This window comes from Juglans regia, chromosome 1, assembly GCF_001411555.2.
Source record: "Juglans regia cultivar Chandler chromosome 1, Walnut 2.0, whole genome shotgun sequence".
In the NCBI taxonomy this organism is placed as follows: Eukaryota; Viridiplantae; Streptophyta; class Magnoliopsida; order Fagales; family Juglandaceae; genus Juglans; species Juglans regia.
The window spans coordinates 22,060,627-22,132,715 of NC_049901.1; the positions used below are offsets into that span (position 1 = coordinate 22,060,627).

Consider the following 72,089-nt stretch of genomic DNA (forward strand, 5'->3'; position numbering starts at 1 on the left):
CTTCCTTCCTTTTTTTTTTTATTTTTATTTTTTTTTTATTTTTAGAGAATTTTCATAGGAAGAATTTTGATATATAATCATGAGGTCATCTAGCCCGTGGTCAATTCTGTATACACGTAGAGCTCCCTTACATCTTTGATTGCCTCCCCAAGAACTCACTGGTGGCAAAACAACAATTGTTTGAGCTGGAAGTGTAGTGTGTGAAGCAGGTCACAACTTACAAATAGTACATATGTTTTAAACCTTTGTAACTTATAACGGTACATGATACAATTTTCAAAAGATATAAGTACCTAAAATTTTCAGAATTGACATCACGAACACTCTTTATCCCACGCAAGTGCAAAACATTATTCATGATTTTTTAGGAACACACACAACATGCTTTTAACAAACAGAACAAAAATGAAGAACAACTATACAACAAAAAAAATGCATGAATGCATGACCATCAGTCTATACCATGTCTGGTCTGCTCCTCCCCCTTTCTCATCCACACTTGTCTCACTTTTGGATGATTCACCTTATCAACCTTCTGTCTAGTAGTCAATTGGTCTAACTTCACATTGATAATCTCATTTTGTTTGGTCAAGACCATGACTTGGCTCCACAAGTTTTGATGCCCTTTTCTTGAGTAGGGCTTTTCAATTCTCTTAGGATGGTCCCTAACCTCAAAACAGTTTGGTCGAATGTGACCAATCTTACCACAATTGTGACAAACGTGGTTTGCCTTGTGAACTTCATGTCTCATGGAAGGTGAAACATACCTGGAAGCATTCAAGAACTTCTTACTCTTTTTAGAAGGATAGACAATCCTACTTTTAGAGAAAGTAGGGGCATGATGATTTTTTAACTTGAAGCAATCTGGTCTAACATGACCAACCTTCCCACAATGATGACATATAGGGCTTGTGTTGCGAGCTCCTTGTCTCTTGGGAGGTGGGACAGGCTTTTGCACATGTAGGGGTTTCTTACCCTTTTTCAAAAGTTGAGGTTTGCCATTCTCATTCGAAGCAGGAACAAACATTATTTTTCCTACCCTTTTGTATGGGATTTTTGAAGTTGAAGCCACATCAGATTTCCCTTCAATATATCCTATACCTCTCTTGTCACCAAAGGACTTTCCTGAGTTTAGGATTTTGTCAAGCTTTTGTTTCCCAGTAGACAAATTTTTCAACTTATCGTTTAACAAAATCAACTCACTTCCCTGCATTTTCATTTTATCCTCGAGTGACACATTCCTCTTTTGCAACTGATCGGTTAGACAATTGGCTTCATTCAATTTACCTTGGAGATCCTCATTTTCTCTTTTGCAAATATCTATATTCTCAATATGTGCTTTATTGAGTTTCCTCAATTTTACACATTCTTTGTACAACTTCTCATAGATTTCCTCCAACTCATCATCATCCCCGGATTCACTTCCGGATACACTCTCATTTTCAGACGTTGATTCACTTCTGTGACTTTGGCCACCAACAAAAGAAGTGAATGCCATGTAGTTGCGATTTTTCTTTGGAGAGGGACTCTTAGAAGAGTCACTTGTCTCAGAATCATTATCACTCAAAGACGCACCATTTGCTTTCTCTATGGCCTTTTTGTAATTTGCACACTCAAAGCGAATGTGCCCAAAACCATGACATTCATGACACTGAATATCAGATTGTACCCTGTCTTTGGTGGCTCTAGTATATTTCTTAGAGCTCATTTCCTTGTTTCCTGAACTGGAATTTCCATTAACTCTCTCAAACATTTTCTTCTTATCTCCCCAATTCTTTCTATTTCTAGATACAAACATCTTCCTGAATTTTTTAGCATAAAAGGCTACTTCTTTGTCACTCATAGCCAACTCATCGGACAACTCATCAGATGACTCATTGATAGTGTTGAGAGCTATGGACTTATTTTTCTTATCCACAGGAAGAGTATGCTCATAGGTTTGTAGAGAGCCCACCAGCTCTTCAATTCTCATATTGTCCAAATCTTTGCTCTCTTCAATGGCAGTGACTTTGGGACGGAATCTCTCAGGAAGAGATCTGAGAATTTTTCTCACAATTCTATTCTCAGGGATTTTGTCTCCTAAATTAAAACTAGAATTGACAACATGATTGAGTTTGGCATAGAAGGCATCAAAAGTTTCATCATCTTTCATTCTAAGTTCTTCAAAACTTGTGGTTAGCATTTGAAGCTTAGAATTCTTAACAGCCTTGGTACCTTCATGGGTAACCTCAAGAATGTCCCAAGCTTGTTTACAATTTTCACACATGGAGATTAGCTTGAACTCCTCCTGGGACACAGCCATGAAAATCGCATTCAGGCCTTTGTTATTCCAACCACACTCACTTATTTCATCCCTAGAGTAATTATCCACACTTTTGGGAGTTTGAACTCCCTCAATGATAACAACTGGTTCTCTCCATCCTTTTGTTATGGAAACCCACACTCGTTCATCCACAGACTTTAGAAACGCTTTCATTCGGACTTTCCAATAAGTATAGTTGTTTCCATCAAAATATGGTGGTGATGTGAGAGATTGAGACTTATCCATTTAAACCACTATATCAGGAACACACTCAAGAACTGAATCCTAGCGGGGTGAACCCGCTCTGATACCAATTGAAAAAGCAGTGGTTTTATCCCATACAACACCTAGAGGGGGGGTGAATAGGTGCAGTTCAAATTATGTGGACTAATAAAATTTAATGGCAAGAAGCAAATAAAAGATGACACAAATCATGCAAATAATCAACACAAGGATTCGGTCACGAAGTGGAAACTCATTTGAAGAACGTCTTCAAATTCTAAAACCAGTCCGGGTGTAAGCCACCACCTAAAATCCACTATAGAAAAAGTTCATTACAACCAATTTAGAGACACTCACAAAACCTTTGTAGTTCCTAAACTTGGCTTGCAACATCACGAGTGACCCACTCGTTCTCTACACGCATGTAGTGTCGGAACTCCGACCTTCTATAGCTTTCCACGAGAACCTCTCGATCTCTGCATCAACAGCAGCTCCGGAAACCTTCTGGCCAACAAAACGTCCACTTCAATGGACTTTAAATGAGATTTGATCTTGAGAGTGGTGTGGTGGATTTGTGTTTGTCCAAAAGAGATTCACAAGGTGAGGAATAGGTTTCTCTCTTTGGCTCTTGAAACACTTAAGGTTTTGCTCTGTTTTTCCACACCACAGAACAGAAATGATCTGTTCTATTTATAGTCCCAGCAAGTCACGGCGCCCAAAACATGAATTTTAGGTTGTCTTTGAACATTGGCTCGAGCGAGGTGTCGAGCGAAGGTCGAGCGCACGTTATCTTCTGAAACCGCTCGAGCGAGGTGTCGAGCGAAGGTCGAGCGAGCGTCTCTGGATGAGTTCTGCTCGCGCGCAACAACGAGCACACATCGAGCGAACCACTCTGGATGGGTTCCGCTCGAGCGCCACGTCGAGCGCACATCGAGCGAACCACTCTGGATGAGTTCTGCTCGAGCGCCACGTCAAGCTCACCTCGAGCGAACCACTATGTCTGGGTTCCGCTCAAGCGCTGAGTCGAGATCACATTGAGCGAACCACTCTGGATGAGTTCTGCTCGAGCGCCACGTCAAGCTCACCTCGAGCGAACCGCTCTGTCTGGGTTCCGCTCGAGCGCCATGTCGAGCGCTCATCGAGCGAACCTCTCTGGAAGGTTCCGCTCGAGCCCCATGTCGAGCGCCCATCGAGCGAACCTCTCTGGAAGGTTCCGCTCGAGCGCCAGTCGAGCGCCAGTCGAGCCATGTTGAGCACACTTCAATATTTTTCATGTACCAATGCATCAACACTTGTTACAACTCAACTTTACATAGGTTTTCACAAGAATATGCCAATTAACACATTTTTCCCTCAACAGCCTTCTTTCTTCTCTCTCTTTCTTTTATCTTCTACTCTTCACCTTTTCTGCATCTCTCTTTTTCGTTTATCTTTTGCTCTTCACCTTTTCTGCATCTCTCTCTTTCTTTTTATTTTTCCTTCCGCTTTCTCTCACTTTTTATGTTGGCTGTTTCTCTTCGTCTTCCCTCTTCTCTGTGTTTTAACTTATCTTGGTGTCTCTTCAAGTTTGTTCTGTGCAAGGTTGAGATTTTTTTTTCCCATGCCATTGGTTTGGAGATTTTACATGCACTTGGTTGTTCTGTGATTTTTTTTCTCCTGCTGTTGATTTGTATTTTTGGTGAAAACATATATTGTTTAATGGGTTTGTATATTGTCAGTTGTTTGATTTTTTTTTTGTCAATTTTTTTTTTGCACGGTCTTGTTGATTTTTTCTCTTCAGATATGGAGATATGTTGTTCATTTGTATGTTGTGGGTTGTTTGTATTTTTTATGAAAATATTTTTTCGTGGGTTTGTATGATCTAAGTTTGTATATTCTTCATTTTTTTTTATTTGTTGTGGTTTTTTTGTATTTTGTGTGAAAACTAATTTTTTTACATGGTTTTGTTCACTTTTTGTCTTCGGATTTGTGTATTTTTTTAGATTTTTTTGAGAATGTGTATTTTTTCATGGGTTTCCATGAGTTTTTTTGTGTTTGATGGGTTTGTATGTTGTGGTTTTTTTGTATTTTTTGTGAAAAATTATATCTTTCTCAAAGATTTTAGCTTTTTCACGTTGGTTTTTTTCTCATGCACTTAGACATTTGTTCATATATATTATGGGTTTGGATACTCTTTGTTTTTAGTATTTTTTTTTTTTTTTTTGCTGAGCAAGTAGGGAGTTGGGCCTTTTATTTATTTATTTATTTTTATGTTGTTAAATGTTTGTTGGTATGTTTTGAGTTTGCGAGTCCTTGAGTTTTTGTAATGTAATGTTGGTTTTTTTTTTCTTATCATCCAGCATTGGGGTTTTTTCTAATGTAGTTAAATATATTTGTTTGTATATTGTAGGTTTAGATACTCACTATTTTTGGTATTTTTTGCTAAAAAAAATTGCTTCTTGATTTTTTTTTTTTTTTTTATGTCGTTAAATGTTTGTTGGTTTTAGGGGTTTTTGTATTTTTTTTGGTCTTGGGATTACATTTTCTCGGTTTTCTATATTTTTTGTGTGAAAAGATAGATTTTTTTGTGTCATTTGTATTTTTTTCAACTGAGTTGTAGCTATTTTTGCATGTGTGATTTATATGTTGATGAGAAAATATAATCTTTTTTATAATGCAGTATTGTAAAGTTTGTATTTGGTTGTGTTATTATCTGTGATCTATACATTTGTGATAATATATATATATTTTTTATAATTCAGTGTTGTATCTTTTTTTTGTAATGTAATGTTGGTTTTTCTTTTTTTTTTTAATCATCTAGCGTTGGGGTTTTTTTTCATGCAATTAAATATTTGTTTGTATATTGTGGGTTTGAATACTCTCAGTTTTTGATATTTTTTGTTAAAAAAATAGCTTCTTTGTGTTGATTTTTTTATGCTGTTAAATGTTTGTTGGTATCTTTTGGGTTTGTGAGTCCTCTGTTTTGGGTATAGATTTGTGATTATATGTGATCTATAGAATTGTGAGAAAATATAATCTTTCTTATAATCCAGTGTTGTATCTTTTTGTTTTTCATAATGTAATGTTGGTTTTTGTTTTTGGTTTTGTGATTTACATATGCAATCTTGAATTTGCATTTTTGCTGTAAAGTTGATTTTTGTTGGTACAGATAAGATTTTTTTTAAAATTTTTTTCTATAGAATTTGAGTTGTGCAAAATTAATTTTTTAAGTATAATGCAATGTTGTATTTTTTGTTTTTATAATGCAATGTTGGCTTTTTCCCTTTCATCTTGTAAAGCTAATTTTTTGGTTGTATCGTTAATGGTACTTTTTCTGTTTTTTCTTTTCTTATAATTCCTTTTTTTTTTCCGTGTAGTGTTGGGTTCTGTGATTTGCACATTTGTGGAAAATATAATGGTTTTTTGCGTTGTATGATTGAGGTTTGTGAATATTTTTTTAGCAGTTTGGTTTTTTCTTCCTTTCAATTTTGTTTGCTTTATTTATCAACTATGTTTTGGCTTTTCTGTTTTTTGCTTTCTTATCATGAGGTGTTGTATTTCTTTTCTTCCATGATGAGGTATTTTTTTAAATCTGTTCTATAGAGTTTGAATTGTGTGAAATTAATTTTTCAGGTATAATGCAGTGTTGTAGTTTTGTTTTTATGATGCAGTGTTGTTTTGTTTTTTGTTTTTTAAATTCAGTTTTTTTCATGTGTAGTGTTGGATTATGTGATTTGTGGATTTGTGAAAAATATAATGTTTTTTTTTCGCTGTATAGTTTTGAGGTTTCTGAATTTTTTTTGGCTATTTGGTTTTCTTTTCCCTTCCAATTTTGTTTACTTTTTTTATCAACTGTGTTTTGGCTTTTATGTTATTTTCAGAAAATTGATACAGTTAACCTATATGGCAAATGGGGTAAAAAAAAACTATGTAGAAAATTAATTGGATTTTTCTTTGAAAAGTAGGCTTTGTGAAGGTTATGTTTGTAGGTGATCTTGCAGATATGTTATCTATGCAGAAAGAAGGTCTTTCAGGGCGAACGTTGACTCTAGGGGTGTAACCGGTCCGGTCAGGTTCGGTTTTGGACAAAATCAATCTAGGACCGAACTGGTATGTACCGATTTTGTATTCTTCAAAATCGATTATGCATCGGTTATCCTCCTAAACCGGTACTTCAGGTTTTACAGGTTTTCGGTCTGGTTCGGTCCAGTTTTTCGATTTTTTTAAAATGTACGTTTCATAGTTTGTCATTAAAAATTTGTTTATAAAAAAAAAAAAAAAAACTGATTTAAAAAAATTTGTTTTATACCTTTATTAAAAAAATCTATTTTAACTTTTATTAAAAAAATCTGCTTTACTAAAAACTACAATAAAAAATTTGCTTTACTACAAAAAATCTGATTAGCTAAAATCTGTTTTAGTAAAAACTGCTTTCCAAAAAACTGCTTTACTAAAAAAAATCTGCTACAAACTTATAAATATAACTACTACAAAATCTAGAAAAAAAATCTGCAATAAACTGTTTTATTTGCTATGAGTCTATGACTAATGGTCCAATTGATACAATATACAAAATTTACACATCATACATTAAACAAAGCACTGCAAGTCTATAACAAGTTCTTGCATGTTAAAGGAAATAACTTAGTACTTAGTATTTACACATATATTTTTTAGAGTAGTCACAAGAAATTAAAGAATGGACATCAACAAAACTATGAGTCTATGGAATAAAATATGTTCAAAAGTCTAAATTAGAAATCTAAAAGTCCAACAAATTACAAGTCCAAAAGTCTAAATTACAAGTTCAAAAAATTACAAGTCCGAACACTTAAAAGTCTGAATTACAAGTCTAAAAGTCCAACAAATTACAAGTCCAAATTACAATAACTTGGAACATCCAACAAAAAACTTCAATAGCTATGGACCAAGCCACCAACTCCAATAGTCCTTTCAACAATCCTTGCAATTGTATAAAAATAAATCAAGCAATTAATTTTAATAAAAAGTTAGTAATTACATTAAATAATAAAAAAAATTAAGAAAAGATGGTATACAAGTTGACCTACCTTAAATTTAATTATTTCTAGCTAAAGAAGTAGGTCTTGAAGAACTCCCTAAGTCTTCCCTAAGCTCTACACAAAAGGAGAAAAAAATAAGCATAATAATTAAAACAAATTACTAATATAATTTACACTTTAAATATAGTTAAAGAAAAGGTGAATGATGTTACATACCTGTATCAATTTTCTCAAACTCCTCAACATCATCCATTAAAGTGCGAATGTTAATCGGGGCAGAAAAACAGAACCAATTTTGTGTACAAATAAGGGCTTCTACCATAAGTGGAGATAGACTATTGCGGAAAGGATCAAGTACTCGACTTGCTGTGCTAAAAGCTGACTCAGAGGTCACTGTAGATATCGGAACTGGAAGAACATCCCGCGCAACACTTGAAAGCACGCAGTATCTAATGGAGTTAAGCTTCCACCAAGTCAACAAGTCGAATTTCACATATTCTTCTTCACATTTTTCACATAAATATCTCTCCAATTCATATTTAGTCTCCAAAGAGTTCTCCGACTCCAAATACTTCTTGATTTGTGCATGGATTAATGATCTAAAATCACCTTGACCTACCCCAGCAGTTGAACTTGTACTACTAGCCCATCTCTCGCTTGATTGGCTCATGGTTTGATCTTGTACCCCAACATTAATTTCATCATTATCACAATAACTATCATATAAACGAGTCAAGGCATCTTGGACCTGATCCACCAACATAAGAACTTTTGAACTATTATCCTCATATATTTCTTCAAAAATATATATTAGACAACGCATTTTATACCGAGGATTAAGAACCAACCCAACATACACAAAAGATTCATTTTTTCAATATTTCCCTAATACTTCATACATTTAGATTTCATACTAAATGCCATTGTCCTCAAATTATGAGGCCCTTCCATACACTCCAAATTAATTGCCCCTTGAATTGTTGCTAGCTCAAATACAAAAATGTTCAAGTGACATAATTGGTCCCTGAGAAAAGCAATATTACATTGTAAAAAAATTTCAAAAATTTTGCAAACAACCTATTCTTATCCTAATCATCCATGGTTGGAGGCCCTAACTTAGATGCCCCTCCTTTACCCAACTCACTAACACCATCATCATCCTCCCCAACACTCTTAACATATCCCGGATCTTCATCCTCTAGCCGTTGAAATGTTTTTTGAAACTTTTCAGCCCTATCGAACAACATATAAGTGGAGTTCTAAATGGTTGCTACGTCTAAGCATACACCACGTTTACAAGTAATGTTCTCACTGTCACAACATTGCTTAAGTGTGTTCCACCTTTGTGGGGATGATTTTACATACTTCATAACTCCTCTAATTTTTGCAATTGATTTATCATATTCTTTCAACCCATCCCATACAATCAAGTTCAAGATATGAGCACAACATCTCATATACAAGAACTCATGTTCCAAAATCGTATCCCTTCTATTCCTTATCTTTCTTTTGAGATACGAAACTGCCCCATTATTTGAACTTGCATTATCAAGTGTAATTGTAAATATTTTGGGCCTCCCCTATTCAAGCAAACACATTTCAATTTATTTACTTAGTGTCTTACCCTTATAGTTTTCAACCTTGCAAAAATTGATAATTTTTTTGTGCATGTTCCAATCTTCATCAATAAAATGTGCAGTGAGATATATTTAGTTAAAATTTTACACGGATGTTCATGTATCTGTGGTTAGACAAATGCGTTGCCCCTTAAGAGCACTTTTCAGCTTGTCTTTCTCTTTCAAATAAAGTTTATAAATATCTCTTGTAACCGTTACACGTGATGGAATCGCATTCCATCTAAGTTGCACAATAAGTATGAATTTCTTAAACCCTCCCCTTCCACATGTTTAAAAGGAAGCTCATCAACAACCACCATTTCTGCTAAGGCTTCTCTACACACCTCAACACTAAAAACAATAGGTACAAGCCCTCCACTACTTGATCCAGACTGGAAACCCAATATAGATTGGTTTCTATCCACTTTCCTAAGTGGAGACTTCTTACATATTTCTTCCAAATGCCCCAACATTGATTTGGTGCCATTTATATTAGGATCACAAGCATAAGTCATCCCACAAAGGTTACATGAAGCCCTAGGTTTCGGCTTATCCTCAGTATGAATCTTTGTAAAATAATCTCAAACTACTGATATTTTCCTACCAATAGATGGCTTACTTACATTAGATTTGGGAGAAAACGGATCATTAGTCGCCATTGATTCCATAGTCCTTTGACTCATTTCCATTGTAGGTTGAATATTGCCGTGTGTTTCTGTTCCATTTGAAGGATCCATGTGTGATTCTGTAGTAACAAAAATAAACATTAATTGTTGAGCCTTCACAGTTTATTCAAATCCTCAATCCCAATTGATAAACATTAATTTCAGGCCACACTACACAGATGTTATTCAAGTAGAAAAATTACAAAATCCTATCAATGTAATTTCACAAACCCAATCACCAAAACCCAATTTCACAAACCCAATCACAAAACCCAATCAAAGTAAATTTCAGATTTAAAAATACAAAGACCTGTAAAATTTAGTTGGATGATTTTCCTTTAATCCATTATCAAGCACATGAAAATACAATAAACTTTAGTTGGATGATTTTCCTGTAATCCATTTTGGAGGAAAACTTTATTCTTGGCAAAGAGAGTGGTTGATGGGAAACCAACTGGATTTTTATAGGCCATATGATTGTATTTATTGTTCTTGTCTGTGTTATCTCTCATATGATTGTAGAGCTGATTTTTTGTCTTTCTGCAGTAATTTATGAAAGACATACTCAAAGACATGTGTGTCTACAATAACAAGGGAGCTAACCAAGGATCTTATGAGCCAAAACCGGAATACGGGAGAACAAATGAGGAGCCAACTCCCAAATAGGTCACAGATTATAGATTTACTCCATATGGAGAATTTTGGTACTGAATTATATAAGTTGATAACCATCACTACCTTTTCTTTTCTTTTTTCCCTTCCTTTCAGAAGACAATGCCTTCAATTTTATAGAGAATTATAATGTTTTCGTCAATGCAAGCATGAAAAGATGATGGGCTACTCCATTCTCTCGAGTTTTATGTGCAAAGCAAACGACATGTTTATCATGGGCATAATAATACTACATTCTAATCAATTTCACAAACCCAATCACAAAATCTTAATATCACAAACACAATAATAAACACAATCACAAAAAATCCTAAATTTTGGATTCAAAAACCCTAATATCACAAAACTGAAAACCCAATCACAGATTCACAAAAATCCCAATATCACAAAACCCAATCACAAAAATCCTAATATCACAAAACCCAATAACAAAAATCCTAGTAGGTAATTTAAAAAAAAGAAAAAACTTACCGTTAAGGGGGCAGATCAGCATAGAGACAGGGGCTGAGAGAGTTGAGAGAAGAGAGATTGAGAGATGACAGACGGGAGAGTTGAGAGTGAGAGACGAGAGAGTTGAGAGCCGAGAGAGTGAGAGATGGGAGAGTTGAGAGTGAGAGTGAGAGACGAGAGAGTAAGAGACGGGAGAGTTGAGACTAAGAGCTAGGGGTGAAAACCGACGTCGTCGGAGTGGTTTTTGGGCAAAACCGACGCCGACTGACGTCTGAAAAAATGGGAGAGGTACCGACCGTAACCTGTCGATGGGGAGGAGCACACCGATCAAGGCAGTTCTCGGTTGGTGTCGGTTCTCTGGCGGTTTTACTGAGAGAGAGAGAGAGAGAGAGAGAGAGAGAGAGAGAGAGAGAGAGTTGCAGAGATTGGATTCGGGAAGAATAAGCTGGGGAAGAAGAAGGCTCGTCTCGAAACGACACCGTTCCACTTAAGTTTAAGTGGAACGACATTGTTTCAGACTTATTTATTTTTACTTACGTCTTGAATAAAATGGCGTCGTTTCCATTATTTGTTGTAATGCTTATTAACTAAAACGACGCCGTTCCACTTAAACTTAAGTGGAACGGTGCATTTCGATAAGGGTATATTAAAAAAAATAAAGGTTTTATTATATCGGTTGGTTCAGCGGTCCGGTCTAGCTTCAAACCGGGACCGAACCACTGAATGTCGGTTTCTTTAAATTTTCACTGCACGCCGACCGGTTCTCCACCTGTTCTTGGCGTGGCCGGTCAGTTGGCGTCGATGGCGGCTAGTGGCTTCGGTTTCTGTATAGCCCTACTAAGAGCGAGAGATGAGAGTGTGAGAGATGAGGGACTGAGTTACTGAGCCGAGGCAGAGGTAGAGAGTCAGAGACGAGAGAGTGAGAGGCGAGAGCTGTAGCAGTAGTATGAGAAGTGAGAGACGAGAGGCGAAAGCTTGGAGACAGACAATTTTAGAGTTTAGTTGTAGGGAAAACGGCGCCGTTTGGTGTTTTCTATTTAATTAATATTTGATTAATTTTAAATTTCAATGTGTTTTTTTTAAATGATAATTAAAATTTATATATATTTGTAACATATTTAATAAACTATAGTCAAATATATTATATATTAGACTATATAATATATATATTTGTAATACATTTAATATACTATAGTCTAATAGTATTAATATTAGCCTATTAGTATAGTTATATATTAGTATTAGTTATAGTGATTTAATATAACTATATTAGTATAACTATAACTATAGTCTATAGTATATATTAAACTATTAGTATTAGTTAAATAGTTATAGGCTTAATAGACTATAGTCTAATAGTATTAATATTAGCCTATTAGTATAGTTATATAGTAGTATTAGTTATAGTGATTTATTATAACTATATTAGTATAAGTATAACTATAGTCTATAGTCGATATTAAACTATTAGTATTAGTTAAATAGTTATAGACTTATATATTACTTATTAGTATAGCTATATAATATATTAGACTAGTTTAATAGTATTAATATTAGTCTATTAGTATAGTTATATATTAGTATTAGTTATAGTGATTTAGTATAACTATATTAGTATAAGTATGACTATAGTCTATATTAAACTAATATTAGTTAAATAGTTATAGACTTATATATTAGTATAGCTATATAATATATTAGACTAGTAATAGTATTAATATTAGTATAGCTATATTAGTATATATGACTATAGTCTATATTAAACTATTAATATTAGTTAAATAGTTATAGACTTATATATTAGTATTATATAATATATTAGACCTACCTAGTATAGTTATATATTAGTATTAGTTATAGTGATTTAGTATAACTATATTAGTATAACTATGACTATAGTCTATATTAAACTATTAATATTAGTTAAATAGTTATAGACTTATATATTAGTATAGCTATATAATATATTAGACTATATAATAGGATTAATATTAGCCTATTAGTATACTTATATATTAGTATTAGTTATAGTGATTTAGTATAACTATATTAATATAACTATAACTATAGTCTATATTAAACTATTAATATTAGTTAAATAGTTATAGACTTATATATTAGTATAGCTATATAATATATTAGACTATATAATAGTATTAATATTAGCCTATTAGTATACTTATATATTAGTATTAGTTATAGTGATTTAGTACAACTACATTAGGATAAGTATAACTATAGTCTATATTAAACTATTAGTATTAGACTATTAGTTAAAATAGTTATAGACTTGTATATTAGTATAACTATATAATATATTAGACTATATAATAGTATTAATATTAGCCTATTAGTATAGTTATATATTAGTATTAGTTATAAACTATATATTAATATTAGTTATAAGCTTTTAGTGATTTAGTATTGCTATATTAGTATAAGTATAACTATAGTCTATATTAGACTATTAGTTTTAGTTAAATAGTTATAGACTTATATATTAGTATAGCTAAATAATATATTAGACTATATAATAGTATTAATATTAGACTATTAGTATAATTATATATTAGTATTAGTTATAAAATATATATTTAATATTAGTATTAGTTATAAACTTTTAGTATTAATTATAAGTATAACTATAGTCTATAGTCTATAGTCTATATTAGACTATTAGTATTAGTTAAATAGTTATAGACTTATATATTAATATAGCTAAATAATATATTACACTATATAATAGTATTAATATTAGACTATTGGTATAATTATAAGTTATATATTAGTATTAGTTATAGACTATATATTTAATATTAGTATTAGTTATAAACTTATATATTAGTATTAACATTTTATGTAATAATTTATAATTTATAATATGAAATTATTTCATATATGAATATATATAATTATATATATTATATATAAAAATTTCACATAAAAATTTATAATTATACATAATATATAAAACTTATATATATTAATATATATATATATAATATTTTGTATAAAACTTACATATACAAATATTATTTTTTATATAATTTTTTTATCAACCAGTCCGATTCGGTCTGAAAAATCCTAAAACCGGAACCAACCGGTTTTCACATTCTAAGAACTGGTCCTGGACCGGACCGATTTTCCGGTTTGAATTTACACCCCTAGTTGACTCTAAAACTGAAAAAATCATCATTTGAGGTGCTTTCTGACTCTCCATTACTAGTCTCTCTATAATTATAGTCAATATGTTTTTTGGCATGGTTTTTTTAGATATTCTGTCTAATTTCTCTGCTCATTTGCTACATTTTATTATTTATATATTTAATTATAGATGAATTAACGAATATATGAATTTACTTATTAAAATTATATTTAGTCATCTAGTTACTATGAGAAGGAGGGATTGGTAACTTATGCTTGACTTGTGAATTTTCTTTCTCACAATTTATTAGTTCTCTGCCATAGTTGGTTTTTTCTAATTCTTTCATGCTTTGTCATTTACTTATCACTAGTGTGAAGTCTCTAATTAGAGGTTACTGTGCCCTTGACAGGTTAGAACTAGAGCTATGATTTTAGAACAGTATATTTGCTCAAGCGAGGATATTTTGAAATATGCTTCAAATCTGGTAAAGGCTGAACTTCCTGTCTCTTTTAGACTCATAGTGATGAATTATTTTGAAGTGTTTTGAAGTTGTAATGAGTTTGTAAAGTATGATGATGATATTGGTTTAATAGACAAATTTGTGTATATTAAATGTATAGGGTATGGATGAAGCTTGTAAAAACAAATGAGTGCTTTGAATGGATTGTATGTTGATCTTATAAACCTTGAATGGATTGTATGATTGTGGTTTTGTAGAGCCATGAATTGTAACTTATAAAGTTTTGTGGTTGTGTGGTCTATGTGTATAAATTGTATGGACAACTTCCTCTCTTGGATTCTAATTAGAAGTGTTAGCACAATTTTACATGTTTTTTTTTTTTAAAATTATTATAAACATGAATTTGGATCTCTAAGATTCGGATATATTTATTTTAGCCTATATTAGACTATTTGTTTTGATTATTTTTGGCTCAGTCTCATTTTTTTATTTTACAATTTTTTTTTTCTAAAATCTCTTACATTTACTGTGAATGTAACTCGTGACAAATACTCTTTTTTTTTTTTTTTGACTGGAAGTGATTATTTCCCATGATAAGATTTTTTCATAAATATGTATTTCTGATGAAATACTGTGTGAAAAGTATATATTTCCCAGAAAAATATTTTATCGAAAATAATTATTTCTCTCGAAGATATGTCATGGGTAAACACTTTTTGCCACAACCTCTTTCCATAGAAAATAGTGTTATTTCCCACCACATCATACCAGATGAAATTTTATTTACCACGAGGAAAAAAAGGTTTTAACCACCACGGTATTTCATGGAAAAAAGAAAGTTTTTCCTATGAACTTGTGGTTTGGTAGAAAAAGAATTTTTTCCCACCAGTTTTATGACATGGGTTTCCCACCACACAAATTGATGGCAAATAAATAATTTCCCATGAAATCTACACTCTTTCCGACCACAGTCCCTCCCGAAAAAAAAAAAAAAAAAAAGATTGTTGTAGTGAACCCGTAATTTTGAGACCAAATTGGGGACAAAAGGGTCAATTCAAATTTGGAACACATCCAGGGGACAAAGTTTAGTTGAAGTTCGAAACACATCCATGCTTTTTATATAAGAGAGTAGATAATGGGTTCCACAATTAATAGTATATCATACATCAATCTTGTAAATAACGTAACTATTTTATTATTAACATATTTGCATAACTTTCAGAGCAAGGCAAGAAAACTAGTAAATTATAGACAAATTCAATCCTATTTTTTAATGGCATCCATGCATTTAAAATATATTCCCTCATGCATATTACATGATCTGTATGCTCACTCTCTAATAATCCATAACTCACAGTGCAAATGGCTGGTTACTACAATATTTTCAAACAAACTCGTCTTTGAAGATGACCATAAACTGTGAAGTTCCATCTGCTTTCATGCACTAAATTACCTCAAAAGCACAACTTCTATACAAAGTATATAATAAGCCGCATCTTAAGACTATTTCAGTAGCCTAGAGGGGGAAAAAACTAGCTACTTTGAATATTAGAGCCATTGGCCATGAATAATATAAACTCAAGTCTCTTTCAATTGTATTTCAGCTTGCAAACTGTGTGCTAGCTCCTTTAATTAAGAGAAACGCCTTTCAGTCTACTTGTGGGACAATATCAAGCTATATCTTTGTTATAGTCTCCGCTTTGAGTTCATACACTAGAATTAAAGAAAACCCACAAGAGCACCAACATGATTCATGTATCCCCGACCAGGTCCGTTTGTCTAGGCGAGTCCCAAGCAAATACCTTAATTAATTAAGCGTCCTCTCAAAATACATCCTCCTAAGATCAGCCATCTAATTAAACACAAAGAAGTGGAAGGAACCAACACTTTATATCAAGAATTTTGGAGTGATCAAACCATACTAAGGTTGTCATGATTATATCCCAAGAGCTAATGGAAGTATTGATCAAATCCCAACTTCATAATATTAATTGAAATGAAACAATCAGTATGGATCGAACCCAAAGATCAATTCAAGCACCCAAATTGAGCTATTAATGACAAGGGCAGTTCAAGCGTGCCTCCTAGTTTTAACCGCGGGGTGTGTTTGCTCGCACAAATCTCTATTTTTATTTTTATTTTTATTTTTTTTACAATGTAAAGATGATCAGTAGAATTTTTCTTTTTCCCACATTCTATTTTAAAAAATGATAAAACCACACATAATTTTTCAAACACGTTACACAACTATATTTTAAAATGAAGGGTAATTTAGTAAAATATTTTATAAAAATAAACCATTTTACAAAAAAACTCTCATTTTAAAATATGTTGTGAAATATATTGTGAAATGTGTTACGTAATTATCATTGCTCTCCAACTTTATATTGTCATCTGCACTATCTATATTGTTAAATTTTACACATTTAAATCTTTCGTATGAAGCAAATGCCAGATTAACTCTTATCATTCTATTATATAAAAATGAAAATAACCTTTGAGTAAATGATATATATATGAAAATGCTGGGGACTAATGAATTGGACTCCCAAATCGACCAATACTAGTTTTTTTTTTTTTTTTTTATTTCTTAAAAAAAAACTTAATGGTTAAGAAAATTTTTATTAGTGAAATTATATTTTTTATTTAGAATATATAGAGAGAGAGAGAAACGTCAGAAGAAATAAAGTCCAAAATCAAACTTGCACTCAATGCTTAGGTTGAATTCATAGCTTTTGTGGCCCGCTTTGGTTGCTTAAAATCATCAAATTTAATTAAAATGGCCCATTATCTTTCCCCATAAACTCTAGTGGTCCAAGAGACTATGCAAGATTTCTCAAACATGACTTCCCTTTTTCTTTTTTTTTTTTGGTTGTGTGTATAAAAGAGTGGCAATTTTTTATTCCACATGTACTAACTATATAGTAGCATTACTTGGTAACATATTTGGAGGTACAAAACAAAATTTGTACTTGCTATCAAAGAGTTAGGAATACACTCATTCACGCTATATATCGATATGATATGATTTAATTTATAAGATAATTTAATTTTAAATTTATACTGCAATCAAATCCTTTCAAGTTAACAGTACGAAATTACGATAAAAGTGTATTCAGCAAAAGAGCAAGGAAGAAGGTTCGTAGAAATCCCCATGCTTAACTCTACATGACTTGATGAATATCTTATTATTCCAATTCCAATTCCAATTCCAATTCCAAAAGCTGTATTAAATGTTCCACATGCATGGGCTGTTTGTCTGGGGTACATGTGTCACGTAGTTGTGGTACCAACGGACTGGAACTCCTAGCAATCTCAATAGCAATATCTTGGAAAATATAGCTGTACTGTGGTATGATAGAAAATGGTCCTCCCAGAGGTCCTATTCATCTGAATGGTCAAAACAAACCCTCGTTAGACATTAATCACTCAACTAGGTATCTTTATTTTCTATTTAAAATAAATATTATTATTCACTATCTCACATCTCACACTTTATAAAAAACATCCTTACATTTTATAGAAAAGAAATTATAGATATGAGGTGTGAAAGTAAATAGTAACTGATGCATAAAATTATTCTTTTAAATTTCATCAATTTTAATATTACATATTTTAAGTAGTCGATATGTGAAGTCATTTAAAATATATTAGTTTAATAAATGTGAATGATGATGAAAACATTTTTATTTTTATTTTTATTTTAAAGTAGAATTGCTCTTTTATTTTTATTGAGCTATTTCTTTTACCAACCCTTATTCTACTCAATCAAATTATGGAAAATGACAATAAGAAGGAAGGAAAAAAAAATTCTACTCAATCAAATTATGGAAAATGCCAATAAGGAAAAAAAAAGAAGAAAAAAAAGATGGGTATGCATCCTAAAATCGGTGTATTAAAGTAAAGAAAGAAATCATATTCTTTGAAGACTATATTGGCCACATCGAATGATTCACGTTTTTGTACTCCATTCTCTACGTTGACCCACGATAATGCCACCAAACACACAGTCCTAAGATCTCAAGTGTGTGTATATATACACACACGGGAATGATATACACATAATATATTACACAATATATTATATAATAATATTAAAAAATAATGTTATTTTTATAAGATATTTTATAAAAATACATCTCATTTAAAATATAGTTGTATAAAGTGTTGTAAAAAATATTGTGTGCAAATTATTTTCTATATATATATATATGTATATGTATTTTGAGGTTTTTATTTTTCAATCCAAATATGAGTTAAGAAAAATTAGCCAGTTCAACCCTCGTGAATTTGAACAAAAATATTTAAAAAATAAATAAAAAAACTATATGGGTAAAAAGGATTTATTGACCCAACAAAATGAGTCTGTCCTTATCCAAACATGAAACAAGTTCAAGGACATTTCGGACGTGATAATGTTGTTTTTATCAAACCTAAATTGACTTCGATCAGTCGACTCGGCAATAACGATTTTTATTTTTTTATTTTTTTGGGATTTTAGAATCTAGATAATTGCATTTGGGTGAAAACATCTTTGAATTTCGAGAACAATAAATTAAAGCAAAGAGTAAATTACTAATATTTAGATCATACCTTTTGTTATCTAATTTAACACTAGACAAATATTTCATTGCATGTATTCGCAAGATTAGTCTGGATTTAAGTCTTTATAAATAAATAAAAATTAAAATAAAAAACTATCTTAATTCTTAGAAGATGTTATTTTTGGCCTAAGTTTTTATTTTTTATTTTAATCTTTTGGCCTAACTTATTTCCAATGTAAAGGACAGGTAGTTTATTTTATGGTAAAATATCTCTTGTAAAGAAGTTAAATTTATTTTCAAAATTTGATGATAAGATCAAAGAGAAATGTTATATTATAATAAGATCAAAGTTAAATTTATTTTCAATCATTATTTATTTCTATACTCCATATTAAATTTTTTTTATAAATCGTGTGAACGTTTTTTATCATATGTGAAATGTGAGATAATGAATGATAGCGAAGAGAAGAAAAGAATTTTGATCAGACCAAAACAGAAGTGGAAAGATCCAAAACATGGTTTAAAAAAGCGAACTCTTCGCTTGGAGCTGATCAGCCGTTGCGAGAGAGAGGGTTTTGAATCATTCTGTTGACTGAGAAAACAGCCGGCGCGGGCCGTCTGTTAATAGTGGAACATATATTTATATATTCCTATTACATAAATGCATACGCGTTGAACAATCAAAAACCAATCCCAATAAAGACGCTCTTTCCTGGCAACTAAAGTCTATGCCTCTCTCTCCCTAAAGTTCCTAACTTTCAAATGGGTTTTCAAGGTATTGTCGACATCACTGCACTGGGTTTTCTCGTATTTCTCTTTGTTTTTGAGATTAACTGGTCTTTGCAGGTTTGAAGGGATTTTTATTGGGTGAACAGCGTATTGTTTCAGTTTTGAATTTTCAATAAAAATTAAGAAGCTGGGGTTTTTGGTTTCGTGAAAGTCAATCATTCAAAAAATTTGAGGCTTTGATAAGGTTTGGATAAGAGCATGCCAGGTTTATTATATTTGATGTATTGGGTATTGGGAGAAAGCTTGAATTACTGAAAGAAGCTTATATTTGTAGTTGATTATGTGTCAAGATTGCTATTAATGGGTATGGTGGAGAAATGAAATTTCAGGAAGGTTGGAATTGAATTTTAGGAGGAGATTTGTGTCAGTGAAGGAGAAAGGTATTGCTGGCTTACTGAAATCTGGGAGTTTTAGGAAGTTTGTTATTGATTTTAGGAGGAGAATTGTGTCTGTGACTGTGACAAGAAAAGTCTTGTTGGTTAACCGAATTGCGGTGTAAAGTGCAACATGGGTTGCCTATGTACAAAGGCTTCTTCGGCTGTCCAAGACAGAGATAGCCAGGAAAGCTCGATGAAGAAATCATCCTCTTTGAGTAAACGATCATCGGATTTAAGAGTGAATTCTTCCAGAAGACATGATGGAGTAAGGGTTAATGATAGACTGCGATTGCACAGTGATGAATTGAAAGGCATGCGCATTGATAAGAAAGCCAATGGTTCGATTCGGGTTCATGATGATCAGATTATGAAGAGAAGAGAGACGTCTGAAGCCCTGGTGACTGATCACCCGCGCGTGGGAAGGGTACCAAAGGCTACGAGTGGTGAGCAGATTGCGGCAGGGTGGCCGGCATGGCTTTCTAACGCGGCGGGGGAAGCAATCAAGGGATGGGTACCACGGAGTGCAAATACTTTTGAAAAGCTAGAAAAAGTATGTTATTGTTCTTCAATTGATGCTCAATTTACATTCTTGGAAGTCTCACCAGTGGTGTTGACTAGTGAATACTCTCACAATACTTGCAGCAAATGAACATATCCCGGAAAACATCCTTTCATCCTTGATTGCTAGTTTGTGTAGATTAATTTTATTACATCTTTGGCGGTCTTGGCTCGAGTTTCATACTATATTTTCCTGTTTATTTTGAACCTTTTGGAAAAAGTACGAAGAGGGAAAAGGTATGCAGTGGAAAAAGTCTATATTCAACCATCTGATAAAGAATCAAACCAATAGGCCATTTGGATGATTTGTTGATTTTATAAAATCTTGCATGCTTCTTCCTGCCTAGAGAAACCATGTCTTATTATCATTAACTAGAGAATATGTAGTAATTCGGAAAATCTATATTTCCTCAATAATGAGTCTATACTCAAGAGTATACCTCAGTACAGCGTAGGACCACCCAGTACACATGCAATCTAAATTAAAAATGAAAAACAGAAATCCCTTTGATCAATATAATCTTATCTCTATGAAATGGATTGACTAGAATTTGTGTTGTTGCTTCATGAACCACTTCATTGTACCGTACTCTTTTTATATCTTATGTAACAGGAATTAGAATTTGGCTGTCAAAACTACTTTCTGTATCTAAAGTCTTCATCACGATTCTCTATCTTCTTACTGTTCTCTGTCTTGAGATTATCATTCATGATTTGATTTCATGTGTGATGGCAAATCCTTTTTGCAGATTGGCCAAGGAACTTATAGTAATGTTTACAAGGCTCGCGATGTTATCCATGATAAAATAGTTGCTCTGAAAAAAGTACGATTTGATAATCTTGACTGTGAGAGTGTCAGGTTCATGGCAAGGGAGATCATCATTTTGCGAAGGCTTGATCATCCAAATATAATAAAGCTGGAAGGCTTGATCACATCTCAAATGTCTCGCAGTTTATACCTTGTTTTTGAGTATATGGAGCATGATCTTACGGGGCTTGCATCGAGCCCTGGCATAAAGTTCTCAGAACCTCAGGTATCATAAATGACTTTTAGGTTAATCCCAGACTTCTGTTTAATATGGTACTTATTGTTGAGATTTCTACACACAAAGTTTTCTCGGGAGGCATTTATCTTTCACAGCTTTTTGCCCAAAACCAAATATTTTGAAGCTATTTTGGTGAGAAATTTTTATAATATTTATTTCCTTTAGATTGAAGCACCAGTGCCCTTGACTGCTATGATGTCAAAATTCTAATGTTTATTTTTACTGTTAGGTTAAATGTTACATGCAGCAACTTCTAAGAGGACTTGATCATTGTCATAGCCATGGTGTCCTGCATCGTGACATAAAGGGTTCAAATCTTCTTATTGACAATCGTGGCATTTTGAAGATTGCGGATTTTGGCTTGGCTACTTCTTATGACCCTCATCACAGTGTTCCACTGACAAGCCGTGTGGTCACTCTCTGGTATCGACCACCAGAACTTTTACTTGGAGCTTCTCATTATGGAGTTGCGGTGGACCTATGGAGTACTGGTTGCATACTGGGGGAACTATACACTGGCAAGCCTATCTTGCCCGGAAAAACAGAGGTAAAATGATTAGGAACCTATTTTAACAAGTCACACATTATTGATGCCTTCTAGACCTTCTGCCTCAAATTGTTACTATGGAAAGTGAAAATATTGTTTGGAATTACCATAAACTGAAGCATACATAATAAAAAAATAAAAGAAAAAAGATCGGAAAAAGTGAGGGATGGAGAGATCTATCCCTATGCTGCAACCTCATTTTAATTTAACTTGAATGGGAAATTTGAACTTGAGTGCATGTTTTTAGGCTTGTGCAGGGTTAGGGATGACATGGAAATGGAATCATTTCAAATTGCATTTCACCAGTCAAATCCCATTTATCTATCTGGTTTTCGTTGAACTCTATATGTATCTATGACCAGGATTGCTTTTTGGATTGTGCTAGATGATGTCCACCTATCATTTATAAAAATATTGTTGTTGTCATTGTATAATTTGTTTTGCCTGTCCTTCACAAGTACAATTTCACCATACTCATTTTATGGTGAAGTTGTGAGTTATCATGTCTCCCGTGACACACACACACACGTGTAGATCCAGCTGTTCTCAGTTTTCAGAAATCAGCATGTTTGTGCCATGTAATTGGTGCCCTGACTTTATTTCTGTATTTCTTGTAGGTTGAGCAATTGCATAAGATTTTTAAGCTTTGTGGCTCACCTACTGAGGACTACGGGAGAAAATTGAGGTTATCAAATTCAGCATTCTTCCGGCCAACGCAGCCTTATAGAAAATGTGTAGCAGAAACATTCAAAGATTTGCCAGCTGCTGCATTGGGGCTTATTGAGACTTTGCTTTCCATAGAACCTGCACATCGAGGAACTTCAGCTTTTGCTCTAAAGAGTGAGGTATGCAGGTTTTTCTCTGGGAAATGATGTAAAAATACTTTGGTCGATAATGAGCCCTTTAATGATCTGAAACTTGTTTCTGCACGTCCTTCTTTATGGAACACTGAATGATGAATGCAGATTATGTGATTCTAATTTCTTTCTGAATATTTTCCTAATTCTTGCATTTTGGTCTCAAAAGGTTAATTTTCCCATCTATCTTGCTGCCAGAAAGCTTTTTCTCCCTCCACTCTTATCTTAAAGGCCTCTACAATGAAGATAAAGAATTGTGCACTGATAAAAGAGAGGCCAGCCCTGAGGAATACAGAGAAGGGAAAATTGAGCTTAGTTTTATAACTATGTTGGGATTTTCTTCTAAATATCTTTATGTCAAAAGGAAAGAAAGTAGCAATAATATTAGAGAAACATCAATTCTCACTAAACAACCCCCTCCTCCCCCCCGCCCAGTCCCCGAGGAAATCTAGAATATTCTTGCTGTGGATGCATTGTTTCTATTTAATATTGGATGAGCTACCTGTTTCATTTCTATTATTGTGAGGCTTGCAATACTTGTTAGCTATTTTAATTTGTAATTATGTTTACAGTTCTTTAAAACAAAACCGCTGGCTTGTGATCCTTCAACTTTGCCCAAATATCCTACAAGCAAAGAGATTGATGCGAAAGTGCGGGATGAAGTAGCAAGAAGGTACTGTTATAGGTTAATCAGTTAATGTGATAATATAAGATGATAATTGTTATTGTTTTGTACAAAGATGATAACTCACCTCTAAATAAACCTTTTAATTGTCCAGATTCAATTCATAATAGCAGAGATTTGTCAGCAATCTCTTTTCAGGGATTGATGCATTGTTTTCTGCATGCCTTGACACCACCTTGATTTGTGTGAAAGGGGAGGCTTATTTGTTTTCCAAGAGTGGCGTTCATAACTTTTTCATTTATTCTCACAGGCAAGGAGATGTGGGATGCCAGAACCGGAAGGTTGACCTTGAAAGGAGAGGACAAAAAGATTCTCAGGAAATTCCTGCATCAAAAGTGAACTCTCTGTCAATGCAGGTAATGAGAAATGGGACCTTTTATTAGTTCATGGTTTTGGAAATGTTTCGCATCCTGGTTGAAATTAAGCAACATTACTAAAATGTCAGCAAAATTAGTTCATGATGTGCCTCGTTCTATTATTGTTTTCTAGAAGTCATCAAGTTTTAAACTACCAGTGGTTTCTTCTGACTTCTTTCCAATATTATTTCTAATGCAGAGAAGGCAAGTCCTACCCGGTTCAAAGAGCAGAAGTGAATTGTTCAACCCTCATAGGGAGGATGCTGTTTCAGGTCTTCTGGTTGCTCCACCTAAACAGTCACGACCTATTAGAGAAGTGAGAGCAGAGAATCTTCCTAAAAGCATTTCCCATTCAGGACCACTGGTTCATGGGCCTGGAGGGACAAAGTATGGGAAAGAACTTGATTATCCACCAGCTGTTTCAACCGCAGCCAACTTATCAAAATTATCTGGTTTGGTAGCTACTAGGACCATGTTTTCTGATGATCTCCAAGAAAAGCCTGGTCCTTCACAGCCAGATACAAACGAGCGCGTTGGCAGGTTTTCGGGCCCAATTAAGGAATTGGAGTCCAGAAATCAGGATCATGAACGTCACATGAAGTTGGATGGAGATTTCCATCAGATAGATGGAAAGGCCTGTAGTAAAGAACCGTCTCTGGTAAGTTACATGCCGTGCTTTTTTCTTCACTTATTGCTCAGGTACATGCCACAAGTTCTAAGCAACATTTTCTCAGGCATAGACATCCATACATATCTTTTACTCTATCCAACCCAGCCTGTTACGGTTTTCTGTAGTTTCTTCATACTTTGCTGGTCAATTTATGATTTTCTTCTTCTTACTTTTCAAGCATCTCATAGCAAGTCTGGTTATCTAACTCGAGATGCGTTTTCATGTGTCGTTTCAGCATGGTCATGTGCGGGGAAGCAAGATATATCTCTCTGGTCCCTTGCTGAATTCATCAAAAAATGTTGATCAGATGCTTAAAAAGCATGATCGGGAGATCCAAGAATTTTATCGACGAACACGACTCGACAAAACGAGGGCGGATAAAGTTGCTCCTCATGGGAAGCAAGTAGCAGCTAAGTAAAGCTTCATATCCAATCCTTTAGCTTCTGGATAAGCAATGACATCCAACACTGTCATGGATAATCGTCTCCTACTCAGCACATGAATCAAAACTATCTTACTCTCCTTTGTAATTATGATTCTGTTTTTCCTTTTTTTTTTTTTTTTGGAAATTTTTTTAACTTCCCCACACTATATAAAATGATATCAAAGTGTCATTGTTTAAAGTTATCTCCTTTAAGTGCTACCCGACGTTGTCGTGGTGTTGGCAACTTTAAGTGCCACCATATCTTTCTCTCTGTCTCCATGCCTCTTTTGTTTATGCTTTTGTGAAAACAATTCTAGTTTGTTATTTTTTATGGGTAAAAGAATTTTATTAATACGATAATAGGCATAGTCTAAATACACAGGAATATATGCAAAAGAATAACTATATCCATCCCCAGCAATTCAAAGCCTACCAAAGCGACAAATGGAAATGTAAATGAACAGAAAACGTGTTTAAGGTAAAGTTGGAATCATTCAACATGGACTCCAACTAATATATATATATTTTTTCTCTAAGCAAGCAAATTCATAGATAAAATACAAGATTCAATAGGGTGGGTGTTCCCAATAATCATCTCAAAACAAACAAATGCAAAACTAATGAAAAAAAAAAAAAAGGATCTAGAGCCAAAAATTGACTCCCACCCATTTTTCACTAAAGGAAAGTCGTTTGAAGCAGTTTTTGTATAATCTGATAAATAGACTATTAGATTGCGACTAAAAGTCGCAGTAAAATGGTGTGTGCTGCAGCTTGTTTGTCTGGATTGGTTGTAAGAGTCTTCCATGACCACTTTGTCTTGATCCTCAATTAGGAAAAATAGGAACATAGGAACGTAGCAACTAGAGGATGTGTCGATACGCCGGCATAAGACCTTCATTGTCTGTGGTGGCACATGTGGTTCACACGCCACTCTAGAAAATAAGGCAGTGGTCGGATTTGAGAGATCTGAAGCCACTGATCCCAGTGGTGCAGCACGTGACGACGACAAGCTCTCTCTGGGGCAGCGGTGCGTGAAACTCATGCGCAGCATGAGCCAGACTCACGCGCCGCTCTTTTGAGCAGTTTTCTTTGACCATTTGACAAATTGGCAGCTGGAGAGGTGAGTGATGGTCGTAGGTGGCTAATAGGCAGTAGATCGGCGCATGTTAGTTCTACAGACAGAAAGCAACAAAAAAAGAAAAAAAAAGTTATGTACAACTCCGACGCTCGCCGAATAAGAGGAGGGAGGAGCTAAAGTTCTAACCCGGGCAAAGGAAATTGAAGGATCCTGACAGTTAGGTAGAGTGAAAAACCTTCTGCTTTTGTTGAAATTTAAGCCAGTGACTCCAACTAATAATTATTATATATATATATATATATCTATATATATAAAGTGTGTATGAGACATAATTTATTGTTTTAACATTTTTTTTTTTTGTTAAAGTTAACGGCAATATATATCTCTATTAATGGCTTGTTGTGCATTAATATATATTGTTGTGCGTGCGTGTGCATAATGGCTCTCCAACTTCTTGTGCGTGCGTGCATAATGACTTTGCAGGTAAAGCATAAAAAAAAATATATATATATAACTCTATTAAAACAAAATGATAATCCTAAGGTGTAGAATGTATTTCTTCGAACATTTAGAATGAAATACTATAAATTAAAACTTTTAAACATTTTAATATATATTTATATCTTTTTAAAGTTTTTAATAATATTTTGAAGATCGTTTGGTTAAAGCACTGTAATAAAATATAATGAGATAAAATTATTAGAATATCTGACTATCTAAATCATAAATTTCACAACTTAATAATCATAAGTACCAAAATTTTATAAACATAACCACAACAGTGAAATATCCTCAACGAGGTTATATAGTTATCTAGCAAAATATAATACAAAGCCAAAATATATAAGAAAAAAGAGAAATAAATCTCATTTGATTCAAAACATACCATTAAATACTATCATCTTGATGATTCAAACTCAATCATCTTGATGATGCAAACTCAATCATCTTGTTAAAATATTGATTGTAGTAGTTAATTTGTTTGTTAAAGTTTCTTTGTAATATTTTATTAATTATATTACTTGTATAAAAGTTGAAGTAATGTCTTCTAAGCTATATATGCCATTAATTATTTTTATAAAATAACTGTTTAATCTAATTAGATAAACTTGCTTTGTACGTTATTTTGATCTAATATATATATATATATATATATATATATATATATATATATATATATATATATTCTGTCAGCATCGCTAGCTATTTCGATCACGTCCATACAAATATTCGACGACTTTTTTTTATCTTTTAGCCCAATATTGGGGTTTTGTCAACAACTTCTGCGGAAGAAATTCAGAGTTGTACAGAAGCTTTAGGGTGCATTTCATTTTCATCTCTAACCATGTGGGGTTAGGATTTGCCATTTGTCCGTATTTGATTGTCAAACTTACGGTAAAGATGCATTAATTGCATTTTTTTTTTTTTTTTTGCGGCCAAGATAATTAGTATTATCAATGGAAATAGAAATAGATAAATAGATGGTAAGAGTAGGAATGCTCGGTCAATAATATGAGATGAAAATTTTATAAATAGTAATAAAATATTTTTAATTAAGATGTTTTATTTAATTTTAAGAAATGAGAAAGAAAAATTAAATAAAAATATTATAAATTTAAAATATTATTAAAATATAATTTTTTGATATAAATTTTATTTTGAAATTTGAAAAAGTTATATTTTTTTTTTGAAAGTTTAGAAAAATTGTAATGATTAGATAATAATTAGATAAAAAAGTTGAAAATTTGAAAATTTGAAATTTAAAAGTGTTTGTACTTGAATAATTGGCTAGTTTGGATCTTAAACTCTTATCAACTAATCTCATCAAATAATTACAATTTTTTCAAACTTCAACACAAAATATAATAAACAATTCAACTTTTTCAAATTTTAAAATTATAATAATATTAAAAAATAATATTCTAACAATATTTTATTCAACTTTCATCTCAACTCAACTCAACATCCAAACGCAGCCTATTATGATAAATTTGAAGATAGATGAGATAAGTTTTTCAAACAAGTCCTGAAAGAAAACATACTCATTTTGGATTGGATATCGGGTGACTTGCACCCGAAGGCAGAACCACATACCCCTATGTAGGGCTACGCATAATGGGCAGTAAGCCCGATCTGTCCGAAAGACCCGACTTCCGCAACCCGTGAAAGACGGGTTCATCAGGTCAAACGTATGCTACCGGGTTTTAGAAAAAACAATCCATCGAATTCGTCGAAACCGAAAACACTACCCTTGAGACATAAACGCTTTTAATTGAAGACGAAAACCCTATCTTCTCTCCACTTGCGAAACCCTAGTCACTGTCGCCGTTTGCCATCGTCAGTAGCAAAGGTCATCGTCATCGCCGGTCGCAGAGGTCATCGCAGAGGTGCGTTCTCTCTCGCTAGTTTTCCATGAATAAACCTACTTAGTTTCCAGATTTTGGCCTTTAAAAGTCTTTAAACTTCGTCGACTCTCTCTCTCGCTCTTTTGTCTTGGAGGTAATCTCTTTCCTTCCACCCAATACCCCAAGCCCTCTTCTCGTCCACCATAAATTAAATTCCTTAGTAGTTGTCTTGGAGCCCCCGAGCCGAGAGAGAAGCAAAAAAGGATGAATTTTTTTGAGCTTGCTATGCAGAGAAGAGAAGAAAAGAGTCTAGAAGACGCTCTTAGACATTGCTGTTTACAGATCTGCTTCTCTGCCTTCAGTGCTCGAGCTAGACGCTCCGTTTACAGATCTGCTGCCGTTGCCGCTATTGCTGGTGTTGGGCAGGTTGAGGCTTGGGGATGCCTCACCTTCTCAGTGAGATATTCTCCTTCAATCCCAAGATAACTTCTCCTTCCATGCCTTAACCTGAATCAATTTTCGTTTCTCTTCTTTTTTTTGAAAAACATAAGTTTTCGTTTCTGGAAGCATGGAGAAGAAGAACAACTTGTTTTTAAAGGTCGGGTCATACGGGGTTCGACCCGATTTTATTTTGTTTGGGTTGAGTCGGTTCGGGTTGGCCCCTTTTGGTGAGAATTACGGGTCGAGTCGGGTACAATCCCCACTTTACCAGGTCGGGTTGCTGGCCTACCCCTATGGGGGCTTCAACCTCCAAAACTTCAAAAACAAATGTAAAAGAATTTTTTTTTGAGGTATATTTACAAATTAAATTATATAAAAATTAATTTTGCTCCCCCAAAAAGAGATTTTTTATTTTTTTTTTAGAATTCTGCCTCCCAAATTTAACTTCCTAGTTTCTGCCTATTGACCTCAGTGGGCTGGGCTGGTTGATTAAATTCTTTGTATATGCAGGGTTAGTTTTGGAAAAAATTCGCATATATATACCCACGGCCCGCACATTAGGAATAATATTATAAAAGCCTTAAAATTTATGCCCACTTTTGGAAAAAAATATATACCCACTTCTTCTTCTTCTTCGCCCACTCTAATGTTTTGCTCTTTACCACCAAGTTTGTCACCAAAAGTTTGTCTTTGTGAATTTGGTCTCTCTCTCTCTTTAGTTTTTTTTTTTAAGCTAATGAAATCTAAGAGAGAGAGGTTATTGAGAGAAAATTTATATTGCATTTCTTGTTATGATTACAATGAAAACCTCTGTTGTGAGAGAGAGCGAGAAAAGTGTAAAAGAAAGAAAACTAACATAACTTGGTTGACTTATATGTTGACTCTACGCGAAATTGAAATGAATTCAATTAAATTTGTATTCAAGATGATGTGTATATATTATGCACATTCATCTTGGACAATAGGGAAAAAAAGGGCATAACCCAAAGGCTTGGTAAGCATATTGGCAACTTTATGAGTTGAAGAAAAATGAAGAGTACAAAGAACCCCAATTTGCAGCTACTCTCTTATGATATGACAGTCTAACTCAATATGTTTTATTATCTCATGAAACATAAGATTGACAGCTATGTGTAGTGCAACTTGATTGTCACAGAAAAGTAGTAAAAGCTAAGGATGTGGTTGGTGGAGATCATAAAGTAAAGAAAGAGTCCATGTTATTTCACATACATCATATGCCATTGATTTGTGCTCAACTTCAACAGATGATCTTGAAACAATCTTCCATTTCAACAAATGATCTTGAAACAATTTTCTATTTCTTAGATTTTCAAAAGATGAATGAATCTCCAAGAAACACCCAATAACCATAAACAAATATTCTAGTGTCAGGATAGCTAGCCCAATTAGAGTCTGTAAAGGCTTTGATAATGAATAGGAGAAGAAACTGAGAAAAAAAGACATTGACCTGGTGCATTCTTGATGTACCTTAGAATTCTTAATGCTGCTAGCATGTGTGCATGACACTTAAGGAGCATCAAGAATTGACTCATATATGTAATTTCTAGTCTAATATTTGTAAGATAAAGCTATCTACCAATAAGTTTCCTATAACTAGAAATACCTTCCAACAATTCACCATATGATTTGCTAACTTTACAATGAGGATCCATAGGAAAGTTTGCTGGTTTGGAACCAAGTAAACTAGCATCAGATAACAATTATAAAACATATTTTCGTTGCATATAGAAATGTCCTTTTTAGATCTAGCAATCTCCATACTCAAAAATATTTGGCAGGTTTGAGATCTTTCAATTTAAACTGATCATTGAGAGAAGATTTAATTGAATCAACAACACCCATATCAATACTGGCTAAAAATATATCATCTATACAAACCAATAAGGCAACAAATGAGGTACCCTCTTGCATTGTAAACAATGAATAATTTGATTTTGACTGATTAAAACCAAGTTTGAGCAGTGTTGAGGTAAATTTGGAATTCCACTATCAAGAAGCTTGTTTTAGGCAATAAAGTGATTTATGCAATTTACACACTCTAGTGTCCCACTTTCGAAGATAACCGGGTGGTAACTTCATCTAAGTCCATACAAGAAAGCCTTATTGACATCTAGATGAATAAGATGCCAATTGTGTATTACAACTAATGATAAAAAAAAAAAAAAAAAACAATGCACTCCATTTTAGCAACAGGAGAGAGAAAGTTTTAAAAAAAACCAAGACCTTCCTTGCCTTGTATCTCTCAATTGAACCACCAACATTATACTTGATCTTATAAATCCACTTACAACTGATAGAAACTTTGTTAGGGGAAGATCTGTGAGTGTCCAGGTCTGATTAGATTCTAGGGCGGTTAATTCAAGAGACATATCATCTCTCCAATGAGAGTGTTTAACAACTTGATAAAAGTCAGATTCTTTTTTAGAGGAAATGGACACACTAAAATGACGATGAGATGAGGACAATTTTGAATATAAAAGAAAATAAAAAATGTTATATGGAGTACCTGATTATGTGCATGGCAAGCATGCCGAGGATGTGATAGGACCAAAAGCTACTAAATTGCAATGGTAATTCCACAAGTAGACAAAGCGAATGATGAGTAGACATTATGTGATACGAAAGCTGGGTAGTATCTTGCATAGAAGGAATGTTGAATTGGCTGGAAGTATTTGAAGGAATGGACTTAGATGAATCAAATGTTATATGTTCAGATGAAGGGATGGATATAGACTATTGTTGTGTAGCAGGTGATATATCTGAAATATGTTTAGGCACAACAATCTGAGACGATACAGAAGAATAGGTAGAATCAGTATGATGCCCCTAATCTTCATTTGGGATTTGACGAATATCGAAGCGACGGGATATGCAACACAAAGTTACATACCCCTATTCATAAAAGATAATATGCAATGCACTTAGCATGCTTTTAGCAATATGCAATAATCACAATGGAGTTATTTTGGTTCAAACATAAGTTGCACCAGAATAGACAAATCCCAAAATATCATGTCTTAAATAACCATACAAGAACAATAGGATCCCAAACATTGACCCTTCATAAACCACAAAAAGTTTAACATATTGTTTTATGCTACATAGTTAAAAACATGATCCTTCTTCTTCCTCTAAGATCTTCCAAAGGTGTTATCAAACACCTAAAGATCTCCATATAGAAGGCAATCAACATAAGTTGGCCTTAAAGGGTGAATTCATCTTCAATCATCTCAGGCCAGTCATCCATCACACTCGCTTTCTTCTAAACTTGATACAACTTCTACCATTTTGAGTGGGAATAGTAGTTGGGACTATCACGATGAGATTTTTTAATCCCAAGTTATACAACAAAACTACCATTAGTTTATAAAGCATGCACAATGATAAACATGATGTGTATGCATGATTGAAATGAACTTTCTTTTACAAAACATAATTTCAATGACATCAGAGTTTTCATACTTCATAACATACTTGCTTTCATAAAATAAATTTCGTTCATTCATATTCTTGTTCCTACATAAGGTGGACGCTCCACGGTTCCCTATAAACCGTGTGCTACTGCTAGTTATCACATTACATCACAGGTCCATCCACCAGCTGTGAGTATGTTATCAAAGATTCTCAGATAGAGCAAAATACCTATGCCATGAGTATTTTATTCATTTCATCATAGATACTCAGACAAAGCAGAATGCCCAGGCCATGAGTATTTTAGGTGCTTTTGACTTCGCTTCGAAAATATTTTGATCCCATTTGAAACCTATTGATAGTTCTTTATCAACCCAAGGGGTTCCATTCTATTTTATTCACTCCTGAGTGGATATGAGAGCTCTATTAGGATAATCCATCATCCTAGCATTTAGAGTTGTTATAAAAACTTAACTTTTCATGCTTGACTTAAAATTTGTGATAGACTCATATGCTTCATGACATATGTTCGTGCTTTGTAACAGATATTCATGCTTATAACAAATGATATCATGGCATAACATAGTTATTGCAAATATAACAAGAAATTATATAAAAAAAAAATGATTCACTTTGCATGAAATTTATTATTTAACATACTATCATAGATCAAGAGTAAGTTAGAAGCTAACTTACAAAAATCCTTGCGTTTAAAAATTGAGCTGGCTGAAACAAGAGATATACTTAAGTTAAGAAATCTCATTAACTCATAAAAATCAGAATCTAATACTCCTAGAGCACTATTTGCACAATTTCCCCTTAACTCTTTATAATTTGCAAATAAGCCACAAACTTTTAATAATTACAATCAGGTCCCAAATTTAACCAAACTTTGCAAACCTCATGTATTTTCTATTCTAAATCCATTTTTGAACTTAGAAATTAAGAAATTATGCATCCACTATATGAAACTCACTATGGCTGAAACCTTTAAAACCCTAAATTCCACGAAGTGTGATTTTAGGCCTATTTGCATGCCATTTAAGACTTAATCCGAATTTAGCACTTAATCTCATCATAATCCTTAGTTTAGTATCACGTTAAGTCACTAGATTCATATTCCTTATGGCTATATATTCATCATATGAATTAACCAACACATGCACAACATCAAACTACACAACCTAAAACTAGCATCGTGTTCTTTAGCAATTTCTTTTGCAAGTGAACATCAAGAACTTCAAAGAATCATACATCCTAACTTATAACATACTAAGAACTCATTTCTAGATGGTATTACACAATCCTAAGCAACTTGTTCAAGATATCAAGGAGTTAGAAAGCCATTCATGCCACAAACCCTAACACCGAAACATGAATGTCTTTTAATCTAGAATATTTGGACTAAATCCTTATATTGCATGCAAATTCTCTTGAAATCACACACCCAAGATCATCATAATCAAATCCTAGCTAGGTCTTAGCACCATTTTAATCATGTCATAACCAAGATTAAATCAAACAATAGGCAAGAACCTCATAGCTTACACCAAAGTCATGCATCTGTGAGTATTCATCAAAGACTCAACTCAAACCCTAGTTTCATGGTTCAAAACAAGGTTTAACACATAGATATAACTCTTATAAAAAAGAGTTTTGAAGGTCTAGTCATCAAACCCACTTTAGAGTTGAAAAGAAACTAACTCTTCAAGAGGACTCCACACTAGTATTTCGGCTTGTCCAACCCTAAATAGGTTCATGCAACTTTTGGGTGAATGCTCTTGTGTTACAAGTTCAAACAAAAGGTTGATACATCATACATATCACTAACTTCATTAAAAACTATATGGCATTTCAAATCAAAACTCCAAGATTAACAATACATGCTAGCTGAACACCACATCTCCCAACTTTACCAACTTCAACAATTTAATATTAAGGAAAACATTCAAACATCAAAACTAACATATTCCTAAATAAAACAATAGAAGTAAAAGGAGAAGTGATAGGGAAAGAGAACTTGAAAAGGTCTAACATTTGGAAGAGGTTGGCTTTCCTCTACACAGACTTTCCTTACTAGGTTTGCTCTCAAAATGTAAAGTGTGGTGTGTTTGCTTATGTGCAAGTGAGATAGAACTAAGTGAGCTTGTGGGACAAAAGGAAGTAAGGAGAGGGCTGCTTGGGGCTCGGTAGAGCAAGGCGTGGGTGATGGAGAAAGGTTGCTTGTGGAGGAGACTAAGCTCAAGTGTGTGCAGTCCTTGTACTTGGTTGAGTGATGCTCGGTTTTGGCTTGAGTGGGGGGTGTTTTGGTGGTTGTCAAGGGGGGTACATGGCAAGGTATAGGCTAGAAAATTATGGGGTAGCTTGCTTGTGGAAGGAGTCATGTTGAGTTGTGAAAGGATGGCAAATTTGGATGGGTGAAATTCCTTGTACCCAATGTTTGAAGGTCTCCATTTGGGGTTTTGGAACTCAACCATGGGGCTGTTTTAATGGAGTGTGGGGGTGGATTAGAGGGATGACTAAGTTGTCCTTGGGCAGGGAATGAGGTTGTGCAGGTGGTACAAAGAGGTTATCTTAGTTGCTTGTAAAAGGACTAGCTAAAGTGTGAAGAACAAAGTGCAAAACAATGGAATGGAGGGCCATTGTGTGTCTCGATTTTTGGGGTTTAAACCACAAGTGATGGCTGGGAAGGGAGGTACAAAGGTGTAAGTGGAAGGTATAGTGTGTGTAAAAGGTGTAAGGCATTGTAAGCAGGCATGGGTTTGACTTGTTTCAAACTCAATCATCTTACACATGTGTATTAGGTATGACATGTGTAAATGAGGTCCAAATGGAGGATGGTGATGATTCCATGTGTCAAGGAGGTTCTCTAGTGCTCCTAGAATGACTTGGACGTCCTACATGGCAAGGGGACAACTAGTTGGTGACATGATGCTCTTTGATTGATCCATTTGGCACCCGAAAAACATGAAACTTTTTGTTACACCATAAAGTCTTAAATATTCATTCGAATATAATAGTTAAATCCATTTTGTCTAATTATGATCTTAAGTGCCTCAAAAAAATCTAAAAGACATTTTGTTTCCTTAGCGGATCATAATTCAACTACGCTAAGAACATAGGAACCTATCTAGTTATTAATCCATCAATTTCTCCTAAGTTTTCATGGCATATCTAATGTCTATATAAAAGAAATTCTTTTCGTTGAAATTCTTTCGAGACGTTACAATAAAAAAAATGGAAATATATTTTCATGAAATACAACATCTCTTGATATAAGAAAGGAATGTGTCTCAAATGTTAAATAATTTGTATCATTTTGTGCCAAAAGGATAACCTATAAAGACACATTTTCTAGCTTGAGATGAGAATTTTGATATGCTTTGAGTGAGAGTTGATTCATAACATAAGGAGCCAAAGACTTTTAAGTTTATATAGGATGGAATGATATAAGATTTCATTAGGTGACTAACATTGTTAAGAATAAGAGAAGGTATAACAGCCCGCTAGAAATTCACTGGTGGAATTCCTATTGACTTTAGGAACCTCGTGAAAACTCAAGTTTTTATAAATCGACCAATCGCGCAGGTTTTAGTCTATCAATATAGTCAGTGTTATCACTCGCTATGGTGCTAGAAATATGAGTTTAATTATTTGAGATAGTTAGAAGTGTCAGAATGCATTATGGTCTATGCCTTTTGACTCAGTTGATTATTTAGGACTTTATGGCGCAATAGCTAATTTTCATAATTCCGGACGAAAAGTCTGTTCGAAATTGTGAATTTATTTTTAGAGGCATTTCGGAGTTGAATTTCGGTAAATGATTTTTATTATAGGTTAATATGAATATTTATAATTTTTCAATACTAAGTTATTATGCTTTTTTTTGGAGTGAATAATAATCTCGATAAGCGCATCCCGTAGAGTATTTTCAAAATCACAGTGTGAAATATCCAAATTAGGTTAGAGATGTTTTATTTGGACACTTGGCAAGATCTTAGCCACGTATAGTGAATAATATTAGAGACTTGGCACAAAGAGAAACCATTAGATGGATTTATGAAGGAAGTCAAGGTGTGAGATCATGCCACCTAAGCAAAGTTTTGTTTCATCTGATCAACCAAATTGTGCTAGACCAAATAAGGTTTCAATCCTAGCGAAACCCTAAATGGCTGGAATCCAATTGAAACCCCAAAATTTTGTTGAAACCAAATTCCTAAATTGTTTCCCCAAACCCTAAAGTTGGCCTCCAAACCCTTTTTAATCTGATTTCAAGTATTGTGTTTAATCACTTGATTAAATCACTTCGACATGATATTAATTAATCAAATCCTTGTTATGAAATAATTATCAAACCTTTTAAACCTTGGAAATTTGATAGGGCTAAGAAAAATTGGATTTGAACTTAATAGCATTTCAAATCCTAACCAAACCACCTTTAAACCCCAAATTGAAGCCCATTTGGTTGGGGCCCACCAAGGCCCATGAAATTGGCCACCTTGGCAAACCTTCTTAAAGAAGTTTCCTCCCCCACATGGAAGACTATCTACTGCTATTGGCTGCACCCAATAGTGCCTTGATGTGAAGAAGAAATCCACTCCATCAACCTCCATCTCTCACAGCTGTTGCAGGCAATCCTTGCTTTAACTCTATTCTCCACTTTATGTCACATAGCCACCTCCAATTAAGGGTCATTCAAGCCCATAAATTCTCCCTCCAGGAGTCTAAAGTCGTGCAAGACACACTTCTCTCCATTTTATCATCTTTTCCCCCATTCTTAGAGAGAAACCCTAAAGAGCTCTCTCTGGCAAATTTCTGGATCTTTTTGCGTGACCATTTTTTACCCTTTGTAAGTATTATCTAACGATGACTCCTTCATAAAAGTTGTTCATCTTTGAGTCTATTTTTTGTGTAAAAAGTATTTTTAACCATGGAAAGGTCATTCTAGGCGTGAAACTGGAGAGTATGATATGTTTTGAAATTTTTGACCAAGCTAGTGGATATATCTTGGTCCGAAAATTTTATGAAGTGTTTTTAGCATGTGTTTATGAATTTTCATTGAGGTTTTGTTACATGAATAAAGCTTTTGATGATAGAGTTTTTAGATTTAAAAACTTGAAAACAGGAAGTGGAAAAACAATTTTTGTTTTGTGAAATTTTGAATATTTTGTGGTTTAATCTTATTCCAAAGTGTTAGAAGAGAAGCATTTCATGAATGATTTTCCTTGCTATTCATTAACAGCTCAGTGTATATTTATACACTAACTTCAGGGAATCAATTCTGTTACAAAGAATATAAAATAAGAAAATACAAGTAAATAAAGGAACGTTCTAGACTACGTGCTAGTAGGGGATATAAAGGGTATATGGTTAATACGCCCCCTCGAGTCCATAGGGGTATCAACCACTGTGAGACTTGATCTAAGTGCACTAAACCGATCAGAAACAATTGGCTTAGTAAGCACATCAGCTATTTGATCTTTAGAAGAACAGAATAAGACTTTAAGACTATTGGCAGCCACTCGGTCACGTACAAAGTGAAAGTCTATGTCCAAGTGCTTTGTTCTTGAATGGTAGACAGGATTGGCAGATAGGTAGGTTGCTCCGATGTTATCACACTAGAGAGTAGGTGGCTGAGGCAGAAAAAAGCCAAGCTCCCGAAGAAGAGTTTGTATCCAGATCAGCTCAGCTGCTATGGTGGCAAGTGACTTGTATTCGGCTTCTGTGCTTGATCTGGCCACAGTCTTTTGTTTCTTAGAGCTCCAGGATATAAGGTGCTTGCCAAGGAAAATGCAAAAGGCTCCAGTTGAGCGTCGGTCATCTAGGCATCCTGCCCAATCTGCTTCTGTGTAAGCCTGCAAGGCAAGACTTGAAGAAGTTTTGAAGATCATGCCATAGTTTATAGTAGACTTGAGATATCTAAGAATCCTCTTTACTGCTGACCAGTGTGAAACTTTTGGACAATGCATGAATTGGCACACCTTATTTACTGAAAAAGCAATTTCAGGCCTAGTCATTGACAAATACTGTAAACCCCCTACAATGCTTCGAAATAGAGTATGGTCAGTAAATTCAAGACCATCAAATTGTGACAACTTCAGAGAAGCTGCCATAGGTGAGGTCATCGGCTTAGCATTAAGCATGTTACTTCTTTCCAGGAGATCTTTAATATACTTCCTTTGAGATAGAAAAATGCCAGAATCAGAGTAATCAATTTCAATCCCAAGGAAGTAAGACAATTGGCCTAGATCCTTTATGGGAAAGGCTTTGGCCAGAGCAGAGATCAGATCGTCTATAGCAGTAGGTATGGAAGAAGTAATAAGCATGTCATCAACGTAAATCAACAGAAACATATGTAAATCACCAGAGTTCAAGATGAATAGAGAAGGATCAGCACGTGAAGCAGAAAAGCCATAATCAGTGAGCCATGTACTTAATTGAGCAAACCAGGCTCTAGGTGCCAGTTTAAGACCATAAATGGCCTTGTTGAGTTTGCATACATAATTGGGATATTCTTTATCAATGAAGCCTTGAGGCTGCTGCATAAAGACAGTGTCAGTAAGTTCTCCATGTAAAAATGCATTCTGGATATCTATTTGGCGCAGAGGCCAGTCATGGCTCATAGCAACGGACAAAACAAGGCGAATGGTAGTAGCCTTAACAACTGGACTAAAAGTGGCACCGTAGTCTAAACCAAACTGTTGGTGGTATCCTTTTGCTACTAGACGGGCTTTCCGTCTAGCAAAGGACCCATCAGAATTCAATTTGGTCTTATAGACCCAACGACAGCCAACAACATTAAAATTAGGGTTCGGTGGAACCAATGTCCAAGTATTGGTTTGATGTAAAGCATTAAATTCAGAGGACATCACATCATACCATTCAGAGAATCTGGAAGCAACGGCAAAGCTAGAGGGTTCATCCGGGACCTCTATGGTGGTGCTAAGACAGTGACGTTGAGGATACGGTATGGTGCCGTCGTTGAATTTTTGAGGCTGTAGGGATTCAGTGTGGCTCCGAGTAATGATCGGAGACCGAGGAGGAATAAGATGATGAGATGAGGATGGATGAGACGCAGAGGAAGCATGAGTGACTGAAAGTTCTGAGTGATTTGGAGTTGAGTTGGGGTTAGGGTTTGTTTCAGTGGTCTGGGTAGGAGGAATACTCGAGGGAGAGTTAGTGTTTTGAGAGGAAGATGAGGCGGATGAAGTATTGGTGGGCAGGTCATTAGGGTTTTGTGAGTTAGGGATGGGCCATGGGCCTGGTCCGAGAATGGAAGAGGGTGGAGATAGTATGGGCAGCGTCGTGTAAGTGGGTAGTTGGGCTGGAGAATTTGTTTTGGGCTGTTTGCTTGAGTAAGGAAAGGAATTTTCGGAAAAGAGTACATCTCTTGAAATGTAGAGTATTTTTGAAATGGGCTCAAAACATTTATAACCTTTGTGAGACAGACTATATCTTAGAAAAATGCAAGAGATGGACCGAAAATTTAATTTGTGTTTGTTGTATGGTCTGAGGTTGGGCCAGCATTGGCATCCAAAGGTTTTAAGAAATGTGTAATCAGGTTCTCTATTGTAAACCATGAAATGAGGGGATTTATTATGAAGAATTTTGGAGGGAAGAAGGTTAATGAGATATACAGAAGTTTCAAAGGCCTCGGCCCATAATGATAAGGGGAGAGAGGAATGGGCTAGTAGAGCAAGCCCAGTTTCAACAATATGTCGATGTTTGCGCTCTACTAGCCCATTTTGCTGATGAGCATAAGGACAAGAGAGACGATGATTGATGCCAAGGTTAGAACATTGAGTGGTAATGGGTTTAAATTCAGCTCCACCGTCTGTTTGTAAATTAATTAATTTTGTGTTAAAGAGACGTTCTATTCGAGCAAGAAAATTGGGCAAAATTTGATGAACATCCGATTTTAATTTTAAAGGAAAGATCCAGGTATAACGAGTATAATAATCAAGAAAGGAAACATAGTATCTATATCCATTATGAGAAACAACAGGTGCTGGGCCCCATAAGTCAGCAGTAACAATTTCTAAAGGCCTTGAGGACTGAAGCCCACGAGATACATATGGAAGCCTATGACATTTCGCGAGAGGACATGAGGCACATGTAGGCACAGAGTTACTGGGGACTATGGGCAAACAGTTGTTGCGCACAACGAAAGAGATGATTTCAAATGTTGGGTGACCCATATGGTGATGCCACTGTGAGAGAGAAGTTCGCTCGTCGAGGTAAGAGGAAGCCGAAGCATGAGCAGACGATTTTATGGTAGACGGAAAGGCGTAGAGACCATTCTTAGTTGGACCGGTGAGGAGGCAGGCATTTCTTGGTCCGAGAATCCTTAACACAAAAATGGGAAGAATGGAATTCAAAAAAGCAGTTGTTATGAAGGCAGAATTGGAAAAACCGAAACAAGATTTTTTGAAATATCAGGTACATGAAGGAGATTTTGGAGATGAAAGGATGAAGAGTTAGAGAGAAGAGAAGCATTACCAGAGTTTTGTATAGGGAGGCACGAACCGTCACCAATGCGTATTGTCTTAGGACCACCGTAGGGTTCACTGGAGAGGTTGAGGTTACCAAGATCGTGAGTTAGATGGTGAGTAGCTCCAGAATCTGGGTACCAGGTAGGGTCAAAGTGTGTAGAAGGTGAATAAGGGTTGGTGTTTGTTGGTGGGTTTTGATTTGGAGAAGCATAGTTGGCAGAGAAGGAGGGTGGTGCTTCGTACTGATAGGATTGGTTGAAACGATGCCTGCACTGAAGGGCAACGTGACCTTGTTTGTTACAAACTTGGCACGTTGGACGTTGCTGTTGTTGGGTGCCAGGTGTTTGATGAAAATTTCCAAAGGGTCCACGTCCACTTCTGCCAGTTGAGCGACCCCTGCCTCTTCCTTGTCGGCCATTATGACCATTGCCATGTCCACCACGTTGATCTCTATTACCATAGGTGCTAAAGTTTGCTGAGAATTCAGTAGTAGGTCGAGCGGAATGAGTGACCCGACTCTCATGCACCAACAGAAGTTGGTAGAGCTCAGTTGAGGTAACTGGATCAGATCTTGTTGTAATAGCTGTCACAAAAGGCTCATAGGTTGGTCCAAGACCATTGAGTAAGTAGGTGACAATTTCCTTATCTGGCAAGGGATTTCCAGTAGAGGAAAGTGTATCAGCAAGTAATCGGGCTTTACCAAGGTAGTCTGTTATGGACAGATCTCCTTTAGTGAGATTGGTAAGCTGAAAACGCACTTGGTACTCCTTTGCTTGGGATTGGGAAGAGAGAAGAGTAAGGAGAGAATCCCAGAGGCCATGGGCTGTTGTGGCTTGGAGTACGTGGCCAAGAATGGAGTCAGATAAGGAAGAAAAAAGGATGCTAAGAACTAGCTGATCATTTTTCTTCCAAGCGAGGTAGTCGGGATTGATTTTTAGAACATATTCAGTGGTGAAAGAAAGAAATTGTGGGGGTGTCAAATTAGTTCCATCTACATATCCATAGAGATATTGTCCTCTAAGGTATGCAGATATCTGAACTTTCCAAAGCAAAAAATTCTCAGTAGTAAGCTTGGTAGTTACTACGTGAGAGAGGGAAGGTGAAGGAGTACCCATGGATCAAGGGAGACTGCTTAGTCGAGCAGCTCTGTACCATGTTAGAAGAGAAGCATTTCATGAATGATTTTCCTTGCTATTCATTAACAGCTCAGTGTATATTTATACACTAACTTCAGCGAATCAATTATGTTACAAAGAATATAAAATAAGAAAATACAAGTAAATAGAGGAACATTCTAGACTACGTGCTAGTAGGGGATATAAAGGGTATATGGTTAATACAAAGGCTTTGATATTTTTATATGATGATCCTAAGCCTCTTATATACATTTTAGGATGTTATTTTGAAAATATTTAGTATTAGTTTTAAAGGTATGATTTTTCTATGCAAGATGATTTTGGTTAGGCCTAAGATTTGATTTTTTGGGTTAGATCTATGTTTTGTTGAGTTTTAGCCATGTGATTTTAAGTTTTATGGTTGGATCTTCTTTAGAACATATTTTTAAACCATGAGATGTTTTAGTTTGAAGATCACATGTCTCTTTAAGCCATGGATCAAGAGATTAATCAAAGTTAGTTGAGAGAAAAGTTTCTGTTTTTTGACTAAGTTTAAAACCAAAAAACTCCAAGTGTTGTTTTGTGATTTTGGTGACTTTTGTTTGATGATTTAAATCATGGTTGATCTTAGGATGATGTTATGAATATGTTAGAAGTAAGATTTAATTTTTTTGAAATTCTTGAAGATGTTTTTATTAAGGCCAAAACTTGCGATTTAAGGGTTTACTTTTTGTTAAAAAGTTTGGGTCTTTTTACAAAAACTTTGGTGTTGATGATTAGCTTTTCTTAATGAATTTTTTAAGTGTATTTTTAAACTTAGGATAGGAAGATCCTTGTTACAAAATTTTGGTTTAATCATGAGTTTTGATGATGGAAGAAATTGCAACCAAAATGAAGAGAAATGACCTATGAATGTTTTGGCCATTGTGAGTTTTCTATAGATGTGAATGGTTTTAAATTTTTATGAGTTAATATTTGAGTTTCGGACAAAATTTACATTCCTAATGTAATTTTTGATAATTTTTGGAGTTAGGATATGAAATCCTTAAGTTAGGGATAAAATTGTCATTTTCCCACATATAGAGGGTAAAATGATAATTTTACTCTAATTTGTCTCTTTTTACATTTCTAATTGTTAATAATTAAAGTTCTAACTTTTAGAATACCCTCTTACAGTTCCTCGTGTTTCACGCTTTAATCTTGTAGAATGCGACGATCGACGTAAGTTAGTTTTTAACTTTCTATCAGTTTAATGTGTATGAGTGATAAATAAGGGAACTATAGTGCATGTATGAACGTTATCATATGTGCCATGCCAAGTCATTACATATTTATCTGTTACACATAATTTCTTTTGTCACGAAATATTCATCTGTTACACAAGATATTCTGTCACATATTGTTATACATTACTATACATTGCAAGTATGTCATGTTAAGTTAAGTATGCCATCTGTTATATGTATTGTATGTCATGTAATATTAATTGCCATATGTTGTTACAAAATATTGTCTTTTACATGTTATACCATGTTACAGAATATTGTCTATTACATGTATGCCATGTTATGAAATGTTGTCTGTTATATTTATATTTCAAAGTATGTCATGTCTATCGTCTTACGTTCATGTCACGTGACGATATGTCAGGACTTCTGTCTTTTATGTCACGTCACGTTACGAAATGTCATGTATGCCAGTTAAGTTATTCATGTCAATCACGACACTAAGTGCTAGGATAGGGTAATGTCCTAGTAAAACTCTTTTGTTCATGTTGGAGTTTCTAAATAGGTGTGAAATTTCCTAGGTTAATGAAGTACAGTCAATAGGTTGCAAATGAGGCCTAACTAGCTAGTCATCGATGGAGCGCGCCAGACACTAACGTCGATGGAGTCACACTTTATCTTACGTGTGTCCACAGCAAGTGTGACACAAACAATTCATAGGGCCACAACAACTGTGGAGCATGAAGTATGAGGCCAGTTCAACTGTGGAGCATACACTATGTGAGACACAACAATTGTGACACGTATAATACATGTGGCCACAACAACTGTGTAGTACGTATTAACGCACTCACAGTTGGTATAGAAACCTCTGTTGTGATGTGGTAATCTGTAGGGATACACAGCTCAAGGGGACCCGTGTAGCACCCGTATAGTCACTTTATGATTAAGTCTATTGAAAAAGATTCTAAGTTCATGTATTTCATGTTCAAGTCATGTTTCACGTTATGTTATGTTCAAGTTTACGTTCATATCAAGTTTCAAGTTCATGTCAATGATGGTAACCCCATGAGATAAGATTACTCAATCATGGTGACCACATGAGACAAGAATATGTTTTAAGTTCATGTTTATATCATGTTATGTTCATGTTCAAGTTCACGTTCATATTATGTCATGTTCATGTTCACGTTATATTTCAAGTTCACGTTTATGTTATATTGTGCTTAGGTTCATGTTATACTCAAGTTCATATTCAAATTATGCATGTTCACATTCATGCTATGTTTCAAATCCATGTTAAGTTTCAAGTTCACGTTCATGCTATGTTGTTAGTCCATGTTATGTTTTAAGTTCACGTAAATGCCATGTCACGTGAAGCTAAGTTTAAGTTTAAGTTTCAATTCAAGTTATGTCATTTATGTCATGTTATATGTCAAGTTATGTTATGCTTACTTATGACTTTAATTATGCATTCATACTTTTACTGCCATGCATGCATCATTAACCTGTGTGAAAGTTTCCTATTAACTTGCTGAGACTTGTAATCAAATCTCACCTTGGTAGTCCCAACTACCATTCCCCCCTAATGGTAGGCAATGTGTCAGGATCAGAGTAGAGAGCAGACACTGGCAGATTGGAGGAGGTTGACTAGACGCCGAAGACGCAACACGGAGCTTGCAGCCTCCATAGTTGGGTCTTTGGATAGTATTCTGCCATCGTTAGTCGAGTTACGTGAGTTACTTAACGAACTAGCCCAATAGTATATTTTGGTAATGTAATTATAAAGCCAGGTCTCTGTTCTTTTGTGATTACAATCTTCTGAGACCCGTGTTATAATCGTGGATGTTTTAAGTATGCATGGTTTATATTTTAACTATTTGGGATATTATAAGTTTGGTGCATAGTATTGCTAAAAAAAAAATTATCCACTGTGAATATTGCATAATGCTAGATGCATGTTAGGAACATTGCATCTTATATGTCATGAAAGAGAGTAGGTAACCTTGTATTGCATGTCCCGACGCTTCGGATGTCTGTCCGATCCCAAGCTCAATCTGAGGGCGTCACAAAAGGAATCCTATTGATAGGATGGAACAATGCCATATAAGACTTCTTGAGATGATTGATATTGTTAAAATAAGAGAATGAATCCTATTGATTATATAGGTGCTTAAAAATATACATTTACCCCAAAAATCTAAAGGAACATTTAACTGAAATCTTAAGGCTCTAGGCCCATTAAGAAGGTGTTGGTGTTTGCGTTCAACTATGAAATTCCGTTGTGGTGTTCCAACATGAGAAGTTTGGTGAATGATCCCTTTTGAAAAACAAATCTATCATGTTAAATTCAGGACCATTATCAATTCATACACGTTGCATTTTTGTTTGGAATTGTGTATAGACAAGGTTATAGAATGCTAAAAATATAGGCCTCACATCATACTTATTTCAACCAATATACCAAAGTTGATCTAGAATGATCATCAACAGTTATAACAAAGTATCTAAAATCATCATGAATAGGAATTGGAAAAGGTCTCCATGCATCACAATGAACTAAGTGAAAAGAAAAAATAGTATTGTAAGTATGAGTTGGAGATGACAATCTTTTTTGTTTTGCCAAAGAAAATACAGAACAACTATTCATATGTACATTTTTACTAGGAAAAACAATATCCGGAACTAACTTAGAAAGAACAAGAAACCTAGCTAGAGATGATGAACAAGACGACAATGCCAAAGATGAAGTTTGGAATTTGACATGGAATTGATGTTTGGTATTCTGGATAAAGTCTTAACAACATTAGCTTGTGGCTACTATAATAGATATAAGCCATCAAAGCTTCTACCCTTCCCAATCATCCTCCATGGGGTAAGGCCTAAATATAGCAATCATTAGGCGTAAAAATAAAATAACACTTCTAATGAGAAGTTAGCTTGTTAAGTGAAAGAATAAAAAAGATGGTACACATAGCACATCTTTTAGAGCTAAATGATTAGATATTTGAACAATCCCAAGGTGTGTGACTGGAACACTTTCACCATTTGGAAGTTTTATAGATGTATGCAGTGTTTGAGTAATGGTTGTATAGAAACCAACAAAATGAATAATATGATCTATAGCACCCGTGTTAATGATCTAGGTGTTTTGAAAAGAACAATTGGGTATATTAACACTAGAAGCAAGATGGGAATAACATGTAGTGGATATATTATTTGGATTTATTCCCAATGAATAAGATAAATGATTTAAATGGGAAGAAAAATTTTCTACTTGGTGATCATTATTAGATGATTGATGGTGGATTAAAGCAAGTAACTGCTTACATTCTTCTTGAGAAAATGGCAAGGAATTCGAAGATTCAAGAGGAGTATTCACAGGTTGAGTCATGACTTGGTTGGCGGTAGAGAACTTCCCCTCCTGTCTATAATTTGGAGCTTACCCATGAATTTCGTAGCATTTATCCACCGTATGATTACTCATGCTATAATGGGTACTCAATAATTTATCCTTTTTTGCTCAAGAAAGTTGTAGTGTCAACACTAGGAGTGTACATAGATCCAACTTCTCGCTGTTTTTCTTGTTGAAGAACTAAAGTAAACACCTAAGTAATTGGTGGTAGAGGATCCATTAGTAAAATGTGTCCTCCAATATATGAGAAACACTCATTTAAATTCATGAGAAACTGTATAATACATTGTTTATGCTGATATTCCAAGAAAGTGCATATAGCTTTTCAATGCACAATATATACAACTAAAACCTTTCAATGCACCACCTGTACAACTAGGAATCTAGTTGTAATTAATAAGTTCATCCCATAAGCACTTGAACTTTCTATAGTAAACACTCACCGATGGCACTTGGACTTTCTATAGTAAACACTCATCGATGATTGATCCAACGTAAGTGAAGAAAGATACTTTTGTAACTGAAATATTCTCGGCCCGTTTCCTTGAGAAAGTTGATCTTTTAGGTCTTTCCACCAATATATGATAGTTCCACAAATATCTTTCGAGACAGAGTTCAAGATCCAAGACAAAAGCATGTTGTTGCAGTACTCCCATGCTTTGTACAAAGGATCAGTATCAACAGGTTGATTTATCACTTCATTGATAAATCCCATTTTGTTTTTAGCCTTTAATGCTATTTGCATTGATCTACACCGTATATGCTAATTGTCCCAATTGAAGAATTGAGAAACAAGTACACTACTCATCAAATCTCCATTCGGCATATGATATGGATTTGCAGAAGAATCTTCAGCGTGTCGTGAAATAGAGGTTGATGTCGCCATAACAGCGGAGGCAAAAGCGGAACCTGTAAAGTATCCGCTCTGATACTATGAAGCGAATGAAATTTAAGAGAGAGAAAGGTTCTTGATAGAAAGAATTCTTATTGCATTTCTTGTTATGATTACAGTACTGAGGTCCTCTATTTATATACACGCGGGAGAGGAGCGGGAAAAATGTAAAAGAAGGAAAACTAAAATAACTAGGTTGACTTATATGTTGACTCTACATGAAATTGAAATGAATTCAATTAAATCTGTAATATATTTGATGGTGGTTTGGCTGTGAGTTTGAAAGAAATTGCTTGGTTGGATTTAGTTGGGGTGGTTTGGATCACAATGAGTTCTTTTAGGACTTGATACCTTGGGTGAGTGTAGCACTTGTTCAGCTATACGTTGAGCGTATGCATCGTGGGAAGAGGTGGGGATGAGAGGTTATGTAGATCCTTGCTAGGGAGGGGAACGGGATAGGGTAAAGTCCTTCCGTTGGGGGATGGATAGAAGCCCTAGATACAATGCATGAAGTTCAAAACAAAAAAAAAAAAAAACAAAAACAAAAATCAGGAAGATGGGTTATAAGAGCAATCTATTGATCGGATTGCTTTGAGTCATTTATTGCGACTGAACCCCATAATAAGAATACGCGCATCGATTTTTTCTATTTTGAGACGTTGTAAATCTCCAATATCATGTTCTAAGCATTGTCAGAAACGAATAGGTACGTACAAAGGCACTTCCAAATAATAATACTGATGCAGTTTAAAAAATAATATAGAAGTCCCCATGAAACAACATATTTTGGAGGAGGTTTGACAAAATTGTTGGATTTTCAATGTAGTTTGGTATTGTGAAATCACTACTTGTTTCAAATGTTTAAACTAATAAGAAGATGTATATTTTAATATTTATATATATTTGTCATAACACTTCTCTCCTCATGGATGGACCAACTCTTCCGTAATAAATAGGCCTAACATGTGGGATATTCAATTTGAATGAGTGAGGTGTACAGTCAAATTTCGAATTCAAAATCTCTACTCGATATCATGTAAAATCTTTCTCGAAAGCTTAAACTGAAGGTAGGAAGAAGAAGATTTTTTTTTTTCTTAATAAGCACTACAATCATGTAAAAACCATGATATTAGCACTACAACAGAAAGGGTATTTTGGGACGAAAATTTTCGTCCCAAAAGACCCCAATTTCGTCCCGTAAAAATTTTTGGGACGAGAAAAATTCGTCCCAAAGTCGTTCCAATATCACTGTGCCAAAAGGTATTTTGGGACGAAAATCACCATTTCGTCCCAAAAAATTTCTTTTGGGACGAAATTGAAGGAAACCGTTCGAACACGTTCGAACGAAAAAATTTTTCGTCACGGTTTAAATTCGTCCCAGAAAATAGTTCGAACGGGAAAATTTTTAAGTTCGAACAGTAGTACCCTGTTTGAACGAGTTCGAAATATGTTCGAACACACATGAATTCGTTCGAACGTTATGAATTGTCTTTGTGTTCGAACGTTAAATGGTCAGGTCGAACGCGCTATATAAATTCGAACGGTATAGGATATGTTCGAACATGACTGAAATTATTTACGTTCGAACGTTGTGTGATCGTTCGAACGTATTGTCTACGTTCGAACGCTATTGTCGTTACATAGAGTTCGAACGTTTTACGTTCGTTCGAACGATATCTCTTTAATTTAAATCAATAATAGAAAACCAAATAGACATTCATACTATTTGCCACAATACATTAGAAACTGTTTAACACTCACAAAAGTGTGAAAATAAGCGCAAAGTAAATAAATAACATGCGAGACAGGTATTGTTCGTACATAAATAGATAATCCCAAAATCCATCAGTTGTTTGGAGGCCTGTACTGTTGCATAAGCTGCTGCATTTGGAGTTGCATCTGTCTTCTGAACTCTTCTTGTTGTTCTTCATGTTGTTTGAGGCGCATCTCCATATCTGCTTGTTTTGCCAATTGAGCCTCTAACTCATGCTGTCTTGCAGTCAATTCTTCGATTCTGGAATTCGCATTCTCTAGCGCTATAGAAGTCATAGATGCATTCCCAGAAGAAGAGGAAGAGGGACCAGGCTTTACACAACGACCCAAACCCCTCAAATATCCTGAACGTTGACCCAGGACTTGTGTAAAAATCTCAATATCACTTGTTGAGGAATTTTGATCTGACGCAGATTCAGCACGTAGGGCAACCATTTTATCCTAGCCATATATAAGATAAAGAATTAATATCGTCATAAATATTCTAATATATTTAATTCAAACAGGTTATAAAACTTACATAATTTTCACGGGCATCAGGATGAGTCCACTCTCCATTACGATCAGTGTGCGATGCAGCATATAATTTTGTCAGATCATAATTAGTATCTGAATCTTGCTACAATAAATGTGTTAAAGATATAAAGTCATTATGATGAGTCCAAATAATTAACTATATCCAATAAAAAAAATAGCAATACCAATTTCTGAGAAAGACGATGGAAAGATCTTGAGCCTGCATGATGATTAATCTTCAATTTTGATCTATTTGTTTTGTTTATAGAACTTCGCTCCTGCAAAGAAATTGAAAATATTATGAAGCGAAATGACAGATATGACAAGTAAAATAATTAAATTTCATTATACCTGATATGATGGATCCTCAAACATGTCACAAAGTTTTTCCCACTCAGAAGGTCGGACATCCTGGAAAGGATGTTGGCGTGCATCTTCCTTCTTCTCAAACTTATTATAATGCTCATGACACCTCGCCTTATATTTGCGGAATGCATTACCCATAAGCTCTTCCACAGTCTTACGCTCCTCTCTCCGACCAAAATTTAATTCGAAATCATCCTTAAAAAAATAGTCACAAACACATTATCATTTATAATATTCTAAATTTAAGTAAAGTATAGGAATTTATTCTACTAAATCAATATTTTAAATATTACCAAACAACGCTTCTTGATAAGCTCTTTAACATCTTGGGGGACTTTCTTCCATGAAGTCGTTGCCAAAGGTGCGTAAGTTCGTGTAAGAGCACCCACATGTGATGCAAGCCAAGCTGCTGGTTGTCCTTCGCCCCCAGTATGTTCGTCAGGAATGTTAACCTTGATCTTACCCACCTTCCGATATTTTTCCAACGTCACCCCTCTAGTGGTGCCTCGACCTTGACGAGATTGTACTGTAGATTCTATAAAATATAACATTGTAATCAATTGCATTTATATTTCTATTACAGGACCTTAATTAATAAATTTTATGAGTATTAAATTTTTACCTTGTTCTGTAGAATCAATATCTAATGGTGAGTCTGAAGGAGAGCTAGGAACAGGTGGAGATGGGTTGCGAACTTCCTTCCTCTTTGGCGGCATAATTTTAAACTACTGATACATTCAATAAGTAAAATATTTGTCATCAAGTGGAATGTTAACACTTAATTGGTCAATCAGAATCTGTATCAGTTTCATTTGACAATTCGCTCTCATCATCTGTAGATACTTCAGATGATTCAACATTTTCCTCAACTGTCGCATCAACAATTTCAGCCTCAATATCTTCTCTATTTAATGGAATCATCTCATACTGGCTCAAATCCACAAACAAATTTATCGCGGGTTGACTCTCTTGGTATGCTTCTTGAGTAGAAGAGTCATCTTCTTCTTCATCTTGTCCTTCCACCTGAGGGATAACATCATATATATTTCTTGGAGAATATTTTTGAACTACTCGCCATTGATTTCCTAACTTCGGGTCATCTAAGTAGAATATTTGAGATGCTTGAGAAGCCAAAATAAAAGGATCATCTTCATACCATTTTTTTGATGTATTAACACTCAAAAAATATTCATCATCACGGACTCCAGTACGAGGATTGCTTAAATCCCACCAATCACACTTAAACAGATACACCGCAAGCTCTCCCAAATATTTCATTCCAATTATATCGACAATAACCCCATAGAAATCAATATTTTCTCCATCATGACTTCCTTCGACTAGGACACCACTATTTTGGGTTTTCCTATAACAATCTCGATCCAGTGTGTGATACCTACTTCCCCGAGAAATACATGCAGAATATCGAGCAGCGCGTCTCGATGGGCCACGCGCCAATGCATACAGTTCATCAGATATATCATTTGGATTATTCGCATGCAATTGTACAACCTACATATTGAGTAAAGCATATACTATATCAAAGTTGAAATTAATATTTTTTCATTTGTTATTGAGTAACGCATATGTAATTTCATTACCCGTTCTTCAAACCATCTCGGGAACTCCTCTTCATGTTTCTGGTTTATATCATTTACTCCTAGTTCCTTGAGCACGTTAATATGATCACTGAAATTGATGATTACCACAAATATATTATATTTTGTATTTTTTCCCTGACGTAATGAGGCAATTTAAATTAAGAAAAAGTTATAACTTACTTCAAGTAGTTCTCTATCTCAGGGCAATTGTTCAGCACGTACCACTGAGCTTTCTCGAACTCTCTTCCACACAAGTCATAACCACGCACTGCACCAATTGGACGAACTTGTTGGGAAAACACAGAATATATATTCCGTTGTCTTGCTCGGTCAACGTCAAAGTTTCTTTCTGGCCGATCAAACCGAGTGTCAACTCCGTGGAAATATTTGGAACAGAAGGTATGCCACTCATCGTCAATATATGCTTCTGCAATTGATCCTTCTGGACGGGCCTTGTTACCCACTGTACGTTTCAACTTTCCAAGAAATCGTTCAATGGGATACATCCATCTATATTGAACTGGTCCTGCAAGTCGAGCCTCACGTGGCAAATGAACGGCTAGGTGAACCGTGTAAGACCCAATCAGTATAACCCTTATCAATACCTTTGACAAACAGATGTTCTCTCACCAAGTCTATCTTATGAGAACGCAAATTCCTGCATTCTCTGCATGGGCATCTGATACGCCCATCACTATCACATGTACCCAATGCAAACTCCAAGAATTTCTTAACACCTTCAGCATATACATTGTAATTCTGACCCAATCGATCGGTAACTCTCATCCAACTCTTATCCATGCCGACTATATTCATTACAAACAATATTGTAATGCATCAGCAAACATCCATATATCATGTACCAATTAATGAGTATGCCACCTTTCACCGGGTAGTTGGTCCTATCCCGTTCGGGATTGTAAGATCATAGTCGCCAACCTATGATCTATTATCTGTCACGTCCAACAAAATTTCGGCAGCATCTCCCCATAGTTCTCCAAATATGCTCGTTTCGTTGTGTGCACTGACGATTAACACATCGTTGCACCATCAACGAAACTGCATATCCAGAGAACAATGGATGAAATGTCAACCTCATAATGTTGGACGACAACAGATATAGTTCTATAGTTTGCGAGAATGATCTTACAATCCCAAACTGTCCACTCTGGACAATTCAAGAGTTATCAATCAAGCATTCATCCGAATTGATAACTCTCGAACGGGTCTAAGGTTTATTTTGATGAACAAAAAATACAAAATATGGTAATATATGTCAAACAATAACAACATATTATTTACACAACAATACAACAAAAACATAATTAGTAGGTATTATTTCAATATTTATTCCAGATTTTAATTTAAATATTAGTTTTACATGTTTATAATTAAGTATTTTAATTTAAAGATTTAGTAGTATCTTAATTTGAATATTAATTTTATTAATTTATCTTGAAGTATTTAAGTATTATTAAATCTTAACTATTTCTATTTTAATTTAAAGATTTAGTAGTATTTTAATTTGAATATTAATTTTATTAATTTATCTTGAAGTATTTAAGTATTATTAAATCTTAACTATTTCTATTTTAATTTAAAGATTTAGTAGTATTTTAATTTGAATATTAATTTTATTAATTTATCTTGAAGTATTTAAGTATTATTAAATCTTAACTATTTAAGTATTATTAAATCTACCAAAATTTATATTTTATTTTAAAATTTTAGTAGTGTTTTAATTTGAATAATAATTTTATTTATCTAGAATTAACAATATTAAATGGTAGTAGTACATATAATTTACACAACTATCCCAAACTATTTGTATTATGTATATGAAATGTCATTACCCGTTCGAACGATGATGCCCTATGTTCGAACAAAATTAATACGTTCGAACGGTAATCCTAATACGTTCGAACGTATTCGTTCCAGATTCCAGTCGTCTTCAACAACGCCGAAAACTCCATTAATTACAAACTCTAACAAACACAAACACCAATTTCAAAGCATACAACTTTCTAACATTGCAAAATATTAAGTTCAAATCATACATTTCTATTTTAAAAGAAATACCTGACAAATTGAAGATGAAAATGAAATAATCCGAGAATAATCTGAAAATAATCACAAACTATCCTACACATATTAATCCGAGAATAATGGAGTGAGATGAACAATTTTTTTGAGCTTAAGGGCTAGTTTGAGAAAGAATACCTCTAATATGCGAAGGGTAATCTTCAGAGCACGGAGCGACAGCGCGGAGAGAAAGGAAATTGTGAGGTTCTGTCGTGTTTTTGAAGAACATTTCATGTTCGAACGGTTATTTACTAACCGTTCGAATGTGAAAATATTAAGCGGGAGACAATTCCCTCCTAATTTTCACGTTCGAACGTATAAAAAGTATGTTCGAACGTTATTGAATTATTCCCGCTCGAAAATTTATCGTTCGAACGTTAATTTCTAACTGTTCAAACGGTATTACAAAGTTTTATTTATTTATTTTTTCATTATAATGTTGAATAAAAGAACAATATTAATATATGTAGACATATTAGATGATACTATATTTTAATTGGCGGGATATTTTCCCACCACTGCAATAATCCGTTCGAACTATAAAAAATTACGTTCGAACGGTAATCCAGCTGTCTTTAATTGGCGGGATGTTTTCCCGCCATTTCCCTTGTCCGTTCGAATGTCTTATTTTACGTTCAAACGTTAACATATGTGTTCGAACTGTTTATGAGTACCGTTCGAACACATATCCTTTATGATTAAATATAACTTTTTTCATCATTAAATGAAAAGTACTATAACATCATATGTATTAGTTATATATACTATCATATATAATGTAATATATACTATCATATATATGGTAATCTATACTAATTATATAGTATATATAGTAATATATATTATCATATATATAGTGACCTATACTATCATATATATTATTAAGATCATATGTATTAGTAATATATACTCACATATATATAGCCCCAAATATACTAAGGTCACATAATAAAGTATGTAGAAATTAATAAGATGATAGTATATTAGTCGTTGTCTATACTCTATGTATATATGTTGTATAATATCATATATAACTTTAGTAGGTAAAGTATAATGGAATATGTAATATGACATATATTAGTTAAGTATAAACTCATACCATATAGTACTACATGCTATTATATGGTACTATATATATCTTAATATCTCATATATAACACTTTGATAGTAAAGTATTATGATATATTACTATTATACTATAAGAAAATATTTTATAAGATATTATGCTTTCAATTAAAGTATTCTACTATTATAATATATATTATAATATTACATAGTAGATTACAGTATATATAATCTACTATAATAGTATATATATTATAATAATTTATATGAATATAAATATAGTATACATTTAATATATTTTTTAATAATATTGTAAAACTTCCGTTCGAACGTGAAACAGTAACGGGCGAACGGTTTTACATTAACGTTCGAACGTTTAATATTAACGTTCGAACGGTTCTGCAGGTATAAGTTTATCGCGGGCTTCCTTCCTCTCACGCCGCCGTCTCCACCGTTTGAAAAAGCGAGAAAACGTTTGAACGCACGCTCTTCACCGCCGTCTGCCGTCGTGATCAACACATACGTACAACATTTGTCCTCCCAACTAAAGGTATGTACTTTCAAACTCATTTTACCGTTTATTTTATAATTTTATGGTTTTATTTGGTTTTTTTCCTTAAAATTATATTTTCTCATTAATAATTACCGTAGAACATCATAAATCTATCGTAGGATGTTTAGAAATGAAGAGTACTTTGTTTTTGAGTCGAAGAAACCACGGAATCGAAACATTTTTGAGTATTTTCATGGCTGCTGAGTTGACTCAGCCATGGCCGAGTTAGATCTGTTTTACGTTCGAACGGTATTAACCAGTACGTTCGAACGGTAAACCTGTACGTTCGAACTTTATAGACACGTTCGAACGTTATTAATTTTCCGTTCGAACATATATTTATACGTTCGAACGGTAATTATTAAGTTAAATCCATTAACATTTTATTAGCTTATTAAATTGTTTTCATCGTTTAATTGATTATATGTTCTATCAATTAATTTATTAAATTGCTATTAGTATATAATTTTGTAAATCTTTTAGTCGTAATTAGATTTTATCACTAATCTTGAATGTATATTTTATTGTTTTAATTGCAGGATCATAATAATGTCTTCTCGGGGCCGTAAACGTGGTAGATCAGGAGAATCTTCCATCCAAACAGTTCGAGAGCGGACCGTTTTACTTGAGCGACAGGTAAAACTGTCTGATTTTGTCGCTCTTATATGGGAGGGTCATTCCCTCCCATCAGTATTTAATGATCGTGGTTGGGCACCGATCTTAGATCAGCGAGAAGAAGGAATGGAGCTCCTTTCCTTCATTGAGATCGTTACTGAGTTCTATAAAGAGCTCGGTGCTGCTAGCCCAGACGATGGAGGGGCATATAGGATCTCTGTCCGAGGAGCTCCTGTTATATTTTCAGCGGATGGACTCGCTGCATATTTGGGTATTCCTAGGCTTCTTGATGCCTATCCAAACCTCCCGCCTAGAGAGTCTGGTCCTTCAGGTGATGCAGCTCAGTCTCAGGACGAGGGACTAGATTACACAGATGAGATAGATACACTTGCTGATCACGAGGTCAGGGACTTGATTGTTGGTCCAGATGCTCCAGTGTATGATGGCTCCAAGAGTATTAGGCAGGCAGATTTATCTTCTTTCTTCAAGATTATGAATTTGATCATTGCCAACAATATTGACCCACGGCAGCACAAGACCGAGGTCGGCATGGATCGAGCGAGATTTATGATACGGGTCGCTCGTGGCATCCCGATCGACCTCGTTGGTTATATATTTGAGAGGATCCGATCAGAGGCACGGTTTATTACGACAGATATACTGCCGTTTGGGATCCTCATCACTCGATTTTTGCTACATGCCGGGGTTGTGCCCGAACCTGCCGAGCGTTCTCGATTTCCGATGGCACCGATCAACAGCACCACCCTATCACGGAGCACGGGACACTCTAGATTTCGTTTTCGTGGAGCTGTTCCAGATAGGGCTGAGATTCAGAGAGATGGGCAGCCAGGAGATACTGGAGTATCGGCCGGTGAGACATCTACACAGCCTGAGACATCACGCACATATATTCGCGAGGAGCTGGCTGACATATTGCGTGCTGAGATCGGTGTACACACATCAGCAGTGATTGATGCAGTGCATACTGCCATGTCTGAGTTGCGTACAGAGATTATGGCTACCGTCTCTGGGTTACGTACAGAGGTTGATGAGTTACGTACAGCGATTAATGCCAATAATGCAACTCAGGTCACAGTTAGTACTCGACTGACACAAGTAGAGACACAATTAGCTGCAGTCGAGGATGTGTGTAGAGACCTCGCATCATAGTTTTTATCTTTTATTTATATTTTCTTTTGTTGTAATTATGAACAATATATATGACATTTTGATTGATAATATTTGCTTTATTTGGTTGATTAATATGTATGTGATTGATAATATTTATTTACTAAATATCTTATTTAACGTAAAAGAAATCATTAAAATATTTTAAAATTAATTACATAAAATTAATTAATGAATTTGTATATATGATAGATATTTTTTATATTTTGAGTTTCGTACCGAGATTAATATTATACCTTCGAATGTATAAATGTGGTGCTTGAATATGTTCTAACTAAATATATTCCGTTCGAACGGTTTAGAAAGCTTCCTGCCAGGATTTGCCACCAAATATGTTCCGTTCGAACACAACAAATTATCGTTCGAACGTTTTTGAACTTTTCCCGCCATAATAAAGTAATTATCCGCCAAATTTTACTGTTCGAACGTATTTTTTCACGTTCGAACGGGAAAATTTTTTTGGGACGATTTAATTCGTCGCAGAAAAAACTGTTCGATCGGTTATTTTGACGTTCGAACGGTTTTCTAAATTCATCGATTTTTTGGGACGAAATTTAAATTTCGTCCCAAAAAATGACTTTTAGGGACGAAAAAAATTTCGTCCCTAAATAATTTCGTCCCAAAATCTCAAATTTGTTGTAGTGTAGGGTTTACTATATTTTCATTGACCTGATAGAACGAAGTCAGAATTAGAATGTGTAGTAGACCAAGGAAAGGACTTCGCTAGGAAAGGACTCAGAATTATATGAGATTTTCATATATATATATATATATATATATATATATATATATTATACTCATACTACACATTCAGAGAACCTCAACAAATAAATCATGAGAATACCATGATTAAGAATTTCAATCCTAGCTAATGCATACGTTTTCTAATAAAAAATAGCTTTAGTTATAATTAATGACATGAAACAAGAAAAGGGAAAGAAGTGCCACTTACCAAATGGTCTCTATCAAATACGCTTAGGACTTTTGATGCTTAGAGCCAGCTCTAGGAAGCGCGGCACAAAAATTTGTGGATATATCATTCCACTTTGTGATGCTCTAATTCATTCCCATAGAGTTGGTTCTACTCTTCGTTTATCAAGATACGTCCACACATTACCAATCTTTATCTAAATTTCAACTCTCTATGTTTAAGAGGCTTCATCTATAAATGTGAGAGGTTATTAAAACTATTTGATAATTCATTTTGTAATCAACTATTGTAATTGTGCCACTTTATCAAAAATAGTTTCGACTTTAAACTAAAGTGGTAAAAAGAGTTGTAAAGTTATAAGTTTACAACTTTTTTAATCCTCTTTTTCCAACTATGACTTCTAGGTAAGTGAAAGGGGTAAAAATATCCTAGCTAGCTCATATGGCATCCTAGCCCAGCCCAAAGGGTCAAAAAGGAAGAGAGAGAGAGATAAAGAAACGAAGGGACAAAGGCTAATGAAGGAAAAAGAAGTAAGAGTAAAAAAAAAGATGTGACAGAAAGGAGATAAAAAGAGAGAGAAAGAGGGTCAGACACACAATATGGGCAGGGAAGTGACATAAAGTAACAACTGATAAGGGTAAACAAGAGGAATCTAAGTTTAAATATCTCGGGGGCTTCTGCTTCTTGGGGACTTTTTGGGCTATTAGAGAGAGGACTTCTTCAATCTCCAGACAGGAAACTCCAATTTTACCATTTGTATAGAGCTATGAGAGATCAAGAGAGATTGTAAAATACTCTCATTTATAGTGGATTTGAACTCCAAACGACTCATAGACGTAGATCCTGTATCGTACCAAGTAAATTTGTGTGTTTTGTTCTCCATTTATATTTGCTATATTTAGCTTCTATTTATTGCAATAGACGTATGTATGGACACTGTACCCAAACTTTAGACAACCATCGTGAGTCCTAAACCACACCGATTGAGGTCCGAACCACCATAACGTGAGCTAGGGATGACTCATTCTCCCCTTTTAGCATGTTCTTACAAAATAGGCTTCAACAGTTGGTGCCATATGTGGATGCAATTATTCTCTTCATAGGAAGTGTGAGAATGATGATTTTTCGGCGTACGCAATCATCCTTGAATGAACAGATGAAATTCTCCTTAGATAAGTGCTCTAAACTCTACATCTCCTATTTTTACAAATACTACTGCTAGAAAATCAAGGGGCGAGAACGCAACGCTCAGGCATCTACTGTGCACTTAAATGCACTGTTTAAAGTGCACATCTCAAGTTTTGCAGGTAGAGGGTGGGCATGCACTATGCATTTGAGTGCACAGTGCATGTGAGAGTCACTCGACCGTGCATGGCACGGTGCACGTTGTCGTGCACTAACAAACCGGTTGCCCACCACTGTGGGACTAGCAAGGGTGTCGATGGCCACCGCCGGGACCGCCAACACCTCCTATCTCCACCGGGGTGGTTCCCACATGTGGGGGTTGTGCACGCTGCGTGCAGCGAATGCACGCTATTGTGCATCCAAGGGGCCATCACCCACCCACCATGGACTAGGTGCAGGCGCGGGCAACCATAACGTGGGTTGCCAGAGACATCTGCCACCGCTGAAGTGGTCCCCGTCAACAGACGAGGCGCCCACCAGAATGACCTCGTGCATGTAATGTGCACACAGATGGAGCTTCCTATCCTACTCACCATGGGACCAGCAAAGGTGCCAGTGGCCACCATGTGGACCGCTAGCATCTTGTCTCCACTACGCCTGTCCATGACCTCTATGGCTGGGTTAGGCAATATCCCGGTCGTGGAGGCTATGCACGTAACGTGCATCTATAAGGTCCAGGTGGCCAGTACTTGGATCGCCAGCGGCATATGTTGTCTCTAAGTGGTATCCGACCATGGAGGCGACACCTGCACCATGTGCATGGGGCATGGGGGCATGGACATGGTCGAGTCCCACCTCGCCCACTCACCGTGGGATGGCGGGGCCACCACCAGCCAACCTGGAATTGTTGGAGATCTCTATAGCCTACGAGGTGTCCCTTGGCCATGACGTCCTGCCACAGTGGTGACCTCCATGTCTCGCCGTACACACGGGCGAGATAGAGTTTCTCGACCACCCTCCTCGGCCATGGGCTTCTCGCCCATGGGGTGTGCCTCCTCTCCACCCTTTCGGTCACAGGCTTCTCGCCCATGGTGGTCTGCTCGACCACACCCCTCACCCATGGGCTTCTCACCAACGGGGTGTGCCTTTTTGCCACCCTCCTCGGTCACGGGCTTCTCACCCACGGTGGTTTGCTCGACCACCTTCCCAGCTTGGTGATCTACTCAATTGCCTACTCACCACGATGATCTACAATAATCACACTTGCCTTGCACACTTTGATAATTTAATAAAAAGACCTGAAGGTTTAGACTTTATGTTTGATTTATAGATAAATCAGTCATCACCTGATCAATATGCCCATATAACCATTATCAACCTAAAAAGATCTCAATCAACAAGAAATTTCTTCTCTCAATTTACTTATTAGTATCCGCAAATATGGGGGTTGAATCGTTTTGGTATTCTCGATCACTCAAGGTTAGAGTCTTCCTAAGCATAAAATCTCAACTCCACACCAGTTGTCCTCCTCAAGGCCGGCGACTCACATCTTTATAAAATTATCACTCATGAGTACTCTTCTATAATCATATAGACCTTGATCTTGCTATTACGTACTTAAACTAGGCTTGATTAATCCTTTCTTTGCTCACTAAATCAAGGGCGCCCAAAAGTAACATATATATATATATATCTCATTTAGTGGACCGTAGCCAATCATAGCTTGAATTTTATGTATATTAATATGAACCTCTTTTAACCTCGACTATAGTAATAATTGATCGTGTTGTTTAATTAGCTCTTCAGTTCGAATATTAAACATAATTAGTGAAACGTGTGTGTATATATATATCTTTTTCGAGCGAGTAATGTTATACACCACACTCTTATTCTATTTTGATCATATTAAGTAGCATATGACATATTCATCACCATTAGATAATAAAGAAATATATAATAAATGATTATTTAATAATAATAAATATGATACATCATATTTAATTGGATGAAAGTGAGATGATAATTATACTATGAATAAAATTTTTCTTTTCGAGCCCTTGTATTCACTTTGATAATGGCGAATGACTCCTAGCTAGATCTATAGCGTAGTACTGTGACTATATATATGACAGCTATGCCTTTCTTCTCACTATATCTACTATATATGTAGGGGTGAACAAAAAGACCAAATATCCGACCCGGCCCGACCGAATTGCCGACCCGACTCGACCCAAATTACCCGACCCGTTGTTGTTTTAAAGCGGAAATGGAATAACTGTTACCCGATTCGTTTTTAAACGGGTAATACCCGTTTACCCGATTGCGTCTAAAATCACGGAATACCCGCTCGACACTCTCTCCCTCGCAGCCGCTCTCCTCCTCGCAAGCTCACTCTCTCCATCGCAACTTTCTCCATCGCAGCTCACTTTCGCAGATCTCACTCTCTCCATCGTTAAGGGTGTAAACTCAAACCAGAAGACCGGACCGAACCGGACCGATTTTACCGGTTTTGAACCGGTCTGGTCCGGAATCGATTTTTAAAATGTAAAAACCGGCCGGTTTTTGTCCAGTTCCGGTTCCGGGATTTTTTGGACCGGACCGGACCGGACCGGTTGATTAAAAAAAATAAAAAATAATATTTTTATATATAAATTTTATACAAAATATTTTATATATATTAAATATTAATATATATATATAAGTTTTATATATAATGTATAATTATAAATTTTTATGTGAAATTTTATATATAACATATATATTCATATATGAAATAATTTCTTATTATAATTTATAAATTATTACATAAAATGTTAATACTAAATCACTAAAAGTTTATAACTAATACTAATATATAACTTATAACTATATCAATAGTCTAATATTAATACTATTATATAGTCTAATATATTAATAAAAGTATAAAACAGTTTTTTTTAAATCAATTTTTTTTTTATAAACAAATTTTTAATGACAAATTGTGAAATTTACATTTTAAAAAAGTCGGAAAACCGGACCGGAAACTGGTAAAACCGGAAGTACCGGTTTAGGAGGGTAACCGGTGCGTAATCGGTTTTGAAAAATACAAAACCGGTACATACCGGTTCGGTCCTAGATTTTATCCAAAACCGGACCGGACCGGACTGGTTACACCCCTATCCATCGCAACTCATAATCAAGGTTAGTGGGTTTGTCGTTTGGTTTATGGGTGTTTGGATGGTTGGAAAACAGATTATTTAAAATGGGTATATATTGCTATCACTTGCAATCGATCATAAGTGCGAGTCGGTAACTTATATTGAGGCGTTTTTCTCTAGAAAGTTAGAGGAATGCATGATGATGTTAGCAGTTTCAATTGAAATAATTAAATTTTTCATAGAAGTGGTGATTTATTATGCATTAATTAGAAGAGGCATGTTTTACTGCTTACTTCCAATATGTGTGCGGGATGCTTGCTAGCTAGTACTACTTGATGCATGCTGTTGCTTTTTGTAATTCTGAATTTGTATCTGAATCGGATATTGCTGTTATTAGCTAGTACTGGTGCGACTATGGACATCCTCTGTGGTGCTTGCATGCTTTGCATGTGTTGTTTATTTTGCAGGAATATATTTAGCTAGCTCGTGTAGTTTCAAGCAGGTTTATAATCAATATTCCAAACTAAAATGGGTTTAGTTGATGATCAATTATTTATTGATGTACATGAATAACTTCACTAGTTTGATGGATTCCTGAAATGGGACCAATGAAATAGGCCCTCTAATTTCCTTGCTTCGATTTTATTATTTTTAAAATTCTGGTGTGAATCTAAAACATGTGTAGCAACTTTTTTGTGATTGCCTATGTTGATCACTTTTATTCATAGCATAATCTGCATGCCTTGAGTCAAGTCTACGAGTCTTTTTGAACCCACCAAAGGAATTTTTGAGCAAACACACTATTCCAAGTAGTTCTTTTTGTTTTAGAGATGGGGTTTAGAGAAAAGAATAATTGGAATAGAGGAAAATGGTGGGTTGGAGAGAAAATAAACGGAAGAGAGAGACTGAGTAAATTCAAAAAATGTCCTATTAACTTTGCTCTAATACCAAGTAGTTTTTTTTTTTTTTTTTAGAGATGGAGTTTAGAGAAAAGAAGAATTGGAATAGAGGAAAATGGTGGGTTGGGGCAAAATCACACACTACCCTCTTATATCCAACAGTTATACATTCATTGGATATACTTGATTATACATTAACAATTCTCATAAAGGAAAGCAAGAACAATAATGCATGGTAAATTAATAATTTCGTTTCTTGATGTTTACCTTTGTACCAACAATAGCGAGCAAAACAAGACCATCTTCGGGTAAAACCCATTTAGCTAAACACTCCTCATCAGTAGGAACTTTGTCCAATTCATATGATCTATATGCAATGGCAACACATGATCGCAAACTGCTTGCAGCCATGTTGTCAATAGCTGCATTAAAGAAGTCCTGGGGAAAACATTTGAGGCATAGTTTCAAAATTTAAGTACAAGTTTCAATGCTTCAAACGACATTCACCTTAAACAATATGATTTCAATCCGCTAATGCTAAGTCATTCGTGTAAATTGGTCAACAAGAGTTTGCATCAATGGTCACATAACAAATGCATAGCTTAACAGACCAATTGGTAGCAAAACCCAAAAAGATTTCTTACCGGCAAGATTAAAATATCATTGTTTTAGTTAGAACTGAAACTAAATTTCTTTTCTAGATCACGTTACTTTGACAATCATGTCTGTTTTCTATATATTGTGCATTACCACCATCTTAAAGGACAACTACTGTTCAAAAACTTTGAATTGTTCATGATCTTTGTGATGGGATATGTTTGTTTATGCAACTAATGCTATTTGCACACAGTGACTTACCACCATTTTAAAGGACAACTTCCGTTCACGTTACCATGCTTTGGGTTTTTATTTGATTTTTTCATTTTTTGTTGCGCCATGCTTTCACAGAAACTTCCTTTAGTGGTATATAAAATACACTTAATATATATAGTCGTAAGCTATTTTCTTCTCGACAAGATGGCAAAGGTTAGAATATTTTATTCCAGTTTTGCCCTTTTTCTCTCTAAGCGAGGATTAGGGTTACTGCTCATTTTTCTGCATAGCCTTCAACAGCTAGCTGCATGGTAGTCGTAGATGGAGCCACTGGTCGGACCTCCTTCGCCGAACTGGTGGCTGCCATCCCCCAGCACATTCCAGAGATGATGCTGCTGCCCTGCCTTCCGAAAGTCCTTGATGGGGAGGTTTACTTCCAGTTCTCGCGTGAATAGATTATCAAGTCTGCCGAGCCCTTCCGCTTCTCGGTGGTCCTCAAGTTCCTGAAGCAACGGCCCTCGTTGGATGCTGTCCGCTGTTTCATACACAATCGCTGGGGTCTCTCAACCACCCCGGTTGTCTCTTCCATGCGCAAGCCGCGTAACGTATTTGTACACATGGCTAACGAAGCTGACTTCACGAAAGCACTGTCGAGGGACATTTGCGAGTTCAACGGAAGCTTTTATCACGTGTTTCGTTGGACACCAGAATTCACAAAGGATGATGAGCCCTCTCGTGTTCCGGTACTGCTTTCCCTCCCGGGCCTTCCCCCAAACTTTTATAGTGAAGCGTTTCTGACCATTCTCATGGCCCCTATTGGGACCTTTATTCGGCGGGATAATCCGACTCGGTGTGCCACGAGAACGGATGGTGCAAGACTGTGTGTGGAGGTTGACGCAGCTAAAGAGCCTTTATCGCACTTCTGGATTGGTGCTCCAGGTCTGCCTTCGCGTAGGAAACAGCAAGTGGTCTATGAGACGCTCCCTGCCTACTGCTGTAAGTGCCGGATGCAAGGACATAATAAATCCACATGCCGTGCTGAGAAGGGTGGAAAGCTGGGCAAGGTTCGTGTCGACAGGAAAGAAGGGTATGATATAGGTGTTTCTGGGGCATCGACTGAAGGGCAAGTCACAGTTCCGTTGGTAGAGAATGATCCGATATCTGACTGTGGGGACCAGAAGTGCACTGAGACAGTGAATGGGGAGATTAGTGGTGGTGAGCCTGAGGGGGAGATTTCGGGTGCAGTCGTGATTGGGAAGACTGTCGACGTGGTGCCAAGTGTAGTAGAGCTGGACCCAAGTGCAGCTGGGTCTGATCCGTCGATCATGGAGCAGGTATTGATTGAAACTGAGGTTGAGAAGGTGTTGATTGAGAATGAGGTTGAGAAGGTGAATGACAATGTAATAGTTGTTACGGAAAATATGGTGCTACTATCTACGGAACATGAAGAACAAGGTACATCAAGACAAATGGGCCCCCAAAAAGAATCAATTTCTGTTGCTATCGAGGGATGCAGTGAAAACCAGGAGGAGGATGCGGAGGTTCTGGTAGAAGACTGTGCGGAAGATAGTCTGAGTTTGGAGGATGTTGCTTCTGAGCCAGAGTTAGAATTACAACCTTAAGTATTTCCGCAGGAGAAAGATTATATGACAGAGTCTGAGGTCTTTGAAGGTAAAAGAAAATACAAGAAAAAAAGTTTTATTAAGATGAGAAGTTCTTCTCGGGTTCTTGCCCGAGTTCCTAACCTTCCTCAATGATTGAATCAATTTTTGTATGGAACATTAGGGGAGTTGGGACTTCAAAGGATAGACTAAAAAAATTGATTGGAAAGTTGAAACTGAAAATAGTAGCTCTTTTGGAACCTTTTCAAAATCTGGAAGTTGCTAGGAGATTAGCTCAATCTTTACATTTTGATAATTTTGTTTCTAATGAGGTTGAAGGGGGAAAAATATGGATTTTTTGGGATGGCTCAATGTTGGTAAATTTGTTTCGTATGGGTGAACAATATATTTCTCTTAGAGTGGGTGATGGTGTTGAGCAATTTTTATTAAATGTGATATATGCTAAGTGTACAAGAGCTGATAGATGCAGATTGTGGGATGAACTTTGTGCTCAGTCTATGGGCTTACAACCATGCATGTATGTGGGGGACTTCAACATCATTCGGAATGATTGCGAGAGATGTGGGGGTAGGCCAAGACTTCTTGGAGCCATGGAGGATTTTAATAATTGGATTCAGCAGGGGGGTTTGATTGAAATGGCTTCAAAGGGAAGTGCCTTCTCTTGGTGTAATGGGCAGCATGGTCTTGCTCGCTCTTGGGCACGGCTGGATCGTGTTTTGATTGATGTATCTTTTCTTTCGGTTTTTCCTAATGCTATTTGTTCTTATTTGTCAAGATCTACTTCGGATCATGCTCCTATGTGTATTGAGTTCAAGCAAGATCTGTTTTCCTATGGCCTTGCCCCTTTTAGGTTCCAACAGATGTGGGTGGAACATCAAAATTTTCTGGATTGTGTTCGGCAAGCTTGGGAATCTCGTTCAGGTGGTTCAGCCATTCAAAATCTTATTATGAAGTTTAAACAGACTAAAGTTGCTTTGCATGCTTGGAACAAAAGGGTTTTTGGGCATACGGTGCTTCATATTGTTACCCTTGAGGAAAGGGTTGAGGAGCTTGAATTAAAGCTTCAATTACATTGGGAAGAAGATATTGATCGAGAGCTTCAGGGGGCTATTTCGGATTTAGCAATTTGGAGGCGTCGGGAAGAAATTAGATTGTCTCAAATGGCCAAGCTAAAATGGAAAGTGGATGGGGATCGGAATTCAAAATTTTTTCATGCTTGTTTAGCTAATAAAAGGAGTAAGAGGGTTCTTGAGATGCGTTCAAATGAGGTGGTTTATACGTCTACAGAGTCTATACATCAAGGGGCGGTTGATTATTTTTCAAACTTCCTTCAGGGGGTGTCGCCAGTTGAGAATCCAAACCTTGAGGGGCTTATTGATCCGGTTATCTCTAGGGAGGAGAATGCCTCTTTGGTTCGTGCGCCTTCCTTGGATGAGGTATTTGCTGCTTTATCTTCTATTTCTGTTAATAGTGCTCCTGGTCCTGATGGTTTTGGCTCTGGGTTCTATAAAAGCTGTTGGGAGGTGGTTAAAAATGATGTAGGGAATGATGTGTCAGAGTTCTTTGTTTCCATGTATCTTCCAAAATTTTTTACGGCTTCTTATTTGGTTCTTATTCCAAAGGTGGATGCTCCAACAGGTTTTGATAAGTTCCAGCCTATTAGTCTTTGCTCTGTTTTTTATAAAATTTGCTCTAAAATAATTGTGAATCGTTTGACTAGTCTGTTGCCAAAATTGGTTTCCTTAGAACAAGGCGCTTTTATCCCGGGTCGAAGTATCTATGAGAACATTAATCTTATGCAGGAAATGGTTCACTCCATCAACAAAAGTAATCACGGTGGCAATATTATGTTGAAAGTAGACATGGCAAAAGCATATGATCGTGTTGATTGGAATTTCTTGATAAGGGTTATGAAGAGTTTTGGATTCTCGGCCCAATTTTGTGATCTGATTTTTTTAGTATATCTAGCCCATGGTATTCGGTTATGATGAATGGGACAACAAAAGGCTTTTTTCCGGGTGGCCGTGGTCTTCGACAAGGTGATCATTTATCTCCCCATTTGTTTATTATTTAGCAGGAGATTCTTTCCAGGTTGATCCACCGTAGTGTGGTTGAGAATAGATTTGGGCATTTTCATTAGGCCCGAGGTACGCCTATTATTTCTCATTTAATGTATGCTGATGATGTGGTTATGTTTTCTAATGGAAGTCAAAGATCGGTCCGGGTGCTCCAAAGTATCTTGAATCAATATGAAAGATGGTCGGGTCAGGCCATTAATAAACAAAAGTACGCCCTATATTGTTCGAATAAAATCTCTTCTACTCGCAAGCGTCATCTTCTTCGGAGTACAGGTTTTGTGGAGGGGCATTTCCCTTTTCGATACCTTGGAGTTCCCATTATTTTGGGGCGTCTAAAAATTTTAGACCTTGAATGCATGATCGATAAAGTGAGACAAAAATTAAGTGGTTGGAAAATGCGGCTGATATCTTCTGGAGGGAAATTGATTTTATTACGTCATGTCATTTCTAGTATGGCCCTTCACCTTTTTGCTGTTTTACAGGTCCCTCAAGCATTAATAAATAAGATCCATCAGCTGATGAGTTCTTTCTTTTGGGGTGAATCTAATGGGAAAGATAAAAAAAAATGGGTGGCTTGGAAAACTATTTGTAGTCCAGTGACGGAAGGCGGGCTGGAGTTGAGGCATTTCATGGACAATCAGACATCTCTGCATATGAGGTTAGCTTGGAATCTTTTGCAAGGTAACTCTCTCTGGGCAAATTTTTTTAAGAGCTAAATATGTGGGTTCGAAACCATGGTTACTTATTGATGTTGATAAAGGCTCCAGATTTTGGAGAATGGTTGCTCGTTGTGTTCCTTTGATTTTGAATAATACTAAATGGAGAGTTAAAGATGGTGACATTTTTTTCTGGTATGATAAATGGAGGGACGATGGTCCTTTGTGCAATGAAAGGCCAATTGTGGGTCACCCTTTGCTAAAAATTAAAGAGTGTTGGTTGTCTGATAATTGGGATGTTAATCTCCTAGAGAATTTGGTCGGATTAGAGAATGTGGATGATATTGTTGCCTCTTTATCTGGGCAAAATTCGGGAAAAGTTGTTCTTGTTTGGACTCCATCTGAGACAGGTATGTTTTCAAACAAATCTGCTTGGCATTGTATTTGAGTCAGAGGTTCAAGATTGGACTGGCATTCTTGGATTTGGCATAAAAATGTTCCTCTAAAAATGTCTATTCATTTTTGGAAGGTTTGGCATAGGGCTTTGAGTGTTGATGACAGACTGTGTCGTGTTGGCATTCCTATTGTTTCCAAATGTGATTATTGTATTGCAGGGCATTATGAAGACATTAATCATGTTCTCATTGAGGGAGATTTTCCAAAATAGATATGGTCCTTTTTCGGTAACCTTTTTGGACTTCTGGTTCGTAGTAATTGGAAGTTGCATGTCTCCTTTTGGTTCAGGCGTGCTCAGACTAATTCTCAGGTAGGTATTATTATTGGTTTATTACCTGTCATCATTACTTGGAGAATTTGGAGAAGGCATTGTCTAACTCGAATGGAGGGCAAAGTGGAAGCTTAAGATGCGGTCATTAAATCCATTTGTATTTGGATTGGTACTCTTTGTCAGAAACTTGAAAATCCTCATAGTTTATCCCGATATGATGCCATGATTCTTGAGGCCGTACAGATTCAACTGGTCCCGTTAAAGGTAAGGCGATGCAAATTAGTCAAATGGCATAAACCACCTTCAGGGTGGGTTAAATTGAATATAGATGGTAGTAGTCTTGGGAACCCGGGTGCTAGTGGTATTGGTGGAGTTATTCGAAATGAGCAGGGTCGGCTTATGCAGGCTTTCGCATCTCCTATTGGTCATGGCACAAATAATAAAGCGGAGTTATTAGCGCTCCTAACTGGTTTGCGACTTTGCAGATCTCTCCATATTCTGAATGTGATTGTAGAGGTTGATTCTTTGGTGATTATCTCTTGGTGGAATAGGGGGAGATGTGGGATTTGGTACCTGGAGGATTATTGGGAGGAAATTGTTAGCTTGGCTCAAGTCATTACTTGTCGGTTTCAACACGTGTTACAAGAAGGAAATAAGATGGCGGATTGGTTGGCAAAGGAGGGTGCAAACGGCTTCGATTTGACCTTCACTAATAATTCTATTTTGCCTCCGGTCCTTAGAGGTTTATTGCATTTGGATTTGTCTGGTATTCCATCATTAAGATGTCGGTGGGTTTCTTTGATATTGGTACTTTTTTTTTTTTTTGTGGTCTCTTTTAAAGTCTTGTTTTGTTGTGACTCCTTTATAGGATTATTTTTAGTTGTTCATTGCGTTACGTTTGTTGGTTAGGTTTAGTCTTTGACTGTAACCACGGTATTCCTCCGCCATAAGTGAGGGCTTATTAATAAAATTAGGACGGGGTCACTATTAGACGTGACTTCCGGCTCTTCTAAAAAAAAAAAAAAAGCTATTTTCTTCTCCTTCAAAGCTCTTTGTTTTGAGCTTCTTTACTCCTCCAGACGGATTATAGAAAGTTCCTACAAGAAAGTTCCTGATCACAAAGGAATAACAATAGGAAAAGAGATTGAGTCATCTGTACTTAGATGGGGCATAAAGAAGATATTTACAATCACAGTCGACAATGCATCCTCTAATACTACGGCCATTGATTATTTGAGGAAAATTGCCAAACTTAGGGATTGTATGGTATAGAGAATGAACTTTTGTATATAAGATGTTGTGCACATATTTTGAATCTCATTGTTCAGGATGGATTGAAAGAAGTTGATAAATCAATTGTCAAGATTCGAAATGCAGTTAAATATGTGAAATCTTCCCCTGCAAGACTTAATAAGTTCAAGTCATGTGTAGAGAAGCAAAATATTTTGGGTGGTGGGCTTCTTTGTCTTGATGTTCCAACTAGGTGGAACTCAACATATCTAATGTTGAGTGCGGCTCTCAAATATTATGCGGCGTTTGAGGTGATGCAAGATGAAGACAACGAGTTTGCGCATATTTAGTTGAGGTTGGACAAGGAATACCAACTTTACATGATTGGGAAACCATTAAGGTTTTTTGTAAAATTTTTGAAGCTTTTTTATGATACGACTTTGCCGGTTTCAGGCTCAATTTATGTAACTTCAAATTTGTTTATTAGAGAAGTATTTACAGTCTATAATTATTTGAACAAATTTTCTATGAGTGAGAGTAATATGCTGAAAACCATGTCGGAGAGGATGTTGTTGAAATATGACAAGTATTGGGGGGATTTTGAGAAATTGAACAAAATGTTGTTTATTGCATCTATGCTTGATCCGCACTTCAAGTTAGAAGTTTTGAAATTTTGTTTTAGAAATTTTCTTGGGAATGAGCGAGCATCTGAACTTGTTGATTGGTTAAGGAGGATAATTGAGCGGATGTATAAGCAATATTCAAAATCTAGTGTAGGTTCAAGTAGGGGCCAATCAAGTGTTGGTGAGACCCAAAGCAATACTTCTTATGATAACGTGGATGATATATTAAGTATGTTTGAACAATATCAAGCATCAAAGGGTGTGGTAGAGTCTAAATCAGAATTGGATAAGTATTTCATGGAAAGTGTTGAAGGATCAACACCCGACTTTGATATTCAACTATGGTGGAAGGTGAACTCAATCAGATATCCGATCCTTGCCAATATGGCTCAAGATATGTTTGCTATTGCCATATCTATTGTTGCTTCTGAGTCGACATTTAGCGTTGGAGGTCGTGTCTTAGATTCATTTTGTAGCTCATTGGCCCCAACAACAGTTGAATCTCTTATTTGCACACAAAACTGGTTAATGACTCCCTCCATTAATTATGACTCCCAAGATGTAATGAAAGATGCTGAAAGCTACAAGTTAGAAACCGGTAAGATTCACATTTGAAAATTATTTTCATTTAGTCTTTTCAATTACTTATATGTTTAACATAATTTTTT

At 35.4% G+C, this 72,089-nt stretch overlaps 2 protein-coding genes across 2 annotated transcripts; one reads left to right on the plus strand and one right to left on the minus strand.

The window, feature by feature from the left end:
* Positions 1 to 451: 451 nt before the first annotated feature.
* Positions 452 to 2,548, minus strand: LOC118348497. The gene has a single exon (XM_035690328.1). It carries the CDS (start codon positions 2,546 to 2,548, stop codon positions 452 to 454), a length of 2,097 nt encoding a protein of 698 aa, XP_035546221.1.
* A 17,090-nt stretch (positions 2,549 to 19,638) lies between these two features.
* LOC108999192 (probable serine/threonine-protein kinase At1g54610) lies at positions 19,639 to 25,660 on the plus strand. The gene is made up of 9 exons (XM_035691996.1): positions 19,639 to 19,851; positions 19,923 to 20,792; positions 21,550 to 21,834; positions 22,076 to 22,393; positions 23,011 to 23,238; positions 23,823 to 23,923; positions 24,186 to 24,291; positions 24,491 to 24,949; positions 25,197 to 25,660. Exons 2-9 carry the CDS (start codon positions 20,373 to 20,375, stop codon positions 25,377 to 25,379), a joined length of 2,100 nt encoding a protein of 699 aa, XP_035547889.1. The 5' UTR covers positions 19,639 to 19,851; positions 19,923 to 20,372; the 3' UTR covers positions 25,380 to 25,660.
* Positions 25,661 to 72,089: the final 46,429 nt, after the last annotated feature.

What these genes read in the sequence shown, in the direction of transcription:
- LOC118348497 (XM_035690328.1), bottom strand. Translation starts at nt 2,548, where the DNA reads ATGGATAAGTCTCAATCTCTCACATCACCACCATATTTTGATGGAAAC.
- LOC108999192 (XM_035691996.1), top strand. Translation starts at nt 20,373, where the DNA reads ATGGGTTGCCTATGTACAAAGGCTTCTTCGGCTGTCCAAGACAGAGAT. An exon ending in TAAAGTTCTCAGAACCTCAG is followed by an intron (nt 21,835 to 22,075) that starts GTATCATAAATG and finishes TTTTACTGTTAG; the next exon opens with GTTAAATGTTACATGCAGCA. An exon ending in TCTTGCCCGGAAAAACAGAG is followed by an intron (nt 22,394 to 23,010) that starts GTAAAATGATTA and finishes TATTTCTTGTAG; the next exon opens with GTTGAGCAATTGCATAAGAT.